Source organism: Papaver somniferum, chromosome 7 (genome assembly GCF_003573695.1).
Source record: "Papaver somniferum cultivar HN1 chromosome 7, ASM357369v1, whole genome shotgun sequence".
In the NCBI taxonomy this organism is placed as follows: Eukaryota; Viridiplantae; Streptophyta; class Magnoliopsida; order Ranunculales; family Papaveraceae; genus Papaver; species Papaver somniferum.
The window spans coordinates 263,485,236-263,557,324 of NC_039364.1; the positions used below are offsets into that span (position 1 = coordinate 263,485,236).

The following is a 72,089-nucleotide window of genomic DNA, read 5'->3' on the forward strand; positions in this document are numbered from 1 at the left end:
CTTGAAACAAAAACTAGGATCTTCACGAGAAAAGGAAACTTTATGTGGAACTTGCTTCCATTTGCTATCTGTTTGGAAATTTGGAAGGAGGGGAACCAAAGAACATTCAATGATAAAGAAATCCTCATATCCAATCTCATTTTGGAAACCAAAACTGACATCTTATACTGGCCTCAACCATTAAGAGTGTTAGATGGAGTGCACTTTTTTTTTTTGTTGAAAATGGTTATAATTTTATTACGAAAAACAAAGAAAGATACAATTACAGGACTCTCACTTGGGAGTTATATGTTTCAGTTACAGATTCCCTGAGTTATATATGTGTTAGATGGAGTGCACTTTGAAGACCTGGTTTTTAGATGAGAGGAACTAGTAAGAAATGGAGGAGTTGAATGCTTGTAATGGACTGCACTGTGTACTGTTCATTTGATCTGGTGTTTGTATTCTCACTTGGATACTCGCCCATAAAAAGATCGGAAAATGGGTCATTTGTCCAAAAAAATTTAAAACATGGTTCAAATGGACGAGTAAAAATTAGTATGGGTGAAATAGACACAAAAAAAATAGAAAGGATGAAAATGAATTCATCGCGGCTTAAACTTAAAAAATAGCAAGGATGAAACTGGATGCATCCTGATATAAATTAAAAATTAGAAAAAATATTTGAAAATGGGTAGGATGAAACTGGTTACATCCTGACTATTTTTATATTTTTGTCCATTTGAACAGTATCTTTTTAATTTTTATCCATTTAAACAGTATCAAAATGTACAAGTCTTTTTCATCCAAAAATTGTTGATTTTGGTCTTTTTAACCAATTTTGTGTAAAAAGATTGGAAAGCATCGGATTTGCGGATATATTAGCTTAGGTGACAAATGATCACGTAACCAAATGGGTTTAGATCAATGCTACTTTTAGACATATCAAATTGGGCCGAGCTGCCTTGCGCATTCATACCCTGGCTTAGAAATCATCCCTTGCTTCAAAAAAGAAAAAAAGAAAGAAAAAAAATCATCGCTTGTTATCTTAGAAATCATCGCGTGTTAGGAGCAGTCGACTTATAGTTCTGTAAAGAAAAGTAGGTGTAGGTGCGACCTTTCCATCCATATGCTTATCATTTTACTTGGAAACTCTAAGAGCATCTCCAACACAGGGTGAAAATATCTTTTCTGAATGACACATAGGATTTTAGATCCCCATTTAGTGTAAAAGCATCTCCAATGATTAGGTCCTATAAACTAGGAGGGATCAAATACTAAATACGAAGGTGTTATACAAAGTCTTAACTACACCTTCAGAATGACCCGTAACTAATTTCATGTCATCAATTTTATTTTAAAAAAATAATTTTTAATATGGAATCAAGCTAAATATTATTTTTTTAATGTTCATCTAATACTAAAATACATTGTATAACCTTAACTACTGGAGATGAGTTTTAGTATAAAAGGTCCTATTAAAATCCAGGGATGAAATCCAAATAAATGGGGGTCTAACAATGACATCCACGTAGGATTTTTTTGACCTACTGTTGGAGATGCTCTAATTTAATTAATGTCCCTCAGGATCCTCCAAATTTTTATTTAAGAAAAAAATATTCCTCAAGTTAACGTATAACTCTAATTTCATGTTCTTCATGACCCTCCAAATTTTTATTTAAGAAAAAAAATATATTCCTCAAGTTAACATATTTTTTTCCCACAAATAAACTTCAAAAATTATGCCCCACATTAATTTCTTTTCTATTTTTATTTTGATTTTATATTTCAATTTATGGAAAATTAAATATTGTGGCAAACATCTCACACGGTATAATAGACGTAAAACAGCAAAGAGTCGGGAATAGCGAATAGATACTTATATGTTTTAAAGTTTTAAAACATTATATATATGGCAATAAAAAGTTACTAGTTATGTCTTATTACATGCAATTTTCATTAGCTGTCTATATCTCCGTATCCAGGCCAACCTTGGTGTTTGGCCAGCTTTTCGCTGTTCAACCTTTAGGGGATTTGGATTCGATTATCGATCTTGTTTGGGAAGTCACTCTTATGCCTGTGCAGATTCATATTCACTCTGATCTTGTCAATGCTGGTAAGGTTCGTGAGGTTTTTGATCATCTTGGAAAATTTGTGGCAGCAGTCTCCCCAGCTGGTAACTGGTTTGAAGCCAAGATGATGGTCCCATTGAGAACACCGCTTACTAGAAAAGTGGTCTTTAATACTAAAAAGAGACCCTACTACATGACAGCCTTTTACCCTAAGTTGTCGTTTAGAGCTTGTAAAAAATGCTTTGTATTGTATCATAATGATGAAAGATGCAGGGAATCTCAGTCAAGGATCTTTGTTAAAGCTTTGCCTTCGCCTTCTCTTCATGCTTCTGACGTTGCTGTCACCAAAGTGATGTCTCAGACTGAGACTGGTGAAGGCTCCAAGTCTGGTGGTTCGTCATTTGGCTCGGCTTTCATGGACCACTTGAAGCCTTCTGGATTCTCGGTTTGTCTTCAGCCATCTGGGAGTATTGGTAACAAAGCTTCAACTTTCTCCCATCTTGCTCTCTTTAATGCATTGCCTGCTGTATCTGCTTTGACTATTAGAGAGTCGTCGAACTCTCAGCCTCGTCCTGTGACCTGTTTGGCTTCTTCGACTCCTTCTGTGTCTGCTAAGACTACTTCAACTTTTGTGTCCCCTTTTGATAACTTTTTCATTGGCAGCAATGAGGATGTTCATGACAGGAAGGGGAAAAGACCTAGGACTGTTTTTGAATCAGTATACCTAGAGGCTAGTAATCACTCTCCTCCTTCAGATGGAATGCAATCACCTTTATGGCCCTCGCTCTCTTCAGCTCCCCCATTCTCGCCACCTGCTTCTGCTGCTTTCAACTTAGGGAGTGTTGGTTTATCTGCTAGCCTAAGTTCCTCTGTGAGCAATGTTTTCTGGGCCATGTCTTCCTCATCAATCTCGCATTTTGTGGTGACGACTTCTAGCTTCTCCTGTAGTACTGTTGCTGAAGTGAACTTCACCGTTGGTGTATCTTTGTCTCATCCCTGTGAGCAAGAACTGAGTGCTCCTCCTCGTTTTGATGAAACCAAGGACTGCATTATTTTGTAACCACATCCTCTTGCCACGCTACCACCGGAACCGGTAATCACTGATAAAGAGTTCGAAAACGAAGTTGACCTCATGATGATGGATGATGATTCTTTGGCTGATGATACCTCCTTAGCTCATGACCTTGTAAGTCACTCTTGCTTTTCTTTAACTTTCTCCTCTTTTTAAGTTGTCTGTTATTTTCCTATACTGCCTGTTCTCCGTTTTTCTAGTTGATGCTGCTTGCTTCTTTTTTATTTTTCTTCGATCTTGTTTAAGTTATTGTTGTGATCAAAGATGAAGTTTTTATGTTGGAATAAGAATGGCTGCTGCTCTGACAAAAAATGGAGACACTTATTTAGTTTAGTTAGAAAGTATAAAATAGATGTTGTTTGCCTGCTTGAAACTATGGTTGATACGGACACTGTTAAAAAATACACTCATCACCTACCGTTTGATGCTTGGTCTTTCCTTCTGTCGGTTGGTAAATCGGGGGGTCTTGCTTTAGGTTACTTTGTTACGTCGAATATAGAAGTTCTTGGTTCCTCCCTTAATATGATTCATATTATGTGTGACATCACTCCTGCAATCAAAAATTGTGTTGTTTCCTTTATTTATGGGTCCTTATCAGTGTGTGGTAAAAGGAATCAATGGAACTTTTTAAATGACATGCTAGCAAATAACAATAACCCCTGGTTGCTAGTTGGCGACTTTAATTTCATATTGCATAGTTCTGAAAAACAAGGTGGTAATGCTGATGCTTAATTTCCTCTGAATTTTGTTAGAGAAAGTTTACTTAAGATGAATATGAATGAAGTTTTTCATATGGCAACCCGTTTACTTGGTGCAATAGAATGTATAAGAACCCAGTTGAATTAATTTTTGAAAAGTTGGATCGTAGTTTTATGAATGATAAATGGCTTTCGGTTCTTCCTCAAACTAGAGTCACAAATCTAGGTAGGATTTATTCTGATCACAACCCCTTATTGGTGAAATGCTTCCACTACGAGAGGAATGTTAATATCTCATACAAATTTTTTAAATGTTGGCAACTTAACCCTGATTTTAAAGAAGTTCTGGCTGATTCTTGGTCTCATGGTGTCAATGGCTCTCCTTCCTTTGTTGTTGCAAATAAGCTTAGTCATGTGAAAAATGTTTTAATCAAATGGAATGTTAACTCCTTTGGTCACGTCAAAACTACAATAGGAAAGTTAAATGCTGAAATAGAAAAATTGCAAGCTTTGCCATATTCTCCTCAGATTGGTGGTTATATCTGGAACTATTCAAATCAGCTTGATTACTGGTATGAAATTGAACATTTCTTTTATAAACAAAATCCTATAATTAATTACTTAATGCATTATGATAAGAATACTAGCTTCTTTCATAACACTGTTAGACTGAGGAACATGTACAATACCATCCATACAATTAGAGATGATCAAGGGAACTGGATTGATAATAAAGACCAGGTAGCGGACTTGCTTTCTAGATATTTTAAGAAGATTTATACTTCTTCCAACCCTAGTGTCCAGGACATTCATGATTCCTTAAGGTGTGTCACTCCTTTGATTAATGAGGATATGAATGAACCTTTGACTGCTATTCCTTCAGTTCAAGAAATTTGGGACACTGTTAACATGATGACTCCTTGGAGTTCTCCGGGACCGGATGGTTTTCCTCTTGGGTTCTTCAAGGATAATTGGGATACTGTTAAAGAGGATGTTGTCTCTCATGTGCAGAGTTTTTTTAGAAACAAATTCTTTCTTAAAAAAATTCTTCCTACATTACTTTGATCCCCAAGATAAAAAAAACCCTGCCTGTCCACATGATTTTAGACCGATTAGTCTAGCAAATTGTGTGTATAAGATTATATCTAAGATTTTGACTAATAGGTTGAAACCTCTTCTAGATTCTCTGATCTCTCCCTTTCAATCAGCATTTTTTGCTAATAGGCAGATCCATGACAATATTGTAATCACTCATGAAATTCTGCATTCTTTTAAATCAAAAAAGAAGAAATCGAAGAATAATTATATGGATATCAAGCTTGATCTCTCTAAAGCCTTTGATATGCTTGAGTGGTCTTTTATCATTGTTGTTTTTAAAAAGTTGGGTTTCTCTGATGATTGGTGCCAGTTAGTCTTTCAGTGTATCAGCACCGTATCTTATTCTGTTTTGGTCAATGGTTCACCAAGTGAGTCTTTTTTGCCTTCTCGGGGAATTCGACAAGGTGGCTGTCTTTCTCCGTATATTTTCATTCTTTATATGGAGGTTTTATCTCACTTCTCTCTAAAGCTGAGGATGAAAATCTGATTCAGGGTTTTAGATTTAGGTAAAATAGTCCCTCTATTTCTCACCTTTTTTTTGCAGACGATTGCATGCTGTTTTGTAAAGCTTCTGTCACTTATGCGAAGAATATCATAAAGGTTATTAATGTTTTTGCAAAGGCGTCAGGTCAGGCAATTAACTTTGATAAATCTGGGTTCATTACTAGTGGGAATATGCATCATAGACACATCAAGATTTTATCTAAGGCACTTAACATGAAGTTTCTCAATAGTTCTGAAAAATACTTAGGCACGCCTTTATTTATTGGTAAGGATAAAACTAAGTCTTTCAGTTTTCTCATTGATAATTTCTATGCCAGATTAAATTCTTCGAAAAAATCCAATTTGAACATAGCTGATAGAACTGTGATTACAAAGCATGTACTTTCTAGTTTGTCTGTTTATCATATGGCATGTTTTCCTCTTCCTAAAACAGTTACTAGTAAAACTGATTCGATTCAACACACTTTTTGGTGGGTTAAAAAGATTCCTAAGCATGGTGCATACTTTTGCTCTTGGGGCGATATATGGAAATCTAAACTTAATGGAGGTCCGAGTCTTAGGAATTCCTTTGCTACTAATAGGGTTTTCATTTGCAAACTGGGCTGGAGAATTTTGAAGAATCAGGGTAGTTTACTTACTAGATTTCTCAAGGATAAATACTTCCCTAACCAGAATCTTCTAGAGATTGATAAGGCTGCTATGCGAGATGTATGCCTTTTACGATTCAATTAAATGATTCTATGAAATCAAAAATTATGAGAATCTAGTGCAAGGGTCGTTACTTTATATAACTAATCAAACTAACGACTCTAAAAGAAATTAGTAATTGATAGCTAGGATCGTCATTTCATATGACTACATGTATGACGACCCTAAGTGTTACTTTTTACAGAGAGTTTTGATTTTAGAGTCGTCTATGTGTAAACAAAACAACAAAACGACTCTAAGTGACCTAGTTAAAAAGGGTCGTCAATGTTTAGCACACTACCCTAACGATTTTTCATAACCTGGAAAAGTTGCAGGTTTGAGTCGTTATTGGTAGTGTCAATATACTGACGACCTCGGAGAGTCGTTTGGGTATACACCCCCGACTTTGACGACCCTTTCTCCGAGTTGTTCCATAGTGTGGATGATTCAACCACTTGGAGAAACAAACAGACAAATCGAAGGGTATAAGATGTTTACCTGATTGTTTTGAGCTTCGGGTTCCTCAATTTGAGTGTTGGTTCCTTCATCTTGAGCAATGGGATCTTCATTCTAACCATTGTTCATGCCTTCCTCTATCAACATCTCCTCATCAAACATCCAACCCATATCATTAGTTGAGACAATCTTACCATCAACACAATCATTGTTGTTATTTGAAGCTTCACCAATCTCATTCCCTCCACTTGAATCACTCATTTGTAAAAACCCTAGGTTTTCCTCTCAAAACTCCTCCTCTTCTTCTCAACACATAAAACACATTTTCCACAATTTTTTTTCCTAAAATCAGATTTTAATCTAAATACACTTACCACACTAATCAAACTAATTAATTCCTAATATTAATTATATAAGGACAGTTTTGTCATTTAGAAAATATTTTTTTAAGGAGTGATCCAAATTAGGATTGGGTGACTTTTTTTGTCCCGTAATGCATGGCCCCGAATTAGAAGTTATGACCCCCAATTAAACTAGGGTATTTAGCCTTCCTCTCTAACCCTGTTCATCTTCCACTCTTATAACAGCAATAAATCTGATCGCTCCCACCACCATATTCTACGCTCCTACCACCACCATCTTCATCGTTCCCACCGTCACCACGATTTCTGTTGCCACCACCATCAACTCTATGGTCTCCACCACAACTAACATCATTACATCTGCAACACCACCGTCTTATATGTGAAAATAAGATTATACATCCGTTAATTTTTAGATCCAATTGGAAACCACCACCACTACCAATACTTCCATTGACCCCAACTGGAATCCAACACCATCTCCAATTTCCGCACCACCTCTTAGTCCTCCACCACCACCACCTAATCCACCACATATCTGAGGGTTTTTAAAATAGGTGAGGTTTTTTGATAATATGCATTTCAAAATTATCAAGAGATGGCAAGGAGAATATGGGTTTGTAAATCAATTAACGGTGAAGGAAGTGGAACTACCGAGCGTAAAATTTTGGTGGAGGAGCAAATGGGTGATTGAAGAGCAGTTTGGTTTTCTAGTTCCATGTATATGGCCATCATTTTCGACAAATTAAGGTAAACCTCTTTACTGTTATGGATCCGATTCTTGAATGCTAGGACGTATAGTTTTGATACTGTCCATGTAATGATGCGGCATATGAGTTGACTGTAAATAGTAATCTTGAATCATTTTAATTATAACCAGTTTTAATTGCTTTTGTCGGTGTCTTTTGTCTTTAGTTTAGTACTCCGAGATTACTGAAATGATGGTTGATTAAATGGATGAATTGTCTGATGAAATGGATGAATTGTCTCACTGATTTTCTGAGTGCCCATGTAGTGTTTGCTAAAATGTTTGTGGACCATTAGATCGCCGACTTGTTAAACGACAATTTATACTAGCTTGGGATTAATACCAAAGAGCTCTAAATAATGATTTTCATAATAGTACTAGCTAAATATGTTTTGGTTCACTTTGCTCGACCTACCTAAATTTAGTCATGCGAGCATTAAGGAGTTTTTCTCAATAGCGGAATGCATTCGGGACTGGTTTGACACTATATGATAGCATATTTGTTATTGACCCCTATTTTGATTCTTGAGCGCTACTGTTATCTATTATCAACTGATTCTACATTGGGTAGATTTGATTTGAGTATGTGATGTATTTTTTTGTGGAGTTACGTCTTACAATGGATGATCTATTAAATATTCGTACGAGTAGCAATTTCCTGTCTTCATTTATAACTGTTGATTTTCTTAAATATGCTGCAAAAGGGTTGCATTTAAAATTTGTTACGCAACATTATGTCTGTTCACTATCTCTGATAACATTTGATAAAAGTGAAGCGATGGACCCACTCTCAAGTTTTGAAGGTTTATCAGAATGTTGGTCCATCAATTTTGTATCCAATTAGTTACAATATGTCTTTATTATTTGGTAGAATAGGATAAGCATTGTTTGGTAGAATTTATGATTATCTATTCATGATTAACGGTTTGTTGTTGTGTGTGTTAGCCGCTGTGAGGAAGGAGATTGGTGATGAGACTGATAGAGAGACAGGGCGTGGCAAGGGAATTTCTAGTGTTCCTATTCATCTTAGTATTTAGTCTCCAAATGGTAAGATTCAGATACAAGTGTGCCCTTGTTTTTATTCTTCTGTGTAAAGTAGGGCCGTAAGTCTGAATACCTAAAATGATTATGAGTTTGTAGCTGTTGCTTCTTTGGTCATCTGGCTCATCTCTGATGTTGTTTTTTGAACCTTCACAGTTGTGAATTTGACCCTGATCGATCTTCCTGGATTGACAAAAGTTGCCATTGGTAAGTTTCATCTACCTTTTCTTTAGGTTTCAGTTGTGGATTGATGCTTGCAGTCCTCTTGCTGTAATCGATGATGTACTATGATTCAACTTATTTTCTTATAATGAAACTGACTGACTGGTAAACCTGGGACTGTAGATGGTCAATCTGATAGCATTGTTGCAGACATTGAGAACATGGTTCCCTCATTTATTGAGAAGGTATATCCTATATCCTATCATCTTATTACAGTGCTGAAGTTATTTTGTGTATATTTTTATGTTTATATGAACTTTATAAGATATTCTGGTCCCTGTTCGTCTTTTATAAGCTGTAGGCATTGGATCTTTTACCTATTCAGTACATGATTTCTAGAATGGAATGTAGGTATCTAAAGTTAGCTATGCCACTGACATTTGTAAATCCCTTGACCAGAAATCCCTTATATTCATATGAAACAAGTATACCGGGAGTAAATTTTTGAAACACATCATTTTGTATAGGTAATATAATGTTCATGTTTCTTTTCCACACAATTTGGTATGGAATATAGAGTCATAAGTATTATTCCAAACCTAGTGAAGGTATCGCCGTCCTTCATGGATGGTTTACAGTAAATGTAAGTTTGTATGGTTTGGTCACTAGGCTATGATTCCTACATATTGTGGAACCTCTTTATTATTAAACCATGGTTTGGTTATTAGACTGTGGTTTCCTACATATTGGGTACCTTTTTATTAGACAATGGTTTGGTCACTAATAACTAATAAAGAGATTTGTTCTTTAATTTGATTTCGTTCTCCTTTACCCTGCAGCCCAATTGTTTAATTCTAGCAGTTTCACCTGCCAATCAAGATTTGGCTACCTCTGATGCTATCAAAATTTCTCGTGATGTTGACCCGAAAGGTGAGCTTTTGTTACTCCATTTGATCCAGATTCCAGGAACACTTTAGAGATCCCCTTATCCGATACAGCTTATCACAATTTCATGTTCAAGTAAGCTCCATTTTGGCAGTTCCTTACGCTTAATATATGACTTTCATTTCTTAGGGGAAAGAACATTTGGAGTCTTGACAAAGATTGATCTCATGGACAAGGGCACCGATGCTGTTGATGTAAGTTGATTATTTCCCCACAGTTCTTAGTGATCATCTGAAAATTTGTCCTATTGCCGGATATATGCTTGTTCTTTCATTAATAGTGGAAGATATGTTCTGAATATGAATATATGATTCAGTGTAGTGGTTAAGAATTTGAAGTTTATATATTGGTTGAGAGGGTGATGTCTTGACTGACATTCTTTGGGTTCTCCAGATATTGGAAGGCAAATCATATCGCCTACAGTTCCCTTGGATTGGTGTTGTTAACCGCTCCCAAGCTGATATTAACAAGAGCGTTGACATGATCGCTGCTCGTCGCAGAGAGCCGAAGTATTTTGCAAGTACTCCTGAGTACAGGCATCTTGCTCATAGAATGGGTTCTGAGCATCTAGGAAAGATGCTTTCGAAGGTAACTTTTCTTTTCTTCTTCTGTATTATCGTGCATGTTTGTTCTGGAACAGAGCAGAGAGACGATCACATGATTTTCTTTTCTTGTGTTGTCTGGCTATTCATAAAATTATATTTAGTTATCTTGAGCTTTGGTTTATTTCATACTCAAATTGATGCATAATGGTCGATTTTGCAGCACTTGGAAACTGTAATCAAGTCTCGGCCCAGGCCTCCAGTCGCTAATTAATAAAAGTATTGCTGAACTAGAGGCGGAATTGAGTCGTTTTGGCAAGCCTGTTGCTACTGATGCTGGAGTAAGTCTAGCTTAAATCTCAGTCTTCCATTCAGAGTCCATTGTCTTTAGTCTTCAATATGCACTTATGAGCAAACATGCACTCAGTTGTGGAGACTTGCCGTCTTTTGGCCTAATTCACTAATTGTGGTTTTTTGCAGGGTAATTTGTACTCAATTATGGAGATTTGTCGTCTTTTTGATGGAATTTACAAAGAACATCTTGACGGCATGTATGTAGCTGTAGTTGGCCTTTAATTTTCTGGGTTTTTGAATTTTCTCATGACTGTACAGTGCACATCATTTTTATCTTTTTAAAATGGTACTTAATCTTGTGTTTGACATTTTCTTATGTCTGTAGTCGCCCAGGTGGTGATAAAATCTACAATGTTTTCGACAATCAACTTCCTGCAGCTTTAAAAAGATTGCAATTTGACAAGCAACTCACTATGGAGAACGTAAGAAAGCTGATTACTGAAGCAGATGGTTACCAACCACATCTTATCGCTCCTGAACAAGGTATCGCCGTCTCATTGAATCTTCTCTAATTACTATCAGAGGTCCTGCAGAGGCAGCAGTTGACGCGGTATGCGTTACTTTAACTCACTGCCTATTTTCTGATGCACCATTGAACGTCTGCTTATAAGTTTTGTTGTTATGATTACAGGTTCATAGTTTACTGAAGGACCTTGTGCATAAGGCTGTCAGTGAGACTGTGGTAAGTTCCTACTGATTCCTGTTTCTTCATCCTCGCAATGAACTTATATATCAATAAGAGGTTGACTGTGTCTCTTCTATATGTAATATTTTAGTTCAGAGCATTAAGAATTGTAGAAACTTATCATTTTTGTTACTGCTGTATGCAGGAGCTAAAGCAGTACCCTGGTCTCAGAGTGGAGGTTACCAATGCAGCTGTTGAATCCTTGGAAAGAATGAGGGATGAAAGTAAGAAGGCAACTCTGAAATTGGTTGATATGGAGTCTAGTTACCTCACTGTTGATTTCTTCCGAAAGCTTCCGCAAGATATTGAGAAGGTGGTAATCCCACACATTCAATATTTGATCGATATAATGATTCATATCTTCGCCGGATAGGTAACTAACACATATCCATTATCTCGTCATCAATTTTGCTTAATTATGCCGAAATTAGGAACGCTTAAATTACTTAGTGTGCATTTTCTAGCTTCATATACTTGTCCTTGTTGCAATAGAAATATTAAGTTCTTATCAGTACTCATCTTGTGTTTGACTTTCTTTTCTTGTGAAACTCAATAGGATCAAATGTCTTGTCTTATGTCAACATGGTATGCGGGAGTTTGCGAAACTCTATTCCTAAATCCATTGTTTATTGTCAAATCCGTGAGGCCAAACGCTCACTACTCGACCATTTCTTCGCAGAATTGGGGTCTAAGGATGTAAGTACTGATGGTTATCTGTTGTATTTTTAATTCTTCAAACCTTAATCAGAATCACCCATCTGATCTTAATTCTTGCAAGTGTGCCATTTGTTTGTATGGTGAAAGATTCTTTTAATTGATATCACTGTAAAATATTTTGATTGCAGAAAAAGCAATTATCAGGATTGTTGAATGAAGATCCAGCAATAATGAAACGTCGAATTGCTCTTGGCAAAAGGTTGGAGTTATACAGAAGTGCACAAGCAGAGATTGATGCAGTTGCCTGGGCGAAGTAAAGAGAGTAAACGCAGATTACATTTTGTACCTTAGTGTTTGTGATTTGTTTAGTTCAGAAAACACTGTTAGTGTTATAATAGTGTCTTGCTATAATTACACATATTTTGTGAACTCTTTTGAAACTTTATACGAAGTCTATAAATATGATTGTGATTTTGCAAGGGTTTCTTGTTTATTCGGTCCACAAAATTATAGCACTTGGCCAATTTAGTTGTTCAAGTTTGTTCAAGTTCCAAGATCAACAGTAGAAACTGTGTTGCCAGTAAGAGCATCTCCAACACAAAGGGTCAAGGTCATCCTACATGAGGTCTTATTAACACATTTTTATGTGTGGGTCATTACTAAAGGACAAAGAAAAAACAAAAAAAATGTAAACTTTTTATCTTAAGTTGATCTCCAACCCCTAAGGTATAATCCAAATTTTATTTGAATTTAGAGACAAAATAAAAATGATGATGGGGCAATGGGCATTAAGACCCAAAATCATAGAGAAAGTCTTATTCTATGACCTTGACCCTTTTATTGGAGATAGAAATTTGGTGCAAGCAGTCTTAAGTGTCATTCAATTTAAAGACCTTTACCCCATGCATCGGAGATGCTTTAAGGATAATACCAATTTGGGTCAGGTACAAGAATCTTATTTAGGAGAGTGTGTAGGACTTAGATGCCTTGGATAAATCTTTATATGGAAAATCTAACTTGGTATAGTGTCACACACCCAATTTGTGGCTTTTAATTTCTTTGGATTATGTTTGGCAATGTGAATCAACTTCATCTATAAAGTACTCAGCCTTCAATCAATGTATGCCCATTCCTCAATTCTTAAGGCATTATTCTTAAGGCATTTTGTAACAGGAGTTATTCTTCTTTTCTCTCTATCTCTTAACGTGTCCCCTTTTGTATTAAAGGTTTGGGATGCATCAAACCGTTCGGCAAACTCATAGGATCAGAAACATAATAAACACAAAGATGTAATGCAACAATCCAATATTGTTGCACAAAAAAAAAAAAAAAAAAAAAGCTCATCCGTACCTGGGCTGCAATTGCCTCACCATTGAGGACTTAAATGTCTCAAGGCTTAGCCTTTGCTAGCCTAACATATCTTACTGATTCACAATACCTCTCCCATTATTTATATAGTAGTTACATGACTAAATCCGTGTTACGTGACCAAATCCGTGCATATATCTTTGGCATGTGTAAAGCTAATAACCAATTTGAAACAGTCACTTTTGAGAAAATGGTGCACCATTGCGTATCATTATGTTGTGGCCTTGATCTGCACTAGTACACCTCATGCACTAAGTGCTTAACCAATGTATTATTGCTCGGGTAAAAACACCAAGTGTTGGTATGTGAAGTTTGGTTGTCATGTTTTAGATCCAACAATTCGAGGCTACTTGATCATTAGGTTAGACTAGGAACAATATAAATGTTGAGACTTGCTCGTGTTACTCTGAAGAACCTGAAGGCGCATTTGTATCACCGAACACATCATCTTTTTTTTCGAGGTTAGTAATACAAACTTGACTCGTTTCCATTTTTATCTATGTTTCTTTCAAGTCGTTTAGATTGAAAACATAACATACAAAGTGTATATTGTATATTTAATATTATTCCATTATGGTCAACGCGTCAAGGAAGTATATACTAGTTTTACACAACTTTGGTACATTGGATTACAAAGTATAACATTTGTCTTTTGAACTTCATAGATTCGACATAAAACTATATAATAGTTCGTTACTAGTTAGTGGGTTTAACTTTCGGGTTGATTCCATATCTAGAAAACTATGTTTCACTATATGAGTTTAAGAAAGTAAACTTGCGAAACTTGTTTCGCAGTTGAAAAGAATCAAATGGTTTATTTTAGAACCAACCCCTTAAACAAGCATCTCTATTAGGACCCATCCCAAGGATCTCTAGCAGGAACGACCTTTAATGTTAACCAAATACGATGTATTTCGATTAGGTTTACTAATTTAGCTAGGGTTTTAATTGCTATCGCGAATATGATTTGGTTAATATAAAAAGTTTACAAGATGTCGACATAGTATTTGAACATGTGCTAAACTCTTATTACCTAATATTCAAGTATATTCCTCAATACTTAAGGTGAGACCCCAAACAAAAATATTCTAAATATCTTTGTAATATTCAAACTTTATGTACCATTCATATTACTATATTAGCAAAGTATATTTTTATGCTATCTAATATTGATTACCATCCAAGAGAGTTTTCGGTATATTAGTTGGATTATAGTTCTAATATTTAGAAAACCGAAAATGGGCATGCATTTATTAAACATCTTTCATATTTCCGAATTTGGTAATTCCTTGTTGTCCTAACAACCATTGTGATTATAAATTATGAAGTTTTTCTTTCTTGCAAACTTGTCCCAGAACACATGGAACTTTACGTTTGAGTGAGGAAGTCCACTAACAGTATCATCGTGATACTCGCTAGAAAGGAGCGTATCCTAATTAGGTGAAATCTCTTACCGACGCTTCTTTGAAAGACTTTTTGGAGATCAAGAAGCTTCTAGTGGTACCATTGTTGGGAAAGTAGGACGTGTTGCTATGTAGTTTTCGATTATTCATATGATTGACTAACGGTGTGTTGAACCTACATAGGTCTAGTTTGCTAATTTTGTGATCATTCTCTTATGATAAGGTCACTCGAACTATCTCAAGGATCGACGACTTCATATTCGGTTTATTTTATCTGGATCTGAAGATGATAGGACTTGTGATTGTTAACAGAATTCATTCTGAGCGTGATCGATCATAAGTGGAATCAAGTTGTTTGCGCAAGTACTTTGAAGGATGAAGACTAGAATTTTTTTTTTTTTTTTGGTATTCTGATCGTTGTGATACTTCTTGCACACTTGATTGAATGGGATCCAACAAGCTTGTTTATCTTGTATATACTTTTAATCTTTTTGCATAGATCGGTGATTTATCTTTGTGTTTCTCTTTGAAATATACTTTGATAGGTTACAAACTAAGATTGATTATTTCGGTAATCTTAATCTTAGTTGATATAATCGATACAATGGAGTTTTTATTGACTAAGGAAGAGTCTTTGTACTCAACTACATCTTTGATTTAGTAATCTTCAGTACACTTCTTGAATGGAACAATTGATGTCATAACGTCGTCACTGATTTCAAAAAAATATAGTATGTTAGTTGGTTGCACATGCCTGTGATTCAAAGGCATCACCTTCAATAAAGAGACTGTTTCCAAGAGATATTACTCTCGATACTTTGTTCTTTTCGAAGAATCACCAAATCATGTATATAATCCCAAGCATATTTCGTTTTAGATAAAAGAAAAGAACAAACCATAATTGATATCACTAGCATTATTGTTTTCATAGTATTGAGAGAGATAAACACTAATCTTGGTTTTTCGTTTCCTTGAGTTTGGAGTGCTTCTACATGACGAAGAAAGATCATTGTATGTTGGGATACGTTTCGGAAGCAAGACCCATTAACACTAGAGTGGTGCGAATTTTTCCTTAAGGATAGAAATCTAATACTCGAACGCCAAGAATAGTGATAGGCCAAGTGCCTTGCCTAATAGGTAAGCAGGGAAAGACCCACTTTAAGGCTATAAGGCTTTGGGGGCAAAAAATTACAACTTTCACTTTCCTGCACAAAGTGAAAACCAGGGACTCATGTGAGACCTTTGGATAGAATTTGGATACAAAAATTTAATTGTACTAAACTTTAATAGTTTTATGCTTATTACATTATTTTTTAAGAAACAAACCTTGTTACTTTAGAGTTGAATGGACTAAAGTAAGAGCAATCTTTGTTTGTAATCGTTAAAAAGGAAAAACTATAGTTATTATTATTTCATTATAATTAGGATTATTGATTATAGATACTAGATTGATTCTAGATAGATTAATATGGTCAATTAATCATAGGCATTAAGATTCTTAGTTTTATATGGTTGATATATTATAGGTATCAAAGTTTTGTTTTTATATGGTTGATTGATTATATCGATAAAAAATTATATTACTGGTAATCAAATTGATATGTTTGATGCTTGATAAAAATAGGTATGTAGTTCTTATGAACCTCAATCCAATTAAATGAAATGTTCCATAAAATTGAAATAATAAAATATATAAAATTAACACAAGTCACAGCAACACCTAGCATAATGATGAAAATTAAGCATATTGGCTTTAACAATAAAGAATTGAATAACTAATTGTTACTAGTTGGACGTCATAAGTTGCATGTTATCTCTAGTAGTTACAATTATAATTTTCAATTGACTCAAGATATATGATCCAATGATCTTGTTTACTAAGTTATTATAGGTATGCCTCCAAAACAAGGATTTCAGAACTGAAAGAAGCCCAGGAAGAAGAATAAAAAGCGTTACAAAAATCTCGTAATGGATCCTTCTTAGAAATGAGATTAAAGATATGATGATAAATATTGAAATAGGCATAACTAAATAAATAGATTTATAATTTTTTTTATAGAGTTTGTATATATAAGAATACACGAATGGATATTTCTTAAAATTTTCTTATGTTGGGTTAATAAGACATGAAAGTTAACTACGATTTTTAAGAAAAATAAGTTACATCCATCAATAAGTAATGCGAGGAAATAAAGTTGATAAACAAGACATGAAAGTTAACTAAGGTTAGTTATGTTATATTTCCTTGTACTACAATTTATATATTTTGTACAAATCATATGTAGTTTTCTTGCTACATAAGATGTTGGTTTTCAATGTTGTTACAGTATGTTAATACTAGTCTGTTTCAGCTTATTACAGTGTTAAGGTTTTATTTGTGGTGTTTTCATCTAACATATTTATACTCTTTTCTTTTTTTGCTTGTGAAGGTAACTATAGTGAGAATTTCTAATATCACATATGAGGACTTGAGAGGCACAATCGACGTTCGAATAGCGTCAATGATCTCACTAGAATGCAGTACCATAGTTGGTTGCAGAGGTATTCATTTTAAAAGAATCAGCTTCAAACCATCAAAACCAACTACGATCCTTTTTTCACTTATATTAACGTCGAGTGCTAGGTCGTGAAAATCCTTCTTTGACGTCCCTGAGGTTGGGTTGACATATCTTAAATAAGTTCCAGGGAACCTTGATGTATGCCCTGTAGTAGGACTTACGACTCTATACGTAAGTCTATATATATCTATCAGTCTCATTTTCAACACCAAATTAAGTAGCGTGATCGAACCCATGTAAAGTACACCAATCCTAAGTTAGATAGGAAGTAATCAATATCGTCAACATTGATGAAGAAACTTGAATTCAAATTCTGGTTAAATGCGAAATGAATTGAAAATGAAATTTGTTATACATGTACTTTACCAACTTAATTTCTGAAGATGAATGACAGAATCACTGATTCATAAACGATTCGATTCATGATCATGCTCTGAACCCTTCCTATGTTTTTTCTATAAATTGCATGTTCATTTTCTCTTCCTTATACTATAATTGTCGGGAATTGTTTTTTTTTCATTTTTCAGTAACAAGTATGAAACATCAACGTAATGTTAAAGGTCAACCTAGTTCTCTGGTTATTCTAGCTACACCCTAAATCCCCCTCCTCCCACCTTCCCTTGTTCCTTTCTTGTTTCTATAGTTGGCAAGAGACTTATGACATTTAAATAGCCTTTTAAAAGTTTGATCTCTTGCAAATCCAGTTTGTTTGAGTTCAAAGGGAGTAGAGGAGGATAAGATACAAGATTAGATCTCAGCACTACACAATATAATAAGTCCTCAGAAATAATTTGTACATTTATTTTTCTTTATCATATACATTTTAATGATTTCTAGTATGATTCGATTTCAGTATATTATCAGTGTTCAAACTTGAAGGGAGTAAAGGAGGAAAACATTACAATTTTGTGCTTGTTTGAGGTCAAGAGGAGAAGATTAAAGAGAAGATTGCGTACTATACCTATATTGTAAGTTCATAATTAAATATGTACATTTTTTCTATGCCTCATGCATTTTAATGAATTTCTAGAAAAATAAATTTGTGTTTGTTCCCTATAATCTTGATGTATGCGTTGTAGTATCAGGATGTTTTGAACCCAGGCTACAAGAATACATATCTTAAATAAGTTCTTTCCAAATATATTTGTATGCAATGTTATCTTAGTTAAATTTCCTATAATTGTAAAAAAAGTGAATTGTTAACATATTATATTTACGTATAATATATAATAAACATCTTACATGGTATACAAGTCTCCAAAATTTTCATGTTTCTTATGTGCGCCTCATTTGAAACTCTTTTCTAATAATATATGTGATCCATGTGATAATCTTTGCATTTCAAAATGTAAAATCTTACATAGATATTTTAAAACTGTTTGACTAGTACATTGTCTTTCTAGGTTTTTGTTTGTTTAGTTTGTTACATGGAATCACAACTTAATTTTCATTGTTATATATTTATTTGAAGTCCAAAGGCATACAAAGTTAATTTTTGTTTTTTTTTTTTGTTTTCTTGTCAATCAACATATTTAAATTATTCAAATCAAAACGGTGATTACATGATCGCTTACAAGAATAATAAACATCAAAAATACAAGATGACTAATACAATTGAAGATATCAATTACAAGTATATATATCGCAAAGAGAAAAAAACCATAAACCGCAAATATATTCAATTTTTGTATAGAATAATGGTATAATGCGGAATCAATTCCAAGTATTTAATGTTACTTTCTTCTTCTTCTTCTTCTTCTTCAATAAGAGATGCTCCTAAAGGAAAGGAGTATTTTCCCTTTAATCTTGTATCTCCAAACAAAACCATATGCCCTAAATCCCTTGGATTTAATATGAGTTTAAATCAAGACCGTGTTGAATAATCGATGTTCATGAGTCGAGAATAACAATGTACGAACCACCGATCAAGAATTGAATAAACCGCCCATAAAACGAATAGAAACTCACCCAAAATGGTGAAAAACAAAATCACTACAAATAGAGATGAAATATTTAAAAGACATAAAAAGAAAAAGAAAATTATTTTTACTTACTCAATTATATCTCAAAAGAACAAAAAGGACCAAACATGAGCAAAGAGAGAGATTCTAATTAATTATTTTACCAATTCTCAAAACGTATGTAGTGGCACCATGGCCCTTAACCATACATAAAAAGATCCATTATAACCACCGCCATATACTTGATCATCATATTGTGATTAAAGTATCAATGAACAATATATTAATAAGTGATAAGGGCTTTATATTCCTATATTGAATTATGAAGCATAATGCTTATATTTTGGACTTCGTAATTGCAACATCGACATAATCTTTGTAACTCGTTACTAGATTGTGTAGTGAACATAAGTTTGATTTATACCTAGAAAACTATGTTTAATTGCGTAAGTTTAAGGAAGTAGACATACGAACTTGTTTCGTAGTCGAAAGGAAATCAAAAGGATTATGGTCTGGGTTTTCATTGAAGATGTTAAGTGTGGACCGATCCTAACCTATATATGGAATCAAGGTAGAACCGATCTTAGCTTATGTTGGGAGTTATAGTAGAACCTATCCCTACCTATATTGGTAGTGAAGGTAGAGTCGATCCTAACTTGCTTTAGGTATCATGTTAGAACCGGTCCCAATAGACAAAACCGATTTTTATAAGTCACGCAAACTTTAGGGTTTGTGTAATTTAGAAATTGGGTTTGCAAAATAGAATGGTTCAAGATGTCGACATAATGAGTAATTTGAACTTGTCTTGAAAATCTTATTTCTTTATTGTTCAAAGATATACCTTGATACTCAAGGTGACATAACAAACCAAAAATAGTAGAGATTCTTTTTGAGATTTTCAAAGTTAATATGTTTTTTTTAATACCAATCAAAACATATCCCTGGAAATATATATTATTTAAGTGTTATATAATATTGAGTTTTCCATGGTGATTTCGGTTTTACAGTTGGATATTGGTTGGAATTCATAATAAAGAATTTATGTGCTTTACTGCATATCTTTTGAATATTTTCGGTTATGGAAATTCCATGGTGTTCATACTACCTTTGTCACCATTTTTAGCCGTTATTTTACCTAATTTTAATCACTTATGGCAATTTTGAGTTTCGTAAAATCGGTCAAGAGTAGTGTATTTTGATGGGAAAAGGGCCAACGTTCAAGACATATGACTACGTTACATGGTCCTCGGTTTTTGAGCAATATTTCATCATTTAAGAGTGCCTAAAGGACGTTTTTTGTTTTCCGAGCGCTTTTAGAGCGCTTTTATGGGTACTTCCAGCAGACTTGGTAAATATACATTTTGAAACCAATGACCACACCTCTCTTTGAAGCTAGTGGAAAAACACCCAAATTCGAATTCCCTAAACTTCGTGATGATAATCCTCGCAGCTGGATCCGTAAGTGTGAATGTTACTTCCATTTGAAGGGCGTGCAGGAACATGAACAAACTGAGCTAGCTTCTATTCACCTGGATGGCAAAGATGAATCTTGGTTTCAAGATTTCCAGACAAGTAAACAAACTATCCCTTGGTTTGAATTTTCTACTTCTATCTGTGAAAGATTTGCGGATTTAGCTAATGAAAACTTCGTTGGCTATTTCAATAAACTTTCACGAATCAACTCTGTTAAAGAATATTTTGAAAATATTGAACAACTCAAGGCTTCAATGCTTTAGAACAACCCATCCCTTAAAGAGGACTATTTTATTATGAGTTTTTTGAGTGGTTTGAAAGATGTTATCAGACATTCAATTGAGATGCATAAACCCACCATCCTATCTCAGGCTTTCTATAAGCACATTCACAAGGAAGTTCTCTTTCATTTCAACAACACCAACAATAAAAACCTCCAACTTACAAACAACCCACAACCACCGCATATTTCAACAGATTTTCACCTAATTTTCAAAAGACAAATATATACCATCTCATCCACCCAAATTACAGACGAACCACTTCCTTCTACTTCTCCACCCACCACTCAACCTACTGTATGTTCCACCACATATTCGTCGCTTGTCTAGAGAGCAACAAGACAAGAGACGAGCTTATTAAGGTTTATTCTATAATTGTGATGAAACATATACACAGATACAAGCCACAACACCTATTTATGGTCATCATCGAAAAGTTCGTGATTCTCCACAACAAGTATCCACTCAAGACAATAATGATTCCCTGATTGAGTCAGATATGAAGATATCACTTCATGCTCTTGTAGGCACAACTGTTGATACCATTCGCATTCTAGGATTTATTAAGAAACATGTTAGTTACCATTTTGGTCGACACAGGAAGTACTACAAATCCCGATTTTACAGAGTATTGTACTTAGAAAATCACATAATAGTCCACAGAGAGATAAGAGAAAGATCCTTAAAGAGGAGGTGAAACAGCCATTGTCATCTCAATAAACGTAAATGAAATAAAAGTTTGTTAACTAAAGTCGTTTTCTTTTTCTGTCAAAGGAGAAGTGATTCCACCATCAAACCGTTGTTGGCATGGGGATATAACACACCTGGCAAGCGGCAGTTATTGAATCTCCACCCTGGAAAGACCAGATTGCATCGTCCATAACTCTATCAATACCCGCATAATCTTTGAGCAACCTTCCAAACGTACTCTAATAACACACCGGAAAGTTGTGATAAATACAAGATAACTGAAATTTATAACAAAAAATGTGATACTCCCTTAGGGAGGAGGGCCATGGGCTCAACTTTGTAATTTCTAAAATGGGTGCTTGGAGCCTTATTACATTTTTATTTTTATAAATCCAACCTTCAAAATCAAAAGAAAAACAGCGGGACTCTGTTTCCGATCTTTCAAAAGTTTATTGATGTATGGAATTTAATTAATTTTTCTTTCATTGTAGTATATATGATACTACACCAAGTGTGTAAATATCAGAAGTTTAAAGATGAAACACAAAAACTATAGTTTATGTCCGGATTCTCTGCTACTGCGTTCTTACGTGCAGTAATTACTAGACCACCGTTGGTTGCACCATGAACGTGAGAGTTCATGAGAAGAACAAGAAGAATGAACAAGGAAGAGAAGCAAGGTTGATTCATCATTTCGGTGAAACAAAACTGAAAACACTAGTGGAAAAAAGCCGTTTTAAGATAGTTGAAAAATGTCGTTAGAGAGAAATAAAACACTTTGTAGTTGCCACTGGAAGTGCCGTAGATTCAGTGTCTTTTTATGGAACAGCACTTTCTGGTTGCCTCTGAATTACGATGCTTCGTAAATGCTTCTGAGCACGACACCTAGATTAAGTCGTTTATTTAATTTATTTTAAAATTTTAAAAAAAAAAATCAGATCTGGCTGACTGACTGATTTCAGCAATTCTGACTAGGCTGAAATAATCCTGATTCAGACTCTAATTGCACTAAATTGAAACTCAAATTCAGATGAAAACAAATAATAATTCATTTCATATAAAATGTCAATTACATTCATTAAATTGTAAATTTAGTTCAATATCATACAAAAAGGATTTATGTCCTAGAGAAAAGTGCTACAAGTCCTAAAGAAAAAACTAAATCAATTTACAAGAGATCTATAACCAATTTCAGTGATTATGACCTGGGCACCAGCTTCCTTGGTCACAAGACACAGAACTTGCAGAACTTTAGACTCTACTAGTCAAGGACAAGGTATTCACCTCTATCAATCGCTATTGCAGGTACAAGCAGTAGCCATACTTGTCTAATTGCAGCAACTTACAACCATTTGGTACACAATAACACCAATGCAGCATCAACCATAAGCAACAATTCAGGTCTTGCACCCTTCAACCAGCCGCAACCACAATCATAGTAACTGATGATTTTGCACCCTTCAACGATCTTGCAGTTATAGGCAGCAACACTTCTCTGAATAGATTCAGTTACCTCTTTATTCTGCACACATTAAAAAAAATCATCAATAGAAGAGTCATTGTAATGGCGGAACGTGAAGCTTTTTGTTATTATACCACCCTGTAGAGAAATATAAGACTGGTTCAGTGGGTTTGGGTATACCACCCTGCAGAGAAAAGCAACAGCCAACTCATCATGGATCTGTTAAAAGGCCAAGCAGCTTGTGAGAGTGATAGAACTTACCAAGTATTTTAAAATTAGAGGATGTGTTCTAGCAGGATCCATATTTCCAACAAACACAACAGAAACTATCGAACTACAATAAAGCTACAATGCCATAAGAAAACTACAATGCAAACCACAATGTCAAAGTTTCGTCTCCCACTATGATTTTCCAGCAATAGAAACTATCTGGTATTAGCAAACATAGCAAGAGTGTACACAAGAAAGAGAACCTGCAGAACTTTACACAATTCAGAAAAACAAGAACTAATAAGATTTTATACGATGCATATCACTTTTAGTTTTAGGTAAAATCCTGCATTGTGGAAACAAGAGAACTAAGTGCAGAATTCTGAAAAATACAACTGACATCCATACTGGTCATATTTAGAATGATCACAAATGAAGAAAGAAAAAAACATAAAGAAAAGGGATATACAATAGGAACCAACCATGAATGATTGGAGGAAACAAGACGAGTACAGTTGTAGGTGGTGGCATTATTCAATTGAACAAAAAAAATTATGACAAACTAGAATTGCATAGGGGTTATGAAAAAAATCTACTCCTTCTAGACTAAAAAATAGTATCACTCCTTGAAATGAATGAACCTCCAGTATCTCTCATAAGAGTCATATAAGGATGCAGTGGAGTCCGATCAAAAAATATAAAACTTTAAGCGTTAACAAGACTTGAATAAGAATGCCTACCTTGTCAAATGTAAAGCGTCACAGACATAAATATTAAAAGCCAAAAAATATTACCATGATTTCCAATTTATATGCGTCACCCACATCCTTTGTCCCCATTGAACTGAAAATACAACCAACTAACAACCATCAATAACCCAAACCATTAAGCTGACATTTCATGAAGTTACACTGAATCTTTACTTGATGCTTTCGACAACTCAAATCTAACGATCATCAATAATCCAACTCCACTTTTATTTAATGCTAAAGATTCCTCAAAGAGAATCCTAAGCCGAATATGTGGAAATATGTTGTACCATAATACCACTTACAGTTAAACCAATGTCTGCATGCTTTTGCATGTCTAAGCACTTAAATGGAGATACAAAAAGGGAACACAGTCAGACAGAAACTTAACCTTCGAGGAACTAATAGGTAAACAACATCTGCAATTTTTACTTGCCTTATTGTTAACAATTTTCATTTGGAATTGCACAGCTCCAGGTAGCCCTGTGAATCTTCGAGGAATAGCACCAGATACTTAGCATTGCTACGGAAGCACAGATTGCAGCATATAAGCCATATTTCTTCATTACTGATGACCCCGAAAATCAAAAAAAAAAAAAAGTAAAATAAGGTGAGATAAACAGAGATTTTCATGAGAAAATACTAGTAAAAGTGTTTGTATCTCACCTTTCATTCATGATGCCCAAACTTTGTTTGTGGTAGTGCAGATTACAGTATTAGGTAACCCTGCACCTAATGGTGCTTGTCAAGCAAGAGATTGGCCTGAATTTGCACCAACAACACTACCAAAGAAGACCTTTCCCACAAGTGCTAGATCATATTCACCCTTTCAACAACACCTGCAAATTGCTCTCCCTCTCCAAACACCTCTTCACCACCACCAGTTCACTCCATACAACCTCCACCACCCCCAACGAGCTGGTTACCATCACCACCAATGCTTCATCAAACTAATTGATTCCCTCTCCAAGCATCCAGTCACCAGCACCAGTTCAGTCCACACAACCTCCACCACCACCAACGATCTAATTACCATCAGCACCAAAAATTATTCATACAAAACCAAAAATTATCAATTCAAGCCTACTAAACTAAAAAATCAAACCTAATATCAGAATCATAAATACCACGTAGCTCATACAATTTTGTTTTACAAACCCAAAATCCAACATCATAATCTTTTAAGAATACCCAATTTTGTTTAACAAATTTTTTTTGAGGACTTCTAATTGCTTCATTAACACAAGAGTAACACCAAATGACATCAAATAATTTCATTAACATCAAATCGATTTGATACAAGTAAAAGTGAGGCAGAAGTTATACCTGAAGGCTGGAAATCTTCAAAGATGTTAAATGTTCTTCTAGCAATTGCTACAATAAATCGATGAGTGATAATTAAAACCCTGTCAACCAAAATCAAACCCGATGAAAAATAGGGAAAAACCCAACTTTTACCTGACAAAGTTTGTAGAAAATCAAACCCCTAACAAGCACGAAAAGGAAATTGTGAAAATAAAATGGGATTCTTTCGAACATGAAATTGATTCAAGAACAATAGAAAATGGGTTTATTTTGAAGGTAAGGGTTTCAAAGAAATGATTTTAGAAGAAGGAATTTTAATGGTTGAGTTTTTCTTTCTGGTTCGTAGTGGTAGCTTTTAGGTTCATGAAGGTCGATTGGTTAAGGTAATTAGCCATTGGATCTGGAGAGATGAAGAAGGTTACAAGAAGAAAATTGGTTTTCTTTCTGGTTCTTAATAGAAGGATGAAGATGAGGAGATATGACAAAGTTGGGATTTCATCTGGAGAGGAGAACGATAGAATGAAAGGAAAGAAAATAAAATTAGAACCTTTGAGATTTTGATACTGATTTAGCAAACAAGGTGACAGCTAGTGCTAGGAGGAAAAGGAGTGCCAAAGATAATTCAAGTGCACACCAAAGCTTATAAGAACAAAGCAGTCAACAAGGAGCAACCAAGTGCTGAACAAAGTGTAGAACAACAAGGCAGTGAACAAGGGGTGCAACCAAGTGTTGAACAAGCCGCTCAACAAAGTGCAGAACCAACTGCTCCACAAGTTACACCCCACCATGAAATTGAACCAGTTAATCCAGTGCCAAGAGTAGAAGAAGAAGGACAACCAAGTGGTACCCAAAAAGCCAAAAAACGAAAAGATGGTGTAAAGAAGGATATTGCTAAGAAAACATCACATCTTGTCCCTCAGCACTTGAAGAAGAAGGGTATTCCAGCAGGCACAATCCTTGGGCTACCAGCGGATGGAGGAAAATTGCTATTTGGATACAAAGACTCATGGGCCAGAGAAATATACGAAACCGAGGTAATAAAATTACTATTTTTTATTAATGTATTGTCTATGTGTTATATCGTAATATTTGTATTAAGGATTTTTTTATGTACTTTAATAGGATCATCAAGATGCGGTCCGTCTACTCAAACCTACCGCCACACCAACAAAAATGCTTGCGTGGCCTTTATCCGGTGAATGTGAAAGGTTCAAGTCAATTGTTGCCAACTCGGGGTTAGCTAATGCCGCCGAGAATTCATTGTTGGAACATGATCGTGTGGCCATATCAGCGTTCGTGGAGAGAATGTATCCTGAGACCGATACTTTCCATATGCCGTTTGGGGAGATGACGATTACCCCGGATGATGTTGTGCAGATTCTTAACCTTCCCGACCAAGGCACAGCTGTGAAGTTTAACTACACAAAGCAGTTAAGTTGGGCACAACTTTATGCTCTAACTAAAAAGTGCTTAGGTTGGGATGAAGAGACAACAACAGCAGAGTTTAGGAGGCATGCAAGTTACAGAACAAGACAGATCAACATTACAGCTTTGATGAATATGTTCTGAGGCACCTTGGAGAAGGAAAAGAATGAAACGTTAACTGATGAGCAAGTGAACCACGCTGCCACCGCATATCTCCTTTGTGTATTGGGATGTGTCATATTCCCCAATACTTCTAGCAACCGGATCGACGCCAACCTTATACAACTTTTGGATCCTCTCCATGAAGTCGGTGACTATTCTTGGGGCACGGCATGCCTAGCATTCTTGATGAAGAGTTGAGAAAGGCTTCGAGGCTAGGAACCTGCCAAGTTGCCGGGAACGTGGCTCTATAACAGGTTTTTTCTTTAACTCTATAACTCACTCTATAGTTATTCGGTAGACAATACATATGATGCATATTCATAACTCCAAATGACGCATATTCAGTAGGAAATGATCCATCTCTTTTTCCGAATGTTGGTTATTCGGTGGCTAGGTACTTATTTTTGTTTCCGATTATATATATTCAGAAATATTCTTTTGATATTAGAACCGAATATACAGGCCAGAAAAACTATAGGTTACTGAACTCCAAATGACGCATATTCGGTTGGAAATGATCCATCTCTGTTTCCGAATGTTGGTTTTTCGGTGGATAGGTACTTATTTTATTTTCCGATTATATATAATCGGAAATATTCATTTGATATTAGAACCGAATATACAAGCCAGAAAAACTATAGGTTATTGAACTCCAAATGACGCATATTCCGTAGGAAATGATCCATCTTTTTTTCCGAATGTTGGTTATTCGGTGGATAGGTACTCAGTTTTATTTCCGATTATATATAATCGGAAATAATGTTTGGAAATTACTACCGAATATACACAATCTATTTACTAAAACTTGGTTTCTTATGTATATAGGCATGGATCTATGACCACTTCCCTATCCTGAAGTTGGCCGGAGAGGACCCGGGGTGGTGCAAAGGTACTCCTAGAGGAACAAAGTATACATTTGAAGACAACCGTTCTAGGACAAAAGAGCAGCAGTTGATTCGCATGAGGGAGATTTTGGACCAATTGAAAGCCTCGGACGTATGCTTTGATCCATACAAGGAAGATCGAGCCAGTGGGCATATAAATGGTCGGTCGGACTTGTCCCTTTATTTTGGACCATTGTGGCACCCCACAAGATATGTGATGTATAACCCCTCTAGAGTGATGCGACAACACGGGTATATACAACATCAACCTGTGGAGAAAATGGGGGATTACTACAAATTGGAGTTGGAGTTGTGCTCTTCTAGTGGTGATAATCTCACGATTGTTCACACAGGCCCACCTACTGTTCTTGATAACTGGGATAAGAGGAATGACTTCATTATCGACACTGGTAGACGAACCACCCGAGGTGATGAAAATTCTCCAGACTATATGAGTTGGTATAACAAGGTATCACATCCTTTGGTTATCCGTGAAATCAAATCCAACACTACTGCGGCGGGTTCAAGTTATAATTGTATCATCAAAGACAAACCAGCTGGTTATGATAGACTGGTGCGTGTTCTTATATTTTTGTTCATTTTATATTATTCCTATAAATCTTAGGTAATTATCGTTTGATGTTATGTCATTACGTATAAAAAACAGGTGAAAAGGTTCAAGCGTGTTTCCAAAATGTTAACTGCATGCCTGAAGAGCGGAGATCCCATGCCAGTTGAGAAGATCAAAGAGGCTAGAGATCTAGTTGATAATATGGATAACGAAGATTATGCTGCCCAGTTTGGGGAGAAAGTCACGAAGAGGCATCCGCCCAAGGTGGCAGTATCAAAGACGGGTAAAAGAACTCGAGCTTCATCGAGCGCTGAAGTTGCTCCAACTGAAGGTGCTCAAACCCGTGGTCGTGCAGGACTGGGAGGTAGTCACGGTCGTAAAGTAAATAAGAGCAGATAAATGACAATGATTTGTGTTGTACATTCGGAAGTTTGGGTAACTAAGTTAGACAAGTTCAAATGACAGTGATTTGTGTGGTACATTTGGAAATTTTGGTAACTAAGTTAACTTCCGATTATTTCAAGTTCAAAATTTTAAAAGTATCAGTTTATCCCAAATTCTGATTTTTGGGCCATCGTACATTCGGGACTTTACAAAAAAAATTTATCCTCCGAATATTACAAGTTCAAAACAAACCATGCCATGGCTCTAGGTGGTTCCAAGGACCAATATAGAAGGTTAGACAGACCATATTCGGAAGTTTTGGTAACTAAGTTAACTTCCGATTATTTCAAGTTCAAAATTTGAAAAGTATCAGTTTTTCCCAAATTCTGATTTTTGGCCATGGTACATTCGGGACTTTACAAAAAAAAATTATCCTCTGAATATTACAAGTTCAAAACAAACCATGTCATGGCTCTAGGTGGTTCCAAGGGCCAATATATAAGGTTAGACATCCCATATTCGGAAGTTTTGGTAACTAAGTTAACTTCCGATTATTTCAAGTTCAAAATTTGAAAAGTATCAGTTTTTCCCAAATTCTGATTTTTGGGTCATCGTACATTCGGGACTTTACAAAAAAAAATTATCCTCCGAATATTACAAGTTCAAAGCAAACCATGCCATGGCTCTAGGTGGTTCCAAGGGCCAATATAGAAGGTTATACATCCCATATTCAGAAGTTTTGGTAACTAAGTTAACTTCCGATTATTTCAAGTTCAAAATTTTAAAAGTATCAGTTTTTCCCAAATTCTGATTTTTGGGCCATCGTACATTCGGGACTTTACAAAAAAAAATTATCCTCCGAATATTACAAGTTCAAAACAAACCATTCCATGGCTCTAGGTGGTTCCAAGGGCCAATATAGAAGGTTAGACAGCCCATATTCGGAAGTTTTGGTAACTAAGTTAACTTCCGATTATTTTAAGTTCAAAATTTGAAAAGTATCAGTTTTTCCCAAATTCTGATTTTTGGGCCATCGTACATTCGGGACTTTACAAAAAAAATTTATCCTCCGAATATTACAAGTTCAAAAAAAACCATGCCATGGCTCTAGGTGGTTCCAAGGGCCAATATAGAAGGTTAGACAGCCCATATTCAGAAGTTTTGGTAACTAAGTTAACTTCCGATTATTTCAAGTTCAAAATTTGAAAAGTATCAGTTTTTCCCAAATTCTGATTTTTGGGCCATCGTACATTCGGGACTTTACAAAAAAAAATTATCCTCCGAATAATATAGTCGTGTTTAGAAATACCAACCTAATCGGTAGATAAAAATTTAAGTTCGCTACCGAATGTATTATTCTGAGGGAATACGTGTATCGTTAGCAACCGATTATAGTGCATCATTGATACGAAACCTCAACGGCCATATTTTCAAAAATTAGAGTCGTTGGTACTCTAATCTATATAAGGAGGGTAACCCCTCTCAGTTATTATTGAGTAAAAAATCAGAATGAAAAACCTTTTCAATTGCAAGTCCATCATCAATCGACAACATACTTCGAAGATGCAAGCGAACAACTACATCAATTGCAGCAATGGAAGAAGAAATACAAAAAAGGAACAAACAACCCAAAAAAATTAAACCATCATTAGTGGCAACGAAGGAGGAGGAAGAGGAAATCAAGGCTAAGAAGTGAGGTGAAGAACAATTCCATCATAGAGAAAGCTTAAAACAAGTTGAGGAAGAGACCGAATGGATAAAAAATTATTACATTGTGAAAGATCTACCCAAAGAACAGCAAGACTATCGTATATTTTGGATTAACTTTTCATTGGGTCCTTTTGTTGGTAAGTACAAGAAGCCACGCCACAATTATGAACCATCCCATGTTTCTTCAAGGGTGCACCATGTTATAAAATTGTGCACCGAGTACAACCGTATTCTTGCTAGGCACAGAGACGATAGGTTTGCGGCACAAGATGCTTATTCCAAGTGGAGAGGAGAGTCGTTTCTACATTTCGAAGCCGCGTTGATTGTTGCATCTCGGACTGGGAAAAAAGAATAACATGTGATGTTTGAGTGTTGTAAATTCAAATTTTTAATATTAATCGGCGGTTTGATAAAATATGGAATTCCCGAATATGATTAATCGGATTGAAGTGTTATAATACTGTTGTTCCGATTACATAGTTTCAAAAAAAATTATAGCCGTGCCTCGAAATACCCACCAAATCGGTAGATAGATATTTAAGAGTTCTACCGATTATAATATTCAGAATCAAAACGTGTATCATTACCAACCGATTATAATATTCAGAATCAAAACGTGTATCAAAGAGCCCGATTCCTACATTCGGGAGACAACATTGTATTTTTTGCGACCGATTAAATCATATATATTCACAAAAAAGTTTCCAAAAAACTTGTACAAATTATTTGTTCGAAAAAAAAACGATCAAACATCGTCATCATCCGAGGGGATCAATTCGAGTAACTCAGCGGGAAAGTTGTGGTCCATAACGCGATCCCAATCAACCATGTTGGACTCATATTGTTTCACCCAATCCTTGCAATGGTTCATCGGGAAGTAATCGTGCCACTTACTCAACGGAGGTAACGGACAATCTTTCTTTACTCTTAAACCGATAAAATGCATTTCATTCACAAATGCCATTACGATTCTTCTATCTTTAACCGACTCGTCGCAAGACGTTCTTGTGGGTGCAAACGTCATGCTAAGTCCATACATAGGAGGAACAAAGAAATGTACCACGCAATTCAAAACGTCTGCTAGGAGATATCCAAATTTAGGCATTGTCATCCAATACTTGGATCCGATTGTCTTCAATCCCTTTCGGCACTTCACACGCGCAACTAAGTCTTTGAAATCTTGTTCTTTGTCGTATCTATCTCCTCGCCTCATCATCTCCATATAAAAACCCTTGTCCTTCACTAGTTGTACCGCCATCTTATTTCTTAAATATTGGCATTGGGTGACATCTTCGATATCCGCCTCTCTAAAGTAACCCATTTGTTCCGTAGCAACGTGAAACCCACAATTTCCATCCCCATCAACCTCGTCGGTCGACAAAACAAATGGAATGATAAGTGGAGGGAGTTGTTCCAAATACTCTTTGTATATTGCATATGTGGATCGATTTGGTCTTCCATTAAGATCTCTAGGGCAACGAAGAGTACCTTTGTCCTCTTTTATAGTAAGAATTTCCATTGATTGGGTTTGTTGCGAGGCGTTCATTTTCTCAACAACTTCTTCGACAACATTGGGTTGACTTACTTGAGAAGTCTCTGTAGAGATCTTTGGCCTTACTTGTCGGGTGGTTGGTCCACTTTGATCATTTCTTGGACGACCTCTTTTCTTAGGTTCCGGCTCATCTTCAAATTCGGCTTCCGAACGCTCGTGTCTAGACAATATTCTTTTATTAGAAAAATACTCCTTCAACTCTTTTCTTTGGATGGTCCTCGACACTTCGATGTTCGGCCTACCGGTGTTCTTTTGCTTAATAGGTTCATCAACCTCCCTTAAACAAGGGTGAAGGGCTTCCTCCAAATTATGCATCAATATTTGCTTTTTGGTGCCGTTTGATGTAGCGTAACGCTCGGCTATTCGTGCACACAATTCCGACTCCAAGAAAGATGGACCATCAACTACCGGGGTGTTCGGAGTGAAATTTAATTGCTTCCAAAATGGGTGAATATCATCGATGTCAATCACTTCAACATACCTACCCAACTTATGACGACACGGGAGTCCAATACCTATCATATCCTTTCAAACACAAACCGTATTCTCACCATCATAAGTTTTATATAACTTCAATTGTTTCATCATGCGATTTATTGCCCACCTTGAAACTTTATGAACAACTCCCCTTAGAAGCAATTTTTCCTTAATATGTTCCATCGGGAATTGGTGTACACTAAATTGCATACATTTCCTAATCTTTACGAGATCACGATTGGTGAATTCATGGATTGCTTCTTGGATCGACACAACTCCATTTTGACTACCAATTAGTATTTTCTTTAGTCGACCATGAGACCCCTCCGCAATGCTTGTCGCCTCGTTCTTGAAGTTACGATATTCATATGTCCATGCAAACACAAACCTCTCCTTAATCGTTAACCATTGTTTTTTACAATACTCAACCGGTTTTGGGTAGTCCGTGCCGTATTCATCCTCAAATTTCTTCAAGTTACATTCGTAAATTTCCTCGGTCATCGACCAAACGATTTTGTCATGCTTTCATGAACATTTTCCAAATAATTCCATCCTCCTTCCACTTTTCTTCAAATACCTATCCTCTTCCTTACGTTCTTCCACGGTTAATTTACTAATGCGCTCATCCTCTTCCTTTGACCTCTTGGTACCCTTCCTTGGTCTTTTAGCTTGGAAATGATGATGGCAATTGGTTTTGAGATTGCATTGAATGTGCCACGTACATTGCAAGTTTTGGGCTTCCGGAAACACTACCGCTATTGCATGCATTAAGGCTTGATCGTTATCCGTTACAATAACCCTTGGAAAATTATCACCGTTATAAATGGACCTCAACGTCTCCAACATCCAAATGAAACTCACATTGTTCTCATGATCCATTAAACCCCATGCAATCGTAAACGTGTTTTTGTCCGAAGTATGGCAAGCAATGTTCAACAACGGCATGTTATACTTGTTTGTCTTATAAGTAGCATCTATCAACAAAATTTGATGAAAGCATTGAGCCAATTGGATCATTTCGGGATGTGCCAAGAAAATACGAACCACTATACCATCCTTTTCTTCCCTTCTCAAGGTGTAGCCGTGTAACTCCGCTAACCACTCCGATTGTTGCATGACCGTTCTACCATCCCATTCAGTCCTTTTGATCGTAGCTAGGGCCGACTTAATTGTAGACAAAGAAGACAAGTTGTCGGGGTCGTCCTCCTTTATTTTACTTAAGATCGCACTCGCTTTTTGGATCCGCATAGACCTCACCGTCTGCATTTGATGTGGTTTTAACTTGGCAACCATTACATGTCCAATTAAATCCAACGGATCATCATGGTTGTGACAACCGTTATCAACTTTATACATTTTATACTCTTTACCTTTAATACCATCGGGCTTATAGAAGACAATCTTAAATGGGGATCCTATCTTCTTGGTATTGCTTCGGTATTTCCTATTCGTCTTCTGTACGTACTTACTATTCTTTCCCTCGTGACTCTTTCGCGTCCCACCTCGCTCACGAATCATTTCAAATCGAGTGTCACTAACATGATTATTTTGAACTACCACGCACATGTTATCTTTTTCCTTGTTCATAAGCCATTCCTTTGCCTCCTTCTTACTTCCAAATGTCTAAACGTGCATAAAACAAAAAAAATCTAATAAGCATAACCATTTAACATATAAATTTTGAAAGAAAAAAAAGAAGTAGTAATGAGTATACCAAATCGTTTGCATAGTATATGGAAGTGTCGGGCCTCAAATAGAAATCATCAACAAACTCTTCAACGGCCTGCATATGAAAGCAACAAATTATTATACAATAATCGGAGGTAACTAAATAAGTCAAACTGACGAATATACTATATTCGGAATCCTATCGGTTACACAAAACACCCAATTTATGCAAATGAATGTACACAGTTTACTGAGTGCAAAAAAATGATATAATCGGAAGCTAAAATATATAGTAAAACAGCCGAATATAAATAACCGAGAGATAACTTTAATCGATAAACATCCGATTTACAAGTTTTCGGAAATTTTATTTTGAGGCCACTGTTATATTCGGCAGTCAAATAATGTTAAACTATTACCGATTGTAAAGGATAAGAATACTGAGTTTTGAAATTTTTTGAGGAATTCGTTTTTGGGGCCATTCGGGGGTAAGTAACTCTACATAACTACCGAATGTAAATTTTTTGGAAAACCAGTTTGGGGTTTTTTCTCATATTCGGCAGTAAACTACTATCTTGGAACTACCGAATATACATATTTGGTACTCAGTGTGTTATATTCGTAAGTTTATTCGAGAAATTATCTACCGAATCTGGGTAAATCATGGCATTCAATGCATGCAATAATCGGTTTTTCTTGTTTACAAAAGCACACAAACGCATGCAAATCGAGTATTTGAGTTTCTTAACACAATACCTGTGTTTTACATGCATCGTTAGCTTTAATATCAGGCGATTCTCCATTTTCTTCCATGAAGGGTCGTCTAGGTTTTTCTCTCCATAAAAGTTTGGATCATTCAACATATACCCCAAATCGTCTTCTCTAAACGGTCGTGAACCCTCAACATTTTGTTCTTCGCCATGATTCTCACCTTCTTCTTCATATCCATCCATTTTTGTAGTGATAAAATGGGTTTTCTCTTTTTTCCTTCACCTTCTTCTCTATAACTCTAACAACTCAAAAATGAAAAAGAAATGGAAAAAATGAAACAGAAATCATTCTAATACTGCACCGACTACAATCGGAAGTCTGGGTAATATTTTGGCTTCCGATTGCAATCGGAGGATAACAATGTTATCATATCCTCCGAATATATAAGGGTAATTTCGCCATTACGAATTACGCGAGATAAGGGCTGGCTACATTTTCCCTTTGGGTGACCTTTTTTGTTTTATTGTTGGCCCCTAAATCCTTTTGAGTGGCCCCTAAAAACGCGAGGTAAAAAACAAGGTGAGAGAGAAGAAGAGAGACAAGGCTAACCCCTATGGGCTAGATTGGAGTGCTAGATTGGCCAAAAAATATTGCAAATCAAAAAATAAGTGTTGGAAAAAAGTTAACAGTGATAGTTGATAGTTCTCTCTCCTACCAGGTGCTCGCAGTCCAACTATCAACGAGATTGAAATGCTGAACCGTTCGGCGCTCAAAAAGTGGTCTAAACGCTGACCGTTCAGCGCTGGGAGAAACTTTTCTGATCTAACGGCTGAAATTTAAAGCGCCGAACCGTTCGGCTCTGTATGGTGGTCCCGCTGCTAATCTAGCTGCTAGATTAGTGAGCCCATAGGACTTAGAAGGTTGCCCATGCTGACGTGGATGGCCAATCTAGCAGCTAGATATTTGGCCCATAAGACTAAGCCTAATGAGCGGACAATAAAGATAAGATTATCAGGACACATGTCCCCATATTATGAAAGGTAAATAAAATAATATTATAGTTAAGTTACTACAAAAGTGTCGCGCCATATGTCAACCAAAGTCTTGGTATAATGACATCCTGACTTCACTCAAGGACACGTAAGTGAGTATCGTTGTCTAAGTCAACAAAAGTCATAACACAACGACATTTTGACTCTAGTCAATGAAACTTTTCGTGCGTTGTTAAATCGCGATATTTAGTTTGTGTCGTTAATGTCCCAGATAGACCATTTTCCACTAGTGAAAAAAGTACTAATATGTTCTAGAATTGTGAGGTTCACACGTGTGTGTGTATATATAGATTTTTGTTTGATACAGATATATATCTAGCTAATGGAAATTGCTAGTAATAGAACGAACTAGTATCTTTTTATATTACCTTATGAGATTTGTGCAAGGTTTTTATGTACCATAAATATACAGAAAATCATACATACAAAAGAAAATAAAATACTTGTTGTTGTAGGGCCTACGTTTTATGGGTGTGCGGCCCAACTAGAAGTCTAAGAGTTTCTGTTTACATGTATATAAAGGATACTTTACCTATGTAATAGGTTAATCAATAAAAATCCTTTTATTCTCTGCCTCTTCCTTTTTCCCCTATTATTCTACTACAAAACGTTATCATGCACGAAGCTATACCGCAGATCTAAATTGGATCCGTTGATTTTTTTTTTTTGCATGGTTACCAGGTATTTCTTTTGAACAAAGAAATTTCGTTTTTCATAGTATATAATAGAGTTCCACGAAAGCATGATTATAAAACGTATAGATTTCACCGTTAGAATTTCATGAAAATTTAGTATGTTCAACCAAATTAGTCTTTATTTACGCTTTGAAAATTTTGATCAAATCGGAATATGATGCAATCTCTAAATTCTTATTTTAGTAGAACTGTCTTCGTTTAGAAAATTCTAATTATAACAGCGTCAAAAAACCTAAGTTTTGTATAATTTAACCGTTGGATTATTCCGTAATTTGTATAAGTGGTATAATATTATCCTTATGGAGATACTTTAAAAGTTTCATAAAGATCCAACCATGGAAAGTACTCCAAAGTATCCTACTATGTCCACAGAAACGTGAATTGGAACAGTTATACGACGTCATAAATATATTTTTATCTAGCCGTTGGATGTCTTTGATATTTTGATATGTTTGTCAAAATATTGTGGTGAATCTACATTAAACATTTCATCATGATCGGACTATGATACATTTGTCTGTCGATCAGAACAGTTGAAAGAAGAAGTTTTTCAATTTTTAGGGTTAACGATATGTTTTGCGCTCATATGCTAATAGTTTCACACTTATTATCAATCTGCCTGAATATTTTATATATAATGTACCATGTATGTTTATATTCATTAAACATGACCTTGTTAACCCAATGGACCGGGTTTTGACCAAATAGTTGACCAGACTTTGGCTAAGCCAATTCGACTCTAATTTGACCTTTTAAATTCAAAAGTACTTGAGATATAAGAATCATTCATACATTATGATGAATAGTATATCATCTTCATGAACGGTAACACTCTAAATTAAATGAGATAGATTTTCTTTTGTTACGTAATAAGGTCACACCACTTATTACACGAAACTCTTAAGGAATTTAAATTAGTTGTTGAACAATTTCCTTATAATGTGACTACGATTATTGGATCATCGAGCGAAGCAATGCTCAAATTTTGTTTCCAAGATGGAACAAAGATTACAAGTCACAAAAGTTCTATATGTACCGAGAGCTAATCACCTTGTTAAATTCCAAAGAGACCCATGCAAGTGGATGTCATATGGAAACTCACAATGATGAGAATATAATTGATTGCATCTTTTATAGTCTCTAATATATTTGGAAGGAAATATATCTTAGAGAAACTAATGAGTCAATCTAGTGAAATGTAATTCACTATAGTATTTGGATTATTGAATCCATATCGTCTTTGACGATGAAATATTGGGAATTGACTCATACATACTTTGACATAACCATAAAGGAACTTTGGTTGTGACATGATATTTCGTTTTGAATAGACTCATACGTACATCATTGTGTTTGAGTGGACGAGACAACGGGAAAAATATTGACATAATGCGAAGTAACAACATATCTCTCAATAAGTGTTCTCTAAAGAATTGGATGCACAACTACCCTTCCCGTTATTCTTTATGTAAGAGAGCATATCATTTCACAAAGACTTCAGTAAAATAGGACCGAAACCATCCTAAGATGCAAATGGTAAACAATCCGTATTACAAAGGAAACGAGGTGATATTTAGAAAAATATCCATGCAGGATGCGGACCAATAAAGTGACATATGGCTCTCGTGGATTTTTTGACATTTGGACTAGTTATAGTTCCCAAGCAATGTTGAGTTTGGAAAACTACTAGCACACATTATACATGTAAGGACTCGTCACCCCTTGTAAATGATAGATAGTATACATCAAAAGGACTTGATGGTTATTGCATGTTTGTTAGGATCAATGTAGAGCATCCTATACCCTATGGTTTCGCAAAGGTTATCATCAAAGGTTACATATGGTGCCTAAGGCATGGTTATGCGTACAAACCTACCTTTAACTTCTTGGGGAATAAGCAATATTACATACATCTTCACTAATTCGTTTTAGACTCACAATTGGTCAACCATTCTTTGCGTACCAATTGGGGATTGGATATAAGCCTGACATTTTGTGTTCTTACATATTTTTGGTTGTACTATATATGTCCCCTTAGACTCCACATCATACTATGATGGGTCATTGAAATGATTAAGTGATTATGTTGGACAAGAATTTCCAACAATTATCCGCATTTTAAAACCTTTGGCAGGAGATCTCTAACCACTAGATTTGCGGGTTATCACTTTAATGAGACAGTCTTCCCATCGTTAGGGGGAGATAATAAAAAATATTTTCTAAGGGAACGATGGGAATTGTCGTGGTGTATTCCTACTGTGTCTCATATTTATACTCCACAAATGTAAATGTGAAGTGAAAGAATAATCGATTTTCAGAATTTACATTGATGTCGCTAAAGTGATGAGATCACACATACCAGCTGCAAACCTACCTGCAAGGTTACAAATTTCAATAAATGATATACACCATAGACTAAGGTGTTACCACTACACTTAGTGGAAGTGTGGTTGAGATCGTGGCTTCAGAAAGGAAGTTAGAGAGACCACTTGGTTCGATCAATCCTCACCTAGAAAAGAAGTAGGTGAGGAAGGAACAACTTACTTATATCATCAGAAATCATGTCATAAGATTGTCTCTGAATATATCCAAAGTGGATTATGAAAATGAGCACGAGTCAATGGAAGATCACGCGAGCATATTGATGATTAATTTCATATACACTTGCTTAAGGAAATAGAGCAAGATGAGATCGAACCCTGCTCTTTGTTTCTTAATGTCATTAGCCTATACAATCCAGGTAGAACTTGGCTCTTTGACAAATATACATGTATTTGGTATGGTAGTGCTAACCAACCAAGTGTAAAGCCTATTGGACATACATGATTAATTTGTCATAAAGCATAATGAGAAGAAAGAAGTCTTAAAGTATAAATATTCGCCTTGTGGCGCGTGGTTTCTCACAAAGCCCTGGAATTGTTTTGTAATGAAATTCATAGTGTTCGGCTACTCAATTAGCTTGGTAATTTCAAAAGGACTTGAAATGCAGTATATGTATGTGGTTGTTACATATATCTGACAAAATCAAGAGATAAAAGATATTTACAAAAGTACTTGATAGACTTTTATTACTCAAATCAAGTGACTCTAAACCACATAGTGCGTTTACATTTAGATAGAACGCTCACTTATAGATAGAAGCAATCAGGCGGATTGGTGGGCCCGGGAAAGCGTATAAAATTGAAGTGAAATGAAAACGGGCCTACAGTAATACCGCAAGTGCACGGTCGTCAGTTGTAGCTCGTGCAAGTACGGGTCGATCCACAGAGACTGGGGGTGTTTGGAGTTTCTAGCTATTTGGGCTCTAAATTGCTATTGGGCTTCTAATTGTACTTTGGGCTTAGTGGGTTTTTGTAACAATGAAATGGTTTTGGGCTCAGTGGGCTTTTGGATTGACTGTGAACTTATGGGCTTTTGGTCTTTTGATGTGAACTGGGCTTGGTAACAGTGAACTGGGCCTTAGGCCTTAACCTGAACTTTGAACCTGGGCTTTTAGCCTTTGGTTCTAAGCTAGCTGTTTGGAGCAGCAGCAGACAAGGCTGGGCTGGAGAAGAAGCAGCAGCAGCAGTGGTGGCTTCAGCAGCAGCAGTGGTGGCTTCAGAAGCAGCAGAAGCAGTGCACAGCAGCAGCAGAAGCAGTAACAAGTAGTAGCAGCTGGGGGAGAACAAGGCAGTGAATGCAGTAACAAGAACAGGAGAAACAACAGAGAAGAAAGAGCAAATAGTGGCAGTGAAACTGTGATATTTACAAAGCAATGAAGATGGTAGTGAAATAATGAGACAATGGATGATAAAACAATAAACACAAGAAAACAGATACAAATACAAAACACAAAACAGGTGACAGTGACAGTGGAGAGTGATAATGAAGAAAAGCAAAGGAAATGGTGAAAATGGCAGTGAGGATGGCAATGGAAATGAAGCAAAGAGAAAGACCAAGGCAGTGAAGTAAATGTGACAGTGAAGCAAAGGTAACAGTGGCAGTTAACAGGAAACAAAGCCAAATAAACCAAGGATGTTAGCCAAGGGCAGGGAGGAGTTTGCAGTTGTGGCTAAGCTAAGGCTTAGAATCCACCTTGTGTCCTAGCTAAACAATGCAAAAACTTAAGCATCCAACTAGAATGGGAAGAGAATCAGCTTGCTCACTGATTTGCCCCTATCATTGACTGTCTTTTGAAAGCACAGTCAATCACAGGCATATCAGAGCACCAACTTCTTCCCATTACTCAAGCAAAACAGGCCTTCCTAGCAATTCATCATTCATTAGTGCACTAAGGTTTCATCTGAGCCTCAGCAGTGAACTCGGAACATAATTAACACTACAATGGAACTAAACATGATCATTTAAACTACTAAACAGTGAATGAAAATTGCAAAAGAAGAACCCTAAAAATTAACAGTGAAATTAAATTAACATTGAGAATTAAATTAACCCAATTAGGGGGTTTCTCGGCTAACCAAGAACAACCTTTAACATCATATATCAGTTCCTATTTATAGTTTACAACAAAATCCAAAACCCTAATTCGAAACCCTAATTTTTTTGGGGAAAATCAAATTCTCTCACCCATGTGTAAATTGGCTTCGACCCATGCTTCTTGATGTCCCTTTGATGCTCTTCCTGCTCCAATTGATGTACTGCAACCCTAGCTCGAGTTGTTTCATCAACTCCACACCTAGGTCAGAGAGATGTGGGTTTGAAAAAGCAACTAGGCTAGAGGGTTGGAGAAAGTGATGGTGATTGAGGTGGTGTCGGGGTATGGAGATGGTTGTGAGGCAGAGGGTGTAGCTGGTGGAGGTGATGGAGTTGCAGAGCTGTGGAGCAGCTCTCTGCAGACGGAGTGGAGGAGAAGAACTCGATGTTTTTGGGAGAAGGGTGTGTTTGGCGATGGGTATAGGGTGTTCGATACTTGGGTGTTAGGCGGGTTCGGCGAGGTTTGATGATCTGCGACAAGGAGCGATGGATGGGAAGATGGTAGGTGTATCCAACGGCGATACAGAGGTAAGCGTGGAGCGACCGTCGGATGAAGGGATGTAGCAAAACGGACGACCCAAGATGGAGATGGGCGTTGCGATGTAAAGCGGGGGCTTCGGAGTTTGATGTGCGATGACGGAGCGACCGTAGGATGCTGAAATGCTTCGATCTGACGGCTGAAATCCGAGACGGGCTTGGATAGTGGAAATGTGTTTGAGTAAGGGTTTTGGGCCTTGGGTATGCCAAGCCCATATCTTCTTTAAGGACAATTCTTCTTCTTCAATCCCACTTCTAGCCTTTTGGTCTTGTGCACAACATTCTTCGCGGCTTCCTTGTGTAATTCCTCCCGGCTTTTCACTACTTTTCTGCTCTTTTCCGCTCTGCTATTCATCCAAACTTTATTTATTACCTAAAAATGCAAAATTAAGTAAGAAAAATATTTATTCTTGAAAACAATGAAAATACAGAATATGGGATAAAATGTAGAATTAATGCACAAAAGATGAGTTAAATGCCAAGAAAAATATATAGAAATATGCACTTTTTAGCACTCATCACGGATGTGATATACCCGTCTAAGTGGATATTTGATTTGGAGGAGATAGACAAGTAAGTTATTTTTCCTTGCGTATTCACAAGAAAGTTCCTGATTTGGAATTGTAGCTACCTATGTCGATGGTACAGACATGATGGTTACTCTTTGTGTAATAAGAGACCTTAAAAGCTATTAGAAATCCAAATTTGAGATTGAAAATCTGGGCAAAGCTCGACCAAATACTGAGCTTGTGGTATATCATTCCACCAGTTTGCATATGTCTAAAGTTGTCAGGAAATTTAATAAAGACATGCATCCTGATAGCACTCCCATGATTAGTCGAGGTTCAAATGTAAGTAAGTGACCATTTCGTCTAAAGGAAGATGACAAAGATGTGTTGGGGATGAAATTCACATATCTAAGTACAATATACACATTGTTGTACTTAGCATAGTAATATACTCGATTAAATATTACATCCTCATGGAACTTGTTAGCTAGATATAGCTCAGCGCCAACGCAACGTCATTGGAATGGTATAATAAATGTAATCGTGTACTTAAAAGTAACCATTGACATGAGTTTGTTTTATCCCAGCAAAGACATAAAAATGAATCCTAAAGGAACTGCAATCAAAATGTTGTTGATTATAAAGGAACAATAATCTCTTCTCCAACGAAAGTAATCAGGAAGATATGGTAAACTATTTTCTAAGTCATTACTGATATTCAGTTTTGAAAAGTACATGACTAAAGAAACTGTCTGGAACAACTCTGAAAATAATCAACGGGATATGCCGACATCAGGGGGAGGATCCAAGGATATGATGTGGACATATTTTACTTCGAAATTGAAGCTGTGTTGTACTCTTTTTCCCTTCGATCGAGAATAGTTTTTCCAAAAGGGTTTTGTTACTCGACAAGGTTTTTAGCAAGAAAACACTAAGTATGTTGAACATTGAAGACATAAAGATCGCGTTGATATTATTGAAAATATCTGAAACAAAGAAATGAAACGCGATATTCTCTTAAGCAACGTAACTTTCGAAATCAACAACATGTTCTTATAAACATTCAAGTCACCAAAGTAAAACGTGATAAACTCCTTTTGAATGCATTAGACTAACGAAAATTATTTTACATCAAGGGGAGCATCTAACTGTGTGTTGAACTATTTTCCTTCACCGAGGTTGCTTTTTCCCACAAGGTTTTGTTACTCGGCAAAATTTTTAATGAGACAACAACAAACACCGGGAATATAATTTTCCAACTAAGACTATTGCCTTTCCCACGAAGATTTTATGCCTTAAGAGTGGTGAAGCAACTAGTCAACTTCATCGGAGTAAAGTGATCATCTTCAACGGATCACCTTTACTTGCATCTATCACGTTGTACTCTTTTCCCTTTGTCAAGGTTTTATCCCGCTGAGTTTTCCTTGTCAAGGTTTTAATGAGGCAACATATTTGAGTCCATCTATGTTCTAAGTTTGCTTAATATTGTACTCTTTTGAAAATATTGTCCCTCTGGGTTTTCCTGAAGAAGTTTTAACGGGGAAATTAACTTAGACTCGTTGATCTTTGAAAATCGTGTTGCATGTGATGAACTACATGTAAAGTACGTGACAACATGTGAAGTAATACACGTGAAATGTTTTACCAAGGTTTTATCCAACTGGATTTTTCCTTGGCAAAGTTTCAATGAGGCGATTGATTTTGGCGCAAGTCATCAAGAAGAGGACGACATTTGAAGACCTACATTCGAAGAACTACACGTGAAGCACTACAAACGGAGTTCTATTAGACCACACAAGGGGAATTGTTGTAGAGCCTACAGCCCATGGGTGTGCGACCCAACTAGAAGTCTAAGGGTTTCTGTTTACATGTATATAAAGGATACTTTACCTATGTAATAGGCTAATCAATAGAAATCCTTCTCTTCTCCGGCTTTCCTTTTTTCCCTTATTATTCTACTAAAAAACTTGCAAATTATTTAATCTTTATTCTTTTTTTTTTTGCTACAAAATGTTTATTCTTATATTTAAGAAGATTCCTCTAGCAAGAAAAATTCTATTAACAAGATTCTTCGAACATGAGAAATTTTATATTAAGAAGACATTTCTAACATGATAATTTTTTATTTCTTAAAAATATTGGAGGACTCGTGTTATAGGATTTTCTTTTCTTCTTTTTAATTGGCAAAAGTAAAGTTTTATGAAGTGCTTATTAAAAATAAGCATAAAAGATGCAACCTAATTGCTAATAGACTTTGTTTAGTACAGACTACAGACACCTACGGCAAATATTAGAGGATTTCGAGGAAGAGGAAAAACATATGAACGGGGAAGGTCACAACCTTTGGACCCCCTAGTCCTAGCTTGGTTTCTTCCAACAACTAATAGTTCCTAAGTCTAGGAATTAAAGATATTATTGGGCAGCCAGCTGGGCCAAAACATGATCCCATTGGCTGCCCTCAATAAATAAATAAACGTGATCCCCGTTTGAAACTATATCTTTGTTAACACGTAAGTCTCAATGGTGTCCGGTCCGGTGGCAATAATACCTTTTTGGTAATTTTTAAAGGTCAAGGAGAAAAGTACACATGCGGCGACCTTTAAAAAGTACACTTACGGCTCAATGTTAATGATCCTCGTAGGATATTAGTTTACACAAAATTGATTAAAAAGACCAAAATTAATAATTTTTGAGTGAAATTTGATACTGTTAAAATGGACAAAACTATAAAAATAACCAGTTTCATCTTACCCATTTTCAAATATTTTTTCTTATTTTTAATTTACATCAAGATGCATCCAGTTTCATCCTCGCTATTTTTTAAGTTTAAGCCGGGACGAATCCAGTTTCATCCTTATTATTTTTTTTTGTGTCCATTTCAGCCATATTAATTTTTTCTCGTCCATTTGAACCATGTTTTAAAAATTTTTGGACAAATGACCCATTTTCCGTTTTGTTTAACAATAAACATGCAGTATTTGTGTCTCCTTAATACGAAGAGAACTAAGAGCGTCTCTTATGACGGGTGTAAAAAATCGTATGTGAAAATTTTATTAAGATCCTTATTTAACAGAAAACTGAAGTAATTTAAAATAAGAAATCACATGCCACTGGATGCCGACGAAAAACAAATAAGCTGAAAGTACCTAAAGAAAAAGAGATCAAAATAGTTCCTAGAGATAAGAGGGGACCTTTAACAAGGAGGCCAAACGGCCATAATCATCTCAGTAATCGTAAATGAAATATAAATATGTTGAAGGAATTCATTATCTTCTTTTGCCAATGGAGAAGTGAATCCACCATCAAAACGTCCTTGACATGAAAACACAATATCCTCGGCAGTATCCAGTCCTGTCGCGCCACCATCAAAATCTCCACCACGGAAGGATCCAGTTGCATCTTTCATAAGACTGCCAATATCCGAATAATCCTGCGAGCAACCTTTCAAACGGACCATTACATCTGAACTTTGTTTTCCATCTTTCAAAAGCTGATGGATGTATGAATTAACCGAAATTCCTTTCTTCGTAGCATGTTCGTATGCTACTACACCAAGGTCTTTAACACCATAATTTTTACTTTTAGGGTTGGCTTCCAGAGATGCTACACAAAAACTATATGTTTACCTTTTCGCGAAACCTTGCTACCGCATTCTTACATGCAGTATTTATTAGACCAGCACCATGAACATGAACTCCATGAAAGTTCACGAGAATAACAAGAAGAATGAACACCAAAGACGAAGAGAAACAAACTTGCTTCATCTTTCCGTGAAGCGAAGATGAACAAAGATGGAGTTTATTGTGCGTTTCGTGCATATATATAGATTTTCGTTTAATATGAAGACATAGCCAGCTCATGAAAATTGCATGTAATAAAACATAACTAGTACTTTTTATTGCCATATATATAATGTTTTATAACGGTAGGAGTAAAGCTTTAAAACATGGTACAGTGTTGCTGGTTCTTTGCTGTTTTACGTCTATACATTGAGATATGAAATTAAAATAAAATTAGAAAAGAAATTAACGTGGGGAAAAATATGTTAATTTGAGGATTTTTTTATTTTCTCTTAAATAAAAATTTGGAGCGTAATGACTCAAGTATTTGTGGGAAGAAAATATGTTAATTTGAGGAATATTTTTTTCTTAAATAAATATTTGGAGGATCCTGAGGGACACTTTAGAGTTTCCAAGCAAAATGATAAACATATGGATGGGAAAGTCGCACCTAACAAGCCATTATTTTTTTATTTTTTTCTTCTTTGAAGCAAGTGATGATTTCTAAGCCTGATTTCTCAAGTAATGCAAGCCTGCTATCCACTTGGGTTAACCTTACCTGGCAACCCAAAATACATCCAAGTCTCCTCCTACTGTACAGATTGTTGATTCCAAGCATGCTATATTTAAGAAGATTCGGTAAACGCACGATTTCTTATTCTATCTGAAGAAAAAGGTTTAACTTGTATTACTAGAAAAAACAGAAATAAAAAGAATAGAGATTGGAGCAGTTGGCTGTCCATTGTATTTCATTTTCATCGTTCCAATTGAGAGAGACCACTTCAAATACTCTGCCTTCTTGTACACCCTTTAAAATCTACCTCCCTCTCATCTAGCTCATTAATTTGTACTAGAAGCTCATCCATAACCTATCTACACAAGTACAAGCAAGAAAGTCCTGAACGATTGCCTTTATTTCTGTCCTCCAATGGCCAGGTTACACTGTAATCGCCTCCAGAAACTGCTGGTACATCCCAAGGTCTCTCCACAGCTTTCGTCTTTGCTTTCGATGTTGAGGACCATATACCGATGCAACAAAGCACTCTGACTTATTGATTCTACCCTGCTGACCATAATTAGCTACTATCTTCCACTGAGAGAGAGAGAGAGAGAGAGAGAGCGAGAGAGAGGGTGTCAATGATTGAGACAACTCAGGGGAGGTTCTATCCTCCCCCAAGTTTTGCCCTTTGCATTAATGCAAGTCGACTTGAGTTTCACTGAATTTCTTGCGGGTGTGAAGAAGATGTTATTGAAGTAAAGACCCGTACAGCTAACCAATCTGCTGCAACCCAGGTTGATGGCTGATGGGGTTAATATGTTAGTTGTCCCATGCAAGTTTTCATAAGTAATGTTGCTGATTTTTACTGCACTTGTCTGCAGTGGAAAAAAAACAGTATATACGTTATCAAAAAGGGCATGTAGAAGACAGTTGTATTGGAATAACACTTTCAGTGGTCACCAGTTTCTTATTTTTTTTTATACGCTACTGTTAACCAATTGATAGATGCTAGTTCAATGTCTTGGAATGACAGTATCCTGAAGGCCCTCTCAAGTATTGTGAATGAAATTATAAAAATTGGAATACCAGATCATGGTATGGATCCATTGCTCAAGTATCTCGACGCACTATAACACAACTATATGGAGGGAGGGAAGCGGACAACTTACATCGACATTCAATATTCAAATTTTCCAATACACAGATAAGTTGAAGTTAATGATTTTAGAAAGACAAGTTGAAGTTGATTATAATAACTGTAGGCCATCAAAACTTTTACAGTTGTCCTAGAAAGATCCATTGCTCTGTTTATCTTCCTTCCCCATAGATTAATCAAAAAAATTTATCATCGACACTCTCTGTTCACAAGTTTTCGTTCCGCTAGAAAGATGAGAAAACCCACTTTGATATAAAAATGATAACCGAAAGTAATTAGGAATATAGCTGTGTTGTAAAACTTCAATAAAACAGGACAGCAGCACAAAGTTCAAAACATTTCAGTTTGGATAGCTCGTGTTCAATAATTTGTGTAGGACTCATTACACAATGAAAAAGAGGGATTCTTATCTCATTTTAAAGAAGAAAGGATAAGTTATCATATAAAAAATATATGAGAAAATAGTAAATTCAGGAACAAGTCAAATTCACTCTAATAAAACCTGTCAGTGTTTGCTTCAGAAAAACTACAGTTTTGAGAGTTCCAACTTAAAACTTCACACAAGATTCATTACTCAACCAAATTCATTGGTTCTTGGATCATTTCAAAGAAGAGAAGATAAGATATTGTATAAAGAATATAAACAAACGCAAAAGAATTGAGTAACAAGTCTAAATCACGCTGAAAACTACTGACAGAAAACTCTCTACAGAAACCAAACAGTTTTGATAGTCTTTATTCGAAAATTCACACAGGCTTCATTACTCATCCAAATCCATAGTTTCTTGAATCATTTGAAAGAAGAAAAGATGATTTATTATATAAAAAATATATAAAAAAATTGAGTCTCTTTGGAAAAGTCAGGCAGAAAAACTGTTTACAGAAATCCACAGTTTTGGTAGTTCATAATCAAAAATTCACCCTGACTTCATTACTTATCGGAATCCAGTGATTCTTAGTTACTTTTAAAGAAGAAAAGGTCATATTTTACACAAAAAATATAAATAAAAACAAGAGTCATAATAACAGGGTGATAATTTATCCCAAAGATAGGACAGAAATCTGTTGCATAAAACCTTGAATTGCTTTTAAATGAGTTTCAAGAGAAAGTAAAGATCAAGACTACAAGTTTCTGCACTAGGTTAGGTTAACTAATGTATTTGAAACGGGAGTGTGCAAAAGAAGCCTATCAAGCAAATTTATAGAAACGAAGCGAGTTGACAGCCATTTTCGCTCTCCTCACTCCTCAGATCACTTTTTGCTCTCCCTTCAACAAAAATCTTTCTTAAGAAGTCTGTTAGGGTAACAATATGTTGCCTATATATGTTCTCTGTGATTGAACTCCTAAGTATAAGAAAGTGTTTTGTTTTCTGATACCTTCAGAAATCTTATATGACATGTCATGCTTAGACTCAAACTTATCTTGGATTCACCTTAAGCTATTATAAGAGCATGATTAAACCATAAACATGCCATCAATTAAACTTAATGCAAAACACAGAAATGCTTACAATAATGTAACTTACCTCTTTCGCAGATTCCGCAAAGTAGTGTTGGTCAATCAGTAAGGGATTCATCACATTGGTGAAGTTGGAATGCTTAAAAGAGACCGAATGGCACTCTCCCTGTCCGCCCTTCAAGAAAAAAGAGTTTGATTTGTAAGAATGACGCAAAGTAAATAAAAAATTATCGTATGTAGCGCAACAGATACTTACATGCCATGTCTTGATCCTTGCACCATTCATTGTGCCAAAGAAATTTACTCTTTGCACATGAATTTCTTCAACCTCTGCCCTGTTCCCACACTCCCCCAAAGACCCGATACTACATCAAAAAAAAAAAAGTATAAGACATTAGAGACTGTGTTTGACATTGATACACTTGAAGGTGTTCTTCGTTCTGCACCATTCATTTCCATCTGAGTAACAAAGAAATTCCCCCATCTAACTATTTTTTCATTCACCAAAAGAAATAAACTTATCTAACAATTTTGTTGTCATAGTCCTGCAAAATAGTGACATCTAAGGAAACAGTATAGTGGCAGCAAGTAAGAGATAAGCCTAGCTCCGACAGATATTCAGTAGGAGTTACAAAAGTGTTGATACATAATCACATGTACAATTTGTTTCCTTTATGCAAGACGAGAAGATCAATTCTTTAATACTACTGTAAAGTAGAGCTTCATGTGTTTGCATATAAGTAGTCAGGGCCTGGCTGATATGTTGTTACTCCACTAAGAAGTTCACACACAATGAACAAATTAAATTCAAACAATTTGAGAAGAATTTCACACACAAGGCAAACACACGAATTTTAATTTAGTAGAAAAATTATAGAATTTAGCAGGAGGCTCCTAATTTACACAAATGCAGAGTTGAAACAAAGTTTCAAAGATGTTTCTATTCCTATTCTAATAAGTGTGCTATCATAATGCACAAGCTCAGGAATGACATAATTAAATGAAAGCCTATCTATCATATCCTCTACTGTAGGTGGGAGATTTCTCAAATTCATGTTCTCTGCAGGAAGTGGAAAAGCGCTTACTTGGCAAAACAAGCAAAATGACACTACTGTACTATGGCTAGGTCTTCAAAGATTACAAGGCTGATACCAAACAACAGAACTTTTTAGATGAACTACTAGGCGTTCTGTGGAAAGATGCTTATTACAACTTGGATGCAAGGAATATGATCCTGCAGTCTGGTCGACAACTTGAATACCAGACTAAGATCGTGCAGTTCCAAGACTACCATAGTTGATAGTTGTTTTTTATGTTCGAATGTCTTTTTATTGTGTGGCTGATACCTCTTATCTACCACTATGCCATGCTCGCATCTGAAGCTGGGAAAAAGTATCAACCTTAAGGTATACTCAAGGAATTAGGTATAATTCATACAAAACCGATACTGCAAGCCTGCTTGTCTCCAATCTTCATAAATAAAGCAGCAAATTCTTGCATCAGAAGAATTTGTCCTGCCAGACTAAAGCTAAAGAACAACACATAAGAAAACATTTGGTGTATTGATTATACCTGATTCCATGCCCAGGTCCGCAATGGCAATCATTGATGTAGACGTGAAAGCTGCTGTTGCCAACGGAAACACAATCGTCGCCTGAAAACGACGACAAAGTTTGTTAGAGTTGAAATTATGTTTTTTACATAAATCAGATGTTTCAGAATAACGTACCGCTCCTGAAGTAACTGTTTCTGATGCTAACATTCTCAACGCTTTGCTATGCAAGCCGTCCGTGTTTGGACTATCTTCGGGGGAATCCACCTTCAGGTTTGTGACGTTAAAGTTAGTCAAGTCCAATAACGTCACGTGGAACTTCGGGCTATTGGTGACCGTTACATCTTTCAACTGGCTATTACTAGTGGAAATGAAGTTAACTGAATGTGGCTGCGTTTTGGAGCAACCCTGCGCAAACCAAAAGAGGAAGTCAAAGTCAGTGGTCAAAGTAAATGGCAAAGTCAGGGGTCAAAGTTTAAGTCACTTTTACCGGGCGGTTTTTACCGTTACGGTTGTTGCAGGAGTTCTCGCACCAACAATTACCACGGACATTGATTATTCCTCCTCCTTGTACAGTAAGCCCATCCACGTTTTTGAATACGATCCATCTTATAATGATATTTGGCCATCCCCATTCTTTAAGAGTTACAGGACCAACTATTGTTCCAGATATCTGCAAGATAGCATTAAAAAAATAATAACATTAGAATTAAGTTCAAATTGTCTGAAATTTAAGCATCCTGGAAATTATGATTTTTCAAATTCAGTTTCGCTGCTTATATTTTCATATGATTCTTCTCGTTTTCATATAATCCTGTATGTAAAGGCATAATTTTCATGGCCGTGAAAGCATCATGTCACTAGCTGAACACGACAGAGAATACTTCACTCACAATTTTGGATAACGCCCAATGAACATCAGTTTGTTCGAGTATGCTCTCTAATGTAGCTGGACTTTGTCACAGAGCAGACTGGTATAGACTCAATGTTCACTATGCTTCAACCTACTCTCTATGTTGATCTAGTGCCCTAGATTTCTCAGTTGGGGATTGACTCTGGCAGACTGAAAATGTTACAAATACCTTTTGCTGTTTTCATTGTGCTTCACCTAGGTATAGACTCACTGTTCATTAGTGTCAGTTAAGGCTAGCTGGTAACAGTTAACAGTTAACAAAACCAACAAAAACTGTAAACAATGGGCTGGCGACTTATGTATCTACATTAGGGCATTTAACATTTACGAACCTACACATGGTGAGGTCTATTAAACGGTAAGTAAATATGAATGGAAATTTCCAGGGTTTATGCATTTCGAATAGCAACATATTACTAGGATGTGGGAATTTACATACCTGAACAGTAATAATTTTGGTCAGGCACGGACCTAAGAAGTTAATTGGTCCGACTAAAAACTTCTTTCCTTTGGGGACGATCATTCTAGGTCTCCCTGTTGCTGCAGTGCACGTGGCGTGCCAAGCCTTCAGGAACGCCTAGAAGCAAATCAGAATAGAGAAAAAGGTTATTAAAACATTTTAGAAATTCAGCTCTTTAACTATCAACGCTTAGACTTAAACAAGATATACACACTTTCACTATATGCTGAAATCGGATTCACGTAGTAGAAGCCAAAAACATTTTGTAAAAGAAAAAATATAAGTAAAAGATTAGACATGGACTTCTACTTGTTCCTCATATTACAGTGATGGACTTTAGGTTTTAACCTGACAAAAACAAGTAAGTAGGTGATAAAGGTCATCTTCTGACACTCTCATGAAACTTTGTTGCCCCTTAACCTGGACATTAACATTGACAACCCCCAGGTTATCTGCTATATCAACTAAAGTTCTCAATTTCACACTAATCCTGGTGCGGCATCATCCAATTGAACAAGCAAAGTCCACTTGGATCTCTATCTATATTGCTGAGACTGAAACAAGAACAGACAAGTTTACTGTTATAGAAGAACCTAAAATCTAAAATTTTAGTATATCAGAATTCATTGAAGAACCCTAACTATATTGGGGATTATTCTTCTCAATTTCAAAACATTGAAAATAGATACCCACATTACACACAATTGATATTTCTTATTCTGTGACCATTTCTCCTCAAATCAAAACTCATTGAAGAATAAACCCTAACTACATTGGGGAATTTTTTCTCAATCAAAACAAAAACAACATCCAGGAAATTAAAATTAAAATTAAAATCATAGATATAGAAAGAAAACTTAGCCTTGACCGATTTAGTTGGTGATTTCTTCTTTCTTCAATAACAAAATTGGGGTTAGGGTTTACTGGAGATTTCTATCTCTCCATCTCTGTGACTGTGACTCTCTCTGTCTCTGGATAAGTACTAAACTAGTTAACGGTCCTATAGTCAATTGACTAATTTTGACCTTTGACTAGGACCTAGACTATCAACAAGACCTTGACCCGGCAAATATGGTTTTGAACTTATTAATTAGGACTTAAACTACCAATTAATTAATTAACTCAAGAAACTTCATTTAATTGTAAAATCATGAACAAAAGAAAAAATGCTTATTTTCTGATGAACAGTTTATGATCGATACTTACTCTAGTATCATCGTGAATGCCGTCACCGATGGCACCAAAATGTAACACGTCGAACGCTTGTATTGTCTTTTGAAGCAGATTTTGGTCATGATCTATAGCTGCTTCTGCAAGGCCGATAGGATCACTTTGTAAGGTAAATACTAATTATTAACAATCAAAGAGATTAACATAAAAAGGTTGATATCATTTTTTGTATATAAAGAACATGCATGGAGAATTACAGCTACATTACCTGAATTTAATGTGTCAGTGAGGGTAACGAGAACAAATGTGAAGAAGAAGAATAAGATTGTGGTTGTGGGTCTTGTTTTTTTGAACGACGCCATGAGAAATCTAGAAGAAACAGATTGAAGAGCATAAGTTAGTTAGAAATTTGGATCAAAGTTGAAAAACATTTTGTAATCAACAGGCATATGAGAGAACCAACATATGAAACTACCTTTGAAATCAATTTGCTACAGATCTTGGTTCAAATAAGTGAAATTATTCTTGGGTCTGGTGTGGAGAAAGATCTTTGCTATATTAAGCAACAATACTACTTCATCGAGGTTAACAATGGCAAGAACACCAACATTTTCTAAGAAATGGGTTGCAATCCCAAAAAGATCTCTGCAGATTTGATCTATTTAAGAAGACGGATATGGTTTCAATCAACCTTCAAGATCACAATTGTAGAAGATCATCAAATTGATAACTATTGTTATTTTTCTAACCTTTTCTGTAGTAGCTGGAGACCTCCTCAGTTTCAATACCAAAGATGAATACCTTCGCAACAGTTTAGGGTAATTTTTGTCATGATCATTTTTGTTACTTAGTGGATTTCAACCATGTTAATCATATCGATTACCTTCTTAGAATTAAATAAGTTTACCATCTCATTTCCTCAAATGTTATTACAAGTTGTGTAGTTCACATGGACTCAGTTATGACAGGCTACTTAATTTGGCCTTGAAAGTGTGGCTCATATATATATAGTGAGGGTTGAATTATGTATCATCACCCACTCTTACCAGCCAATAAATTGATAATCTTCCTGCAAAAGATTTTCCCTCAGAGATTAGAGTTTCACGTTATTTGCTTCCCAAATTAACATTCATAACCGAGTTGATTGACTAATTGAAACCTAAAATTAACAAATCAGCTAAGGCCATTATGAAAGGCAAAAACCCTTGATAAAGAAGAAAAATGGAAAGACCTTTAACATGCAATTCAAAAGCTAGTAGTATATATAATTATGAAACTTATGTATTTATGAATCTTTAATTAGAGATCAAAAGAATAAATTGAATGAGATCATAGTAGTTAAGCTTTTATTCAAAAGGCTTGTGTCTTGCCAACTATCAAGTCCCAAAGGCAGGTTCAGTTAAGTAGAAATTCTTAATTTAAATTTGCCAGTTGAATTTAAGTTTGGTAAAGTACATTGATGATGATGATGATGGATAGTGAAAGTTTTTGTTTCAGGAATAACTTTGACTAATGCATATAGTTCAGTGCAGAAGAAGCAATTATAACCCTAGCAAATTTAGCAAATAAGGGAAAAACAGAGGAAACAATAACCATGCAATAATTTAAGTAAAACAGAGGAAGGGGTCGGTGCCAAGTTCCCTTTTGTTGTTTTTTCATGTGCGCATTATCCATTTTCGAACTTTTTCCAAAAATGGCTTCTAAAATGTCACTCTCGACGTTTAAGGCTCTTAAAGAAGTTAGTCACTGAGCTGTTAAACACCGAACATGTTCACACCTACTGCAACTTATATACCGTCAGAGGATTAGATCTAACGGTGTGGAGGGAAGCGATTCAAACACTTGAGTTAGTAGCCGACTTAGGTTGGGAAATGTTGCGCGGGATACCAAGCATTTTAGTTTAGTTTATCGAGCTGCTTTTCACAATGTTCATATGGAGATGAGATGGAGATGGTATTTGGGTATTTTATTCGTAAAAGTTAACATGTGGTGCTTTGGCAACGTACGAACGGTATACGTGCTATTCCGATTTACAAAAATCAAATCCGGTCAACGATTCGTGATTCGATAGTGATTTGTGAAGGTACATGTATGTGTATAATTCGTTTTAGTTATATGAATTCCGCATATCGTTCGGCCGTTCTTTAGATACAATAAATATTTCAGCGAATTCAATAATTTTATGGATAGAAAAGTGGATTACAGATGCAAAGTTATCACAATTTAGTAAGAAAAACACGATAATCTTATGGTTCATATGGAAATATAAACGCGAACTTCTTTTTGGAAATATAAGCCCGAATCAAACAGTCCTAGTTGAACAAATCAAGAATTTCAACATCTCTTCCAATATTAAAGATAGAAATACAACTCATGGAATACAAAAAATGAAGAATATCGAATATTAGTGGTCAAATCTAAAGACGGATTGGATAATACTAACAGATGTCTTTTTCAAAAAAAAAAAAAAATTATCTATGGGTTATGCTTACATCTTGTATTCAGTTGATCAAGAAGCCTTTTTACATTTTACGGTGAGTTCGGGATTAGCTTCGTCAGCTCTTCATGCTGAAGCGCAAGCTCTTTTAAAGGCGATAAGATGTTTAGGAAACAACATTTTATCTAGTGTAACTTTTGTAACAGATTGTAAAATATTAGTAGATTCTATCAACAACAAAGACAAGGATACTTTTTGGCTAGTAGATAATACGATCAAAGAAATCATTACTATTTTAGCAGGGCTTCCTCAAGTGTAAGTCAGATACATAATTAGGAACCACAATGCAGCAGTGGACTCAATTGCAAAAGAAGCAAGGAGTAGGAAAATTAAACACAGATCTTTTCATATTTACTAAAGAGTTTAAAAGGCTAAAACTATTTCTAATATTTTTGAAAAAAATGAAATTGTAAACTTAATGTATCATATTGCTTGATTAACATATTACTAACTTTTTCGTCAAAAGAATAAAGGTGGGGATCAATTTGGTAGGTATGGTAGAAGAGAAGAAGGAAATGTGGAGGATGAAATGGAAATGAAATAAGAAAATGAATTAGGTTAAGTTTTAATTATAAATGGGAAAGGTTAGTTCTGTAACTTTATCCATTTTTGGCATCCCCTTAGCCTTGATAAGAGTCCACCTAAAATTGTGTCTATTAGGCCAAGCATTATGGTGCATCATTTCTCTTCATATTCCTCATTTCTGGGGATAAATCCCAAAATCCAATCACTATGATCTACCATATCCCTACAAACCGAGGGATATCCCTCTCCTTCCCTCTTCTTCCCTACAAAGTGTATCACATCTTTGTAGGGAAGGGAACTGTGACAGAAACTCAATTTTCGTCAAAAATCCTGCTTTGTGGAAACTGAGTATTGGTAGCATTCGGATTTCATATTTGGTTTTTTTAGTTTTACCCTAAAACTTTCTTTTTTCGCTATTTTTCTTTACTGAGACTCTTTTTTTACCTATTATATCTCCCTTTTTACTCAGAATTGTCGTTTTTTACCTAGATAAATTTATTTCAATGGAAAAAAATGGGGAAAAAAATGGAAACTGAGTTTTCGTGTGACACTACTCATGAGGGATGAGAATTCACTATAGTGGAATTTCCTTTTGACATGTATCCATTCCCTACAAATGAGGGATAGAGAAGGGATAAGGCCAACGGCTCCGGATCTCCCGTCCCCTTCTTCCCTGTCCCCCCATGTCCTTCCAATAATGTGTCGACACGTGTCTTTTCTTAACTTCCCTTATTTCCATACGGTTTAAAGGATCTGGATATCTTGAGTAATAATAGGCTGAAGATAATCGCTTTCCTTAATCTGAGTCCAAATGTGTTTACATTCCTCTAACGAGTGTATATTTTTCTGATTGGTTGATTATTTAACTGATGGTCCCATTACCCTCTATGTTTAGAATCACGACCCTCATCACATAACTCCCTAAATTAAATCAAGGGTAGAGATTGAAATTTGAAATATACACTCGTTAAGGAGTGTGCACGAAATTCGCACTCCCAATTAAGCTAGGTTCCAACCTAATTCCGGAGCAACATTTATTCTCATATATTTTTTTCTTCTTAAAATGGATAGTGAAATCTAATCAACTTTGATGAAGTAGATTTTCTGATTTTTTTTCTCCTCAACAACTGGTATGGCCTTTTGACAGTTCTTAATGATTTTGTAGTCTTTTAGTGTGAATTAGCACTTACTTGACATTATACTTTTAATTAAGCGCTTTCTGTAAGCTTAGAGCTTCGCCAATGGAATGTGTGTGAAGATAAATGTTTAAGTCCATGTAGGATAGAAATTCATTTTTATTAAAATTCTTCTCCAACCCCAACCTCTTAAATCAAGGTGAATATGATGTGGCTTAATTTTTGTGAGACATTATCAAGGTGAATGTCAAGTTTTAGACATTCACCTTGACAATGTCAAGCTATCCTAATAAGCTTTTGCTTACCTAAATTAATTTTAATATATTAAATAACCATTTTGAAATCTAATAAAATTTAAAAAGTACTAAAATAAAATCTAAAATTAATTCATAAAACATCACAAACAACACCGTTGGAGATGAACTATTTTTTCTTCCTAAACTTAAGGAAAAACCGGAATGGAAATGTCTTTTTTGGATTGCCACCTAGGAAACACACACAACCACCATTGGAGAAGCTCTTATCTATCTATCCATTGTAGGCGGAGCTCTAATGCTTCCACATGGAAATATCCAACCAAAACCACTTCAAGTCCATCCAATCCAAATTATAGATATTCATCGTCACAGACATTGCATTACAGTATAAATGGTGCACGAATCATTTCACCACAAAATGGTTAAATCCAAATTCCAGTCTGGCGTGCGGCAACAGCTGATGCCTCCTCTCGATGAAGCCTGCAATATTGCAATTGAACTATCAAAGTTAGCAAGGCACCAGAACCCATCATAGCACTAGTACAAACCTTCACATAGGCCACGGTTTTTGGTTTCCATCCTGGCCACGTTTCGGGTTATTTGCGTGGCTACTAATCATCAGTATAACTATAGCCACATTTTGTGTTACCCTGTAGCCATAATGCAGCATTTGGTCATCGGTTTAATCCTAAACCCATCAAGTGTAGCCATAGGGTATCGTTTGGTCATGGTTTTCAGTGTAATCCCATCACATGTAGCCGTATATGTGTATATGGCCACATTAAGCAATTATGTATGTGTCGAATGTTTAAGGTGATAATAGACACACCTATTAACCTGTGACGGAAAGGGAATTTATTTAGTCACTTGGTTTGTTTATGTGTCCATAATATATGGATTATTAGACAAGTATATATTATGAAATGGTGTAAGATAAGTGCTTCCCTCTTAAGCCAAAATCGATCATGCTAATGTGCATATTTCAGAAAACTTGCATTACAAAAAAGAGTATCCATATATTTAAATTATGGATTCAATACAAATGAGGTCCCTTACACTGTACAAACTCTAAAGTATCCTACTTAAACATAAAAAGTAGGGCGCAAATACTATCCAAAACAAAGTATAAACCCTATGCTTACATAGACACAAACATGTGTATGTACCAGCCCCATTACGTAAATCATCGACTGAGTAAGATACTTCCCAGAATGTAAAATATCAGGCTCCTTGTGTTTGTTAGCATTAACATATTCTGATCTTTAAATCACTAATTAAAGGGGGGGGGGGGGCAGCAAGTCCAACAATTGGAAAAAAAGTACTTCCGTATCCAAAATCCTTGGACAATACACTCAAGTGCTATCCACTTATACAGATAATGAGATAAAGGTGTCATCTTAGCTTCTTTCTCTTCTCCTTCTAAGAATGTCTGGGTACTGCCATTCACCATTCTCCCGACGGTGAATAATAACTTCTCCAACCTTACAGTTTCCATGCTCGGCAAGTTCAGGAGTACAATACATTGCATCAGGACCAACAAAACAAACCACCTATCCTATCCCTATTATTGACCTCAAACAAAGCAGCTTCTACCAATCCAGTTTTTTGTCGCATTGGATTTTGCTTTTTAGTAGCTTTCTTTGTTCTTCAAAAGTGACAGACTCAAACCTGAAATGATACATGTAATACACACTAAGAACCAATTTAAGAGATAAAAAAAGAAGAAAAAAATGTGATTCAGCGGCATGTAAGACATCGACGTAAAACCACAAATTCATCATTTTTGTATACCATTAAATACCATTGCTCATTATCATAGTGCCCAATCTAGAGACAGATTAACTCATTTATGATACTCAAACTGAAAATTAACAGTTTCAAACTCCATAGTTAATGATTGCAAATGTATTAAAGAAGACTCAGATTCCAATCCGTGTCTAGAGCAATCAAGCAGTGAGATGCACCTAACTTCCTAAGTTCTCAGTACCTCTTAATTCAAAATTACATGAATCACAAATGAAATGCACACCAAAAATAGGTAAGTCATAAGAATAGATTGACAAAGTTACTTACCAGACAAAAGATTTGACATTCATGTGGTGGTGGGTGGGGGGAAGGGGAGGGGGGGAGTTTCTGTTGATCATCTGGGGGTGTTGTTGTTGTATCATCAAACTTAGAAGCAAAAATACCACAAACCAAGTAAGCAAAGAGCTAAAATGAAGAAAAAATGAATATCACCTTACATAAAAAAATTAAGTTCTTCTATTTCCAACTATTTGAGTACACAAAACATAAGAATAAGAATAAAGCATACAAATATGTTGCGAGATGCTTTCTGTAGCAGAAAAAATAAGGATTTTGGGAAAGAAGACCAGCAATGGACAATAGAGAAATACAAGTAAAGAATGCAATATAGGAGGCCCTCTTGTGGTGCTAAAAAACCCGTCAATCATGAAACTGCCCCCAACCAATAAATAACTACAATTTCATCCAATTCACTGCATTGTGACTGGAAAGTAAGTCAAACTTAAGTCGGCACCCACTGTTGCAGTGGTAGTAGTTTATTATGGAACTTCCAAAATTCAAGGGATTACAACAGTTCTAGTATGCAGTTCATGATGAAGAAAACCAATATATAGGCAAGAATATAATAATGGGGCATTGTCGAGAGAATGAATTAAACAAATCAGCACTAGCAAGAGCATCCCACACACATATGTCGATAATACAACACAAAGTCACTACTGCATTTAACTAGTTCAGGTGTACTCAATCAATCTTTTTAGTAAGTATTACTTACTCAATGACATTTTATACGAGAGAGAACTATGAGGAATTATACTGCAAAATTAAGATGTCGATTCCAATATTTCAGGGAACAGTGTTTCCATGACCTGCAACTCCAATTGCATGGTTTGCTTCTTCAAAACATGCGCAAGGTACCGTGCGAACATGAAACATCATTCCCCAACCCTCCGGCATTCAGAATTCCACGGATCTGTTCAGGCATGAAAAGCGAGTATGGGTCAGGATCTCATAGTGTCTGATTCCAAATTGATGAGCAATTTCTTTGTTCTTTATTTTTAGTTAGATCATGTTAACCCAATTATTTTTAATAAAAAAACATATGAACAAGTAATTTACTTAGAAACTTAGTTTTATCAGGCAATTACAAGTAATCTATTTAAGTAATGTAATCCTGTTCTTTTTAAAATTATTTTTCCAAGCTGCCGACATAAACAACGATCAACCAAATCTAATTTTTCAGTTGGACACTAGTGACACATTGCTGCTTGGACCATACCCTGCTAATGTACTCACACCAAATCTAATGTTCATAAAGTATGATTGAACAATGACAAAGAGAAATAAACTACGACAGTTTTCACATATGATGCTCAAATTTAAGAAATTGGAAAGACTAATCAAGCAATATGGATCATAGTAAGTCCCAAAAGCAGTAAGCTCTAAAATTCAATATCCCTATGTCTTTCCCCCATTATTATAATCTGACAATGAAGATGATCTCTCAAAAATGCAAGTTGAGTTTCAAGTGTTCTAATAATGCCTTGGCAGTATGCAGCTCACTTGGTATGTAGGGTAATCCGAATGCCAATACAAAAAATGTTTTACCTTCTCGACAAAAGGAAGTTCCAAATAATCAGAGGCCTCTTATACTCAAATTCAGCAGATCCATCTTGATTGGAATATCATAGTCAAATGCATGAAGAAACCAAGACTGAATTTTGTTTCTCTTGGTACTTGATTGCACATCAATCCATATTTTCTACCTATTTATAAAAACCAAGTAGATTCTAGTTAATCATTCCAACAAACAGATAAAGGACATCAAGTTATCAGCAGACCAAATGAGTTGATTTAAGTTAAACCCCTAACCTGTTCATTATTGTCAAACCATCTCTTTTTCTTATTCTTCGCAAAAGAGAAATTGCAACACAACACCAGTGAAGGAAGGTTCAAAATTACAGGAAGCTAAGGGACATGATTCACATGAACCCATAACAAAACCTACGACATAAAAGTACATAAACCTATTTGAATCAATACTTAAATAGAGATTTCGAAAATCCCCAGATAACAAGATAAAGATTTCAAATTAACACGGATCTTCTTACCCAAAATCAATGTACGATAACAGGGAACAAGATCTTCCTTTTCTCAATCTTTAAAATCTCTGGAAAAAAGAAGAATTTCATGAGATAAAACCTGAAAGAAAAGAAGATGTGTTATGGTTTAGTATTTGATAGACACATTTTTGTGTCTAATTTATCCTCAATGTCCGTATTGTTGGAACTCTATTTTTGTATTAATATTGTGTTTTTATGTATTTTTAGGAAATAAACATTTTTGGAAAATTCGGCTCGAAAAGTTGATTTTGGCACCCGGAGGACAAGTGTTATTCGGACTCTCGCTTTTGGATAAGGGGTAACCTAATTACTAAGGGGCACCCCAAGGCAGCTTCTATTCGCACCCCTACTCTGGATAGGGGGCTACCAGTTTCTTCCTCATTTGAAACGATTTTGGCGGGAAATTTCTAAACAGTTCTGGCAGAATTTCGATCGTCAAAATGAAGGGGTTATGGGTCGATTCAATGGCTGAAATTCGGTATAGAGATGTGATATATGTTAAGGAACATAGTATGGGTGACATGATCGATCAAATTTGGCTGGAATTTTCGGTATGATCCACACACCCAAAACAGAGCACGTGTACTGTAACACGAGCAAAATTGAAGTTCTTGTGTGCATGGGGGAGTTCTGCTGGCGTTGGAAGAGTGTTGAGGCGTGAATAAGACATTTGGGAGCGTGCAGGATCAAAGTTAATGCGTGCATGGGATTAAAAATGGAATTTTTTGTTATTATTGGCAGCCGAGAATATTTGGATTAAATGGAGAATATATGCAATCAATGATCGGATTTTTGGCTCCAATTCACTATAAATACAAGGCAAAACAGTTTGGGAAAGGCTAGCAAGTTTGGAGAGTCTTTGGGATAGTTTAGGAGTCGAGAAGAATCAATACAAGAGTACACAGCGAAAAGCTTCCTGCTGGTGCAAGGAAGAACACGAAGAACATTAGACAGTAAGAGAAAGTCGTTGAAAAGTGTCGCTTAAGTGCGACAGTTTCCAATTCCTTTCTCGCGACTTAGGAACAACAAGACTTCTGTTGTATCGTTCTTTTTGAACGCTTTATATGCGTCGCAAACACTGTTGTAAACCGTTTTTCTCCATTTTCTCTTGATTGTAAACAACTTTTGAGTATCAATGAATCAATTTGAGAGGTTTTTAATCATGAGTAGCTAAACCCAATCCCAGGGGTGACGGAGGAAGCCTTTCTCGCAATATTTATATGGTAACTTTTATTTGATTAATTTTTGCAATATTTATATATGATTAATTGCATTGAAAATAAATGATTTAAATGATTTTTATTAATCAAGTATATTTTCTCTTGATAATATATGCTTAGTTTTATACTCTTGATGTATTATGCTTGCGATTAATCTTTGATATTTTGAGAATCTGCTTTTGGCAATAGTTAGAATCAAAACAATTATTAAATTTGCATAATAAAAAATAAATAAAACTACATAAATATTGTTGAATGGTGGAATCATCACCCCTATTTTCTCCATAAAATTTATATCACTTGTTAATTGAATTTTCTACATTTCTAAATTATTTAAATCTAAAAAATAAATTATTCCTTTCACAAGTTCGAAAAGAACCCCTTTTACCACTATCTACAACAACATTTGAAAATACATCAGGGGGTATTAACGACTCAGAGAGGTGCCGTTTTCAGTTTTCTGATTTAATTACTCTACTTCTAGGTTATTGATATTATGGTTGTGAACAATGGAAGTGGTGAGGTTCTGTTCATGCGTTTTGTGGAAGGGTTTCAAGCTTGGAAAGAAAAGAAGAAAAAAAAAAGAGGCAGAGCAGAGAATCGCAAGATGCGTTTAGGTTTTCATAGGGGAAGGAAATTTTAGTGAAATTTTGGGGGAAACAATGCGCCAAAATCTTGTTGTTCCCGCCCATCGAGCAATTTTCCCTCCTTTGTAAGTAGTGATCCATGTCACTTTTTCTGTTTGCATTTACATTCATTGGATTAGAAACTCTGATTTTCTACTAGTCGGATAAACACCATACAGATCACACTTAGCCTTTTGTGTTAACTATTTTTTTTTCTTTTTAACATGAAATTTCAATTCGCTAAATGACTTAAATCTATAATTTTTAGATACTATATAACTCGGTAAATTATTATAATAGATCGATTTGTTTTCCAAACGAATGAATTAGAGTTTCGTGACTTTATTAAATTTGTGGTCTTTTATGTAGTGATGCACAACAAGTAACATCGAATGAAATCTCCTGAGTCGGATGAATTCATTATATCTTGGGCATTTTAGGGGATCAATGTGAACCTCTAAGCATTCGGTAAAATTGAGTAGGATAAAACAAAATAGAAATCATAAATCAGATGATAGTTTGTAAAAAACTTCAAACATTAGACAAGGCCCGGTGAGATAGAAAGAAATTTGAAATCCTTAATTACAAAGTAACTTATTCCGTTTAGACATTTAAGCATCAAATGAATTCTGATCAGATGGAGCAAAGTCTGAAATCATGAATTAAATAAACACGGATATAAATCTAAGCACCAGATAAGATCGGGTGTTATATTACAATTATTTGTATGTATCTATGTTGTATGTGTAATTATTTTATTTTATTTTTTGCAGCCTTTGGTGTTACAATATATGCATCATCGTGAGAGACTGAAATCAGACGTTGAATATGGATTAGACCCAGATTTTAATGTTGTGTCTTATAATTTTCTTTTTACCCCAGGATTTATTGAATTGAAGCAAAATGCCATTATGTAGATGTACAGTTAACTGCGGAGAAAGCTGAATGTGTTGGTGTGTCTGAATGACATCATGCAATTACATTCACTAGATAATACCAAAATTCGCTAGTTATCCATAAGTTGAACCCAAATTTACTCAATTTCACTCATCTATCAAAATCACTAGATCATACTCGATACCATCATGTGTCAGTATAGTTAATTATGCACCTAATACCATCTAGTTCAATAAAAATCACATACATTTATATGTTTCAAGAATTTGTACTATATCATTGGATTTACTTAGATATTTGTGATAAATAATTCCAAGAAAAAAATGCACCTGATACAATCAATTGATAAATGGTGAAATCAATAAGGTGATATTGAGGGATATATTATGAAATTGAAGGATACTAGGTAAAAATGATTGACGTCAAGGGTTATTCAGCGGGGGAAAGCTCTCGAATAGCGGATTTAATGGTAATGTGTGAAATCAAGGGTTATTCAGCGGATTTAATGGTAATGTGTGAAACTGGATAATCAATTGATACAATCAATTGATTCACAATGGTGAAATCAAGGGTTATTCAGCGGACTTAATGGTAATGTGTGAAACTGGATAAAGTTGAATCTTTCGAATAGCTCGTAGGGTCTTACCGAAGAGCTTGGACAAAAAGGATTTTTCATAAAATTTGACAGATAATATTTTGATACCATTGTTTTTTTTGTTTTTTGTTTTTTTTTGGTAAACAGGATTTATTAACAAAAAACTAGTTGAGCCTTACAAAACGGGGGAAAGCTCTCCCCACCGAGTCTTCATACAAAAGATTACACAAAAAGTCAGGTGGACATAGATACCAAGTTTGATTGGAGCCAACAGAAGTAGCGTGTTTGGCTATATACTTCATACTTGCTTGGCCGTCTGAGTGGACGGTTTAGATTATGGATGAAAAAGTCAAACCATCATGATCTCAACGTGGCATATTCTTATTTGTTGAACATCAAATATTTGATGCATTCGTTCCATTGAAACTTCAAAACTTTATACTGTACAACCCTATACAATATTCCTTTTTCTTTCTCTCTCGCTTTTTTCTATGCGCCTCCACTTACCGTCGTCTCTAGATCTGCCTCTGTATCTCTAAAAGAGATGAGAACACCTCCGCCTCTAATGTGAATTATGAAGATGCATAACCTCGTGAAAACCCTAACAAGCAAAACCGTATTATTTTTCAAATCCAAGAACTCCCATATTTTCCACCGTGAATCCAAAACCAGAAACTCCAATCTGTCATACACAATCCCTAATCGAAGTGATGAAAATGATGAGTAAGTATGCAATAATTGATTTATTTGTCAGTGAACTGGGAAGAGTAAAAATGCAGGCGGATGATATTACACCGGAAAAAGATAAACATGAACTGGATACACTACCATCACCACCACCGATGATAACAATACCCTCCTTACTCTCTTTTGGATTTATTTATGTGTGTGTTTCACAGATTAATGTTGGTTGTTAACTAATCTTTATCTGTCAATATATTGTTCTTCTAATTGTAGTAAAATCTTGAGTTCAGAGATCCAGATTGAACTTTTTTTTCTGATTAGTTTTCTGTATCTATGACTGATTTACATTTAAACCACATCGTAAAAATCTAAACCAAAGATTTTGTTTTCGTTGAAGTCATTGACATTAACATTTACGATCACTATCAGATGATTTCTAGGATAGATGTTGCAGAGATAGATTATTTTTCATCGTGAAAGAAGGAAAAATTATTGAGAGTAATGTTTCTTTATATTGGTTGTTGGGATTAAAGGACTGTGTAGTGATAATCAGAGGATGCTGTAAGCTTTTGGGAGTTGAAGTTACCCTTCGCATGTATCATTCCTGAGAACTTCTCCATTTTTTCTTTGGTAGAGTTCCCTGCAGTATAATCGATGTGCTTTGATGTTGGTGTATCAGCTTCTTCTGCAATTTTGTTTCGATTATGTAACCTTATTCTCAAATAAAATTATCAGCTCTTGTTTTCATTGAGTCTTATCGGTTCTCTGTGGGTCATGGAAGAGGAGACTAGTGCTACTACTGAAAGCTTTCCTTTTACATATGATTCACTTTTTTTAGTTCCCTTTATTTTCTGTTCCCTCTCATAGTAAGAACCAGTGCTACTACTGAACTCAGCACCACTATAGGTATGCCTCTCCATCTCATCCTTACACTTTGACACACTTATCTTGAAATCATATGTGGAATAACCTGTCAATTCTATATTTTTTTTATTAATGACCATGACTTTTTGGAGCAATTTAATGATCTTATTATTTTCCTATTTGTTTCTTCTTCTTCGTCTTGAAATTTACATTAATAACTGATAAATAATTTGCTTTATTACTAAGATTGGCATTATAGAATCCAATCACATGAACATTCATGTTCTTATTTACCACTTGCTCATCTGCCTGGCATAGCTCATAAGCTGGAGGTCACTCCCATATGCCCCATGACTCCACAAGTAATAGCTTTTGTCGAGCGACAGTTAGATCTTCTAGAGCTCATCCATGTGCCTGATACTTAATTATCTTTTTTCTCTATATAATCGATGTTGTACATTGGGATTTTTTTAGGGACGGAGGGAAATTACTTGCTTTCATTGAATAGTTGCCGCAACATTGTGGTTGTCTGAGAACTAAATTGCAGTTTTGAACATCTAATACAGTGGTTTAGTTGTTAATACAATTTTATTCTGTTTGGGTTCAAATTTTTCTAATTTTGGAACTTCATTTTATGTTTTCTTGGTAATTCATAAATCGCCTACAATCTGCTTAAGAGACTTGTTTTGTTTCAGAAGGAAAAAGCTAAGAGATTGAAAATAATGTATTTCAATTTTCATCTCCTACTTGTGTCATTTTTTTAATTTTTGCTTAAAAAGGATACAATATGTACTTTTTTTTCACTCATCTTGCATGTTTCCTTTGTATCCAAATATTGACTTCTCCAGGCTCCCCTTTCTAGTCACTGCAAAATTAGAATTTTTTGTCATTATGGTGCATACAAAGTTGTCACAATCTCTTATTTTTATTAATGAATGTTCTCGTGGTATAATATCTAATTTAAGACATAGATTATTCTTATAAAAGATCGTAATAGTTCTTTTTGCAACATTCAATCCAGATGATTGAATTTGTTCCCCTTCCCTCTTTCTCTTGCAGGTACTTAATTAGAAGCTACACAAAGATGCAGAGGAAACTGTGCTCAGGTGGGAAGACTTGGAACTAAAGGTGATAGTTTGGTGGTTAATCGTCTTCGAAGATCTAACAGTGGTGATGAATATGTGTTCCATGTTTTTACTTAATGATCTACCTTTAGGAGTTTTCTCTCGAAATGTAATAACAATAATTTTTCAATGATAAATAAAGAGTATCTGAGAATATTTTAGTAAACAGATTCATTAGTATCAGTGACTAATTTGTATTAATGACCATAGATTCTACTTTGCTACATTTAATACAAATAGGCGTCCAATAGGTTCTTAATATCTGGACATACATACGAGGCCTAAAGACACCAATAACAGAAGATTGTACCTTTTTGTGGCTGAATATGAAATACGGTCACAGTTTACCAGTTTTCATGTGTCCAAAACGTAACCTACAGCCACATTAAAAACATTTGATGCGTCTTTATAAAGCTTTTGGTCATGGTGCTTTAGGTTGCGTGTAACCATAGCTTATGAACTAGCCATGTTTCTTTTTTTTTTTTTTTTTTCGCGTGACTGAATGATAGGGATTACCACGGTTCTATAGATTTAGTGTAGCTATAAGACATGAATTAGCCATACCGAAACTATTTTGCGTGTCTATATAATAGAGGTATCCATGGTTAAATAAATCCATGTGGCTTTAGGATAAACAATCGCCACATTGAAATCATGTATTGTATCTTAAGAAAGTCTATTGCCATGGTGTTACAATTTCAATGTGACTGTAGGTCACGAATCAGCCATGGTAAAATGACTTTTGTGTGTCTGATTGTTAGCAAAGGCCATGGTTCAAATAAATCCATGTAGCTTTAAAGTAAACAGTAGCCACATTACACATAAATTGTGCGGCTATAAGGAACTTATGGCCATGGATGAAGAAAAATGCTCAACTACTTTAAAAAACAGGGTACCATATAGACACGGTTATAGAGTAATGGCCATGGTAAATCATATTTTATAGCCACTCAAATTTTATGTATTCATAAAGGTACCTCTTTGTCACGGCACCTGATGCCACATTTTTGGAGTGAAAAAAATCTATGACCAAAAGCCTATGGACACGGTGATTAAGTGTGGCCAATGTGAAGATTTGTACTAGTGGTGAAGGCTTTCTATGAATCTTTCTTGATATTATTTTTGTTATTTCTTTTATGTTGAAGCTCATTGTCATGTTTAAACTATTTGATTACATTTATTATCACATAAAAATGTTCATTATTACGTACCAACTTTTTTGTTATTATAAATATTAATCTTGATCATATATATATATATAAATAAGAAAAAAAATTCATTATAGTTAAAATGACGGTGCTTAATAAAGAGTCCTTATCAAAGTTTAAGAAACGGGTCACCAGTGTGAAGTTAACCAAACCTTGTTAAATACCTTAAAATCGAAATGATAACATTGATTTCGTACTCATTATGAGGTTATATTCAATACCTTCTTCTTCTTCTTCTCCGCAAAAGCATTAGTTCCACTGGCATAAGAGTAAGACAGATACTAATGTACACCATGCGGAGCTCCTTCATCTTATATCTAAAATAAAAAATATATGAGGCTCGGAAATCATAAATGTGACAAGAGTGTAATATTTTAGTCGATACCAATGAAATCAACCAAACACTATTTAAGTTGATACTAGGGACAACCAAGTGTTGTTATATATGGACTTTCCAAAAAGGAAATGATTAGACAAACTTCAAACAAAGTGAAGGTCAGGGAATAGTGATAATGCTCATGTATTTGATCAACTATGTGGAAAGAGGATAAACTTACTTCCGCATGGTGAGTTCACATAAAATATTTACTGCACTTCTAGTATATGTAACATGCAACTGATTTTGTCATCGAATTAACCGCAAATAATTTCAGTCTGAAACAGGAAAAATTAGCTGTGCCGAAAAATATTGAAAGGGACATCTGTAAAACCGATTAAAGGAGGTACAATTCTTTTATGAAGTATGGTATCTTTCCACTACTCTGGAATGTTGCATTATTTTTCGTATATCCTATTCATACAAATATAACATTAAACTTGTTTAGTTGCGGTTCTTAAGGCCATAACAACCAAGTTGACCGGTCTATTAGGATTGTCATTTTGGTTTGTTCATGAACTGAATTGAAATCGTTGCAACCAAATTTCTGAAAAGGTTAAACTGTGTGGCAGTTTAGGGGTTATTGTCGAACTTGGTATTTGAGGCGCAATGATAACATCTGTTGATTGTCTTGTTTTTAGGGACTTGATAGGAAGGAAAATCCGAATACTGTACATACATGATGTGAAATCATTCGGATAGGTAAACGATGAGTTTCAAAGATAGATGATCAATTTCTCGTAGAAAAATAAAAAAATTGAAAATATAAACTTCGTAATAAAAAATAAAATCATTTATCATGAGGTTGATATACTTTGGTAAATGATAAAATGCACATATATTCTTGTAGTAGTAGTACAAAGTTACAAACTACAAATAACATGAACCACAAGCTGTTTTTAGAGTGAGCAGCAAATACTATGAGGAGTAGTATCTACCCGAAAGGTCCAAAGTGAATTACGTTGGCTTAATTTGGCCCATTAAGAAGTACTCACTTCTCCAAAACTCACCAACTAGTTCAAGTTCTACTTTACTTGAAGTAGATTTGGATAATTGACATAATTAACAACACAAAGTGTTTGGGATTATTTATTTATTCTTTTAATATATTCTCCTCATATTTATATTTTATTTTGGCTATTTTTTTAAAAAATGTTTTGTTAATTAGAAGAAAAAAATCCTAAATGATGACCAAAATACCTTATTGAATAACAAATCAAGAAAATATAGAGTTATGTATCATGGAAGATCTTTTGCCACTATCAACATTTATATGCAACATATTTTAGCTTCCTTTTTTAGAATATCGAGTTATATGATTTAGCTTCCTTTCTAATTTTTGATTTGGAAATAAAAAATAAATAAAAATAAAAACTTTTAAATCCCTGGCGTAATTTTCTGTGAAGTGTTTTCCCATTATTTTCCAACACGAACATTAATTAAGATAAGTCTCAAACGAGTTGTTTCTTTAAACTCCTTTATATTTTATTTTTTTTAAGATAAACTGGGTTGAATATATATTTAGTTATGCAAAACACATCATAATTCCTCCGGTAATAGAGTTATTCTTATGTTGGTCATCCATAGAGTTAGTGAACCCGAGTGCAACAGTGACGAATGTCAGCAAACATGTGAAAATTAGTAGCGGTATCATTGATTTTTATGATTTTTTGATCAACCCTCGATGAATATCTCACTGATTTTTATGTCCTTACAGCCGTCGGTTTAACCGACCAATTTTGAATCAAACCGATTTTTATAAACGGTAAGAATTGTTTATAATTTTCTGGAACCGATCACATAGGTTCCAACTTTAGTTTATTCCCAAACCAGCGCCGTACAAAGTACATAGGGTGCATTAAAAAGAATAATCGGCGGTTATAAGAAATCCATCAATGTTTCGAGAAGCTAATATCGAGGATTTAAAGGTCACAAGCACTTCCAATCTGATGATGTCTCAAGTATTAAATTTTCGAAGCCCTAAGTTTTAACTCTTTATGCCTCTCTTTAGTTCACAACTTCTGCAGTTGTTTTATCTTATTCAAATAAACTTTTTACACTCCAACATGATGGTCATGAAATTTTACTATTTCTTGATATTTCAGTATTTTTTCATTTACAACTCCCCTTTGACTTCCACGATCCTGATAGACGCATTTATGTGTCTAATTTGTCCTCAATGTTTCGTATTGTTAGTACTTGTTTTCGTCCTTATTATGGTGTTTTGTGTGTTTGTAGGTATTCTTGGAAAATAATTATTGTTGGAAAATTCGGCTCGAAAAGTTGCACGGAGCACCCCCGGAGGAAAAGTATTATTCGGACTCTCGCTTTTGGACAAGAGGTAAACTAATTACTAAGGGGCACCCCCAGGTCACCCCCAAGGCAGCTGCTATTCGCACCCCAGTTCTGGTTAGGGGGAGGACATCTTCTTCCCAAATTCAAAAAAAACAAAAATTGGCGGGAAAAAAATACTATCAACTGGCAGATGTTTTGTTGGAATTTTTGAACGTGTTCTAGGGAGATTCAATGGATGATTTTTGGTAGGAATTTGTGACATGTTCTAGCAAACACGTTTTGGGCTTTTGGTTTCAATCAAAATTGGCTGGATAATT

General features: G+C 35.4%; 1 protein-coding gene, 2 long non-coding RNA genes and 1 pseudogene across 5 annotated transcripts; 1 reads left to right on the top strand and 3 right to left on the bottom strand.

The window, feature by feature from the left end:
* Positions 1 to 8,295: 8,295 nt before the first annotated feature.
* On the top strand, positions 8,296 to 12,553 carry LOC113296495 (annotated as a pseudogene).
* A 10,272-nt stretch (positions 12,554 to 22,825) lies between these two features.
* LOC113300305 lies at positions 22,826 to 24,311 on the bottom strand. The gene is made up of 2 exons (XR_003335705.1): positions 24,263 to 24,311; positions 22,826 to 23,477 (listed from the first exon to the last, which is right to left on the bottom strand). It is a non-coding gene; the product is annotated as an uncharacterized LOC113300305 (long non-coding RNA).
* A 342-nt stretch (positions 24,312 to 24,653) lies between these two features.
* LOC113300304 lies at positions 24,654 to 26,114 on the bottom strand. Its single transcript, XR_003335704.1, has 4 exons — positions 25,676 to 26,114; positions 25,544 to 25,591; positions 24,884 to 25,242; positions 24,654 to 24,785 (listed from the first exon to the last, which is right to left on the bottom strand). It is a non-coding gene; the product is annotated as an uncharacterized LOC113300304 (long non-coding RNA).
* Positions 26,115 to 46,746: 20,632 nt separating this feature from the next.
* On the bottom strand, positions 46,747 to 53,098 carry LOC113300306 (polygalacturonase-like). Of its 3 annotated transcripts, XM_026549520.1 has the most exons (8): positions 53,019 to 53,082; positions 52,130 to 52,267; positions 51,268 to 51,450; positions 50,955 to 51,185; positions 50,798 to 50,879; positions 49,482 to 49,590; positions 49,293 to 49,400; positions 46,747 to 47,485 (listed from the first exon to the last, which is right to left on the bottom strand). In XM_026549520.1, the coding sequence occupies exons 2-6, from the start codon at positions 52,211 to 52,213 to the stop codon at positions 49,526 to 49,528; spliced, it is 645 nt and encodes a 214-aa protein (XP_026405305.1). In that variant the 5' UTR covers positions 52,214 to 52,267; positions 53,019 to 53,082; the 3' UTR covers positions 46,747 to 47,485; positions 49,293 to 49,400; positions 49,482 to 49,525. The 3 variants fall into 3 exon arrangements, with proteins under 3 accessions (XP_026405305.1, XP_026405306.1, XP_026405302.1); XM_026549521.1 differs by having other exon boundaries at positions 49,293 to 49,391; positions 52,130 to 53,098; XM_026549517.1 differs by having other exon boundaries at positions 52,130 to 53,098.
* Between the last annotated feature and the right edge of the window lie 18,991 nt (positions 53,099 to 72,089).

Excerpts from the sequence above, each read along its gene's own strand:
- LOC113300306 (XM_026549521.1), bottom strand. The coding sequence starts at position 52,213 with ATGATCGTCCCCAAAGGAAAGAAGTTTTTAGTCGGACCAATTAACTTC. Across the intron at positions 51,186-51,267 it reads GTAACGGTAAAAACCGCCCG|GGTTGCTCCAAAACGCAGCC; the intron begins GTAAAAGTGACT and ends TGGTTTGCGCAG. Across the intron at positions 49,591-50,797 it reads GGACCTGGGCATGGAATCAG|TATCGGGTCTTTGGGGGAGT; the intron begins GTATAATCAATA and ends TTTTTGATGTAG.